At 41.2% G+C, this 60,948-nt stretch overlaps 1 protein-coding gene and 1 pseudogene across 3 annotated transcripts; both read left to right on the plus strand.

Moving 5' to 3' along the window:
- The first annotated feature begins 26,802 nt into the window (after positions 1-26,802).
- On the plus strand, positions 26,803-28,147 carry LOC129489258 (BRCA1-A complex subunit Abraxas 1-like; annotated as a pseudogene).
- Positions 28,148-31,872: 3,725 nt separating this feature from the next.
- Positions 31,873-60,718, plus strand: ASAH1 (N-acylsphingosine amidohydrolase 1). 3 transcript variants are annotated; one of them, XM_055286939.2, is made up of 14 exons: positions 31,873-32,158; positions 41,219-41,265; positions 45,407-45,497; positions 47,158-47,244; positions 49,656-49,734; positions 52,373-52,447; positions 53,990-54,035; positions 54,788-54,932; positions 55,469-55,523; positions 55,752-55,833; positions 57,487-57,618; positions 57,726-57,849; positions 58,297-58,353; positions 59,564-60,718. In XM_055286939.2, exons 3-14 carry the CDS (start codon positions 45,477-45,479, stop codon positions 59,651-59,653), a joined length of 993 nt encoding a protein of 330 aa, XP_055142914.1. In that variant the 5' UTR covers positions 31,873-32,158; positions 41,219-41,265; positions 45,407-45,476; the 3' UTR covers positions 59,654-60,718. The 3 variants fall into 3 exon arrangements, with proteins under 3 accessions (XP_055142914.1, XP_055142906.2, XP_063469164.1); XM_055286931.2 differs by lacking the exon at positions 31,873-32,158 and adding an exon at positions 32,405-32,854; XM_063613094.1 differs by lacking the exon at positions 31,873-32,158 and adding an exon at positions 40,331-40,634.
- Positions 60,719-60,948: the final 230 nt, after the last annotated feature.

The raw sequence follows: 60,948 nt of genomic DNA on the forward strand, positions 1-60,948 counted from the left end.
TGGGCACCTATAGTCCCAGCTACTCAGGAGACTGAGGCAGGAGAATTGCTTGAACGTGGGAGGCAGAGTTTGCAGTGAGCCAAGATCTCACCACTGCACTCCAGCCTGGGCAACAGAGGCAGAATCCATCTCAAAAAAAAAAAAGTGTGTAATGGGCAGATGATTGCTGAATGCATGATTCTATGAAATAAAATTCTTCTGATTCAGTCACGTAACTATATTTCATATGGTTTGGATATTTGTCCCCTCCAAATCTCATGTTGAAATGTGATCCCCAATGTTGGAGGTAGGGCCTGATAGGGAGTGTCTGGGTCGTGGGGGCAGATCCCTCATGAGTGGCTTGGTGCTATCCTCATGACAAATGAGTGAGTTCTTGTGTTGCATTCATATGAGATCTGGTTGTTTAAAAGAGCTTGGCCCCTTCTCCCTCTCTCTCCTTCTCCCACCCTCACCCTAGGATGTGCCTTTCCCCCTTCACCTCTGGCCATGACTGTAAGCTTGCTGAGGCCCCTCACCAGAAACTGAACAGATGTTAGTGCCATGCTTGCACAGCCTGCAGAACCGTGAGCCTGTTAAACCTCTTTGCTCGGCCAACACGGTGAAACCCCGTCTCTACTAAAAATACAAAAACTAGCTGGGCATGGTGATGCACGCCTGTAATCCTAACTACTTGGGAGACTGAGGCAGAAGAATCACTGGAACTTAGGAGGCAGAGTTTGCAGTGAGCAGAGATTGAGCCACTGAACTCCAACCTGGGCGACAGAACAAGACTCTGTCTCAAAAAAAAAAACAAGAAAAGAAAAAAACACCCTCTTTGCTTTATAAATTACCCAGCGTCAGGTATTTCTTTGTAGTAGTGCCAAAATGGCCTAGCACAGTACTCTTCAAAATATTTTTACGCGTGTATCTGTTGTGAATGTATAGCCTGCAGCATGGAATACTAAATGCCGTGCTTCACAGTAATACCACCATACTAATCCATTCCTACCACGGGCGCTCTAAGTGTCTTTCATACATGTGCCCTAGCATATATAACATGAAGCACAAATTATCAAATACAGTATTTCAGATATAAAATGGCCCTGATTTACTTAAAATGAGTACTTTAGAAAATACTGAACCCATGGCTCTTTAAAGAATGCATAGCAGGCAGCACAGAGTGGCGAACACAGTGGTTCCAACAAATTATAGTATCTGATTCATTCAGGTAAGCAGAAATCTTAGAAACATCTTTTAAACATGTTTGTTTAGAGAATGTATAATATGTAGCAAAGAGTCTTCAAGACATTTCACGGTACTGATTCATTCAAACAACTAGCGCTCTTCGAAATACCATCATACAGCCGGGCGCGGTGGATCACGCCTGTAATCCCAGCACTTTGGGAGGTTGAGGTGGGCGGTTAACAAGGTCAAGAGATCGAGACCATCCTGGCTAACATACCGAAACCCCATCTCTACTAAAACTACAAAAAAAAAAAAAATTAGCTGGGCATGGTGGCGTGCACCTGTAGTCCCAGCTACTCAGGAGGCTGAGGCAGGAGAATCATATGAACCCAGGAGGTGGACGTAGCAGTGAGCCGAGATCATGCCACCGCACTCCAGCCTGGTGACAGAGCAAGACTCCATCTCAGAGAAAAAAAAAAAAAGAAGTACCATCATACACGTGTCTTTTTATTTTATTTTGAGACGGAGTCTTGCTCTGTCGCCCAGTGCAGTGGCGCAATCTCGGCTCACTGCAAGCTCCGCCTCCCGGGTTCACGCCATTCTCCTGCCTCAGCCTCTCCGAGTAGCTGGGACTATAGGCGCCCGCCACCACACCCGGCTAATTTTTTGTATTTTTAGTAGAGACAGGGTTTCACCGTGGTCTCGATCTCCTGACCTCATGATCCGCCCGCCTCGGCCTCCCAAAGTGCTGGGATTACAAGCGTGAGCCGCCGCACCCGGCCCATACACGTGTCTTTTGTTTTTTTAAAAACAGGTCTCGCTCTGTCACCCAGGCTGGAGTGCAGTGGTATGATCCTGGCTCACTACAGCCTCCATCTCCCAGGCTCAGGTGATCCTTCTACCTCAGCCTCCCGAGTCGCAGGGACTGTAGGTGCGCACCACCACACCTGGCTAAATTTTGCATTTTTTGTAGAGATGGGGTTTCACCATGTTGCCCAGGCTGCTCTCAAACTCCTGGACTCAGGCAATCCACCCACCTCAGCCTCCCAAAGTGCTGGGTTTACAGGTATGAACATGTGTCTTTACACACTATTCAGCCCATACTGAACAGAGTGTGTCACATCAACACACTTGATTCATGTTTGGTCCACACAGCAAGCATTCTCATAAACGTGATTTATGCATGCCTCTTTAGAGTACATAACAGGCACAACAGATGGAAATACAGTGTGTCATGGGATTAATTGTGCACCCTCACAAAATTCATATGAAGTCCCAAGCCCCAGGGGATCAGGATATAACCATACTTAGATATAACCATACTGGCCGGTCATGGTGGCTCATGCCTGTAATCCTAGCACTTTGGGAGGCCAACGCAGGCAGATTACCTGAGGTCAGGAATTCGAGACCAGCCTGGCCAACATGGCGGAACCCCGTCTCTACTAAAATACAAAAATTAGCTGGGCGTGGTGGTGGGCGCCTGTAATCCAAGCTACTTGAGAGGCTGAGGCAGAACTGCTTGAACCTGGGAGGTGGAGGTTGCAGTGAGCAGAGATGGTGCCACTGCACTCCAGCCTGGGCTGCAGAGTAAGACTCTATCTCAAAAAAAAAAACAAAAAATCAACAACAACAACAACAAAAATGGTATAACCATATTTAGAAATAAGTTTGTAAAGAGATGATTAAATTTAAACAAGGCAGCCAGTCCTGGTGGCAAATGCTTATGGTCCCAGCTACTTGGGCCATTGAGGTAGGAAGATTGCTGGAGCCCATGAGGTGGAGGCTGTGGTGAGCCGTGATCTCACCACTGCACTCTATCCTGGGCGACCGAGCAGGACCCTGTCTCACACAAAAAAAAAAAAGCAATGAGGATAGAGCCCTAATCCAATAGGACAGGTGTCCTTATAAGAACAGAAAGAGACACCAGGAGTGCGCATGTACAGAAAAGGAGCCATCTGGGGACAGAATGATAAAGTGACCATCTGCAAGCAAGGAAAAGAGGACTCAGGAGAAACCAAATATGTCAGCACCTTGATCTTAGACTTCCAGGCTCCAGAACTGTGAAAAATGAACTTCTGCTGTTTAAGTCTCCCAGGCTATGTGGTTTTGTTAAAGTGACCCTAGCAAACTCATGCTGACTTTGGTACTGGGAGGCAGAGTGTGGCTGTAACAAAGTTCTAAAAATGTGGAAGCAGCTTTGGAACTGGGTGATGGGTGGGGGTTAGAAGAGTTTTGAGATACCGTTAGAAAGCGCAGATTACCCTGAAGAGATTGTGGGTAGAAATGTGGATGGTAAAAAGCATTCTGATGAGACCTCAAGTGGAAAAGATGAGAATCTTGCTGGAGAATAAAGGCCAACCTTGTTACATAAAGTGGTGAAGGCTTGGTTGAATTGTGCCCTAGTATTTTGTGGAAAGTAGAATTTGTGATAAACTTGGATATTTAGCTGACTTAGGAGATTTCTGAGCAAAGTATTAAATGTGTGGCTTGATTTCTCCTTACTGCTTATAATAAAATCTGGGAGAAAATAGATAAATTGAAGGTATTATTAAGCAAAAAGGAACTAGAACTTGAAGACTTGGAATATTATGAGACTATTCGTATTTCAGAAAAAAATAAAGTGATTTCTGAAAAGAACACCAAGAATTTTGCTGGCAAATCGCTCAGTAATGAGATTATGGGTGTGACTCATAGATGTACTTAGCCATCTCAGCAGAAGCCAGGAGAGGGATGGGGCTATACCATCAGATACACTGACAGCTTAGACCAAAGAGGACAGAGATGGTACACAATGAAAGACGAATATCAGATTTCTGGGATTGTACAGGAGGGAACGCTAGAGTTGTGAACACGTGTTATCCTTCAAGCAAAGAAAGGAATGACTCTGAAAGTAATTCCGAGATTGGCAGGACTTCAACTACCACCACAAGGAAAGAGAGCACAGAACCAGGGGTTGAGGTTGTCACCTCCTTGGGTTCAGCAGTCCAGGTCACCACCATCTGTGTCCTCAGGGCAGGGCTGTCATTCAGGCTTTGGGGTTGGGGGTGTTGCCCTGGGTTTTCCTGGGAGGGTTGCCAACCAGGGTGACGGGAGCAGAGTTGCTGCCCATTGTCACAGAGGCAAAGCTTCCTCCCCACTGGGCCAGAAAGGTGGGACTGCAACCACAGTGTGCTCAGAAGACACAAGATCAAACCAAAGATAATTATTCTTGAGTCTTAAAAGTTAATGACATTTTCTGACAGGTTTTGGAGTTGCTTGAGACTCATGGCCTCTCTCTTCCTTCCAATTTCTGTCTTTTGGAATGGGAGTGTCTATCTTATGGCTGTCCCAGCACTGTATTTTGAAAGCAGATAACTTGCCTGATTTCACAGGTTTATACCTGGAAAGGAATTTCTCCTCAGGAGACATCACCCACACTAGATTTAGATATTCTGAGTGAGTCTCACCCACGCTAGATTTAGATATTCTGATAAGATTTTGGACATAGATTTGATGCTGAAATGGGCTGATACTTTGGGGTTTTGAAATGAGGTAAATTTATTTTGCATATGATAAGACCATAAATTTGGGTGCCCAGTAGGTAGAATGTTATGGAATGAATTGTGTCTCCATACAATGTCTATGTTGAGATCCCAAACCCCAGTACCTCAGGGTGTAACTGAATTTTGAAGATAAGGTCTTTAAAGGGGTGAATAAGTTAAAATGATGCCATAGAAGCCTAATCTATTTGGTGTCCTTATATAAGCAGAGATACCACGGGTGCACCTGCACAGAGGAAAGGCCATGTGAGGACACAGTGATAACACAGCCATCTGCAAGCCCATAAGAGAAGACTCAGGAGAAATAAGACCTGCCAACACTTGAACCTCCATCCTCCTGACCTGTGAGAATATTAATTTCTCTTGTGTAAGTCTCCCAGTAAATGATATTTTGTTATGTCAACCCTAGAAAACTAATACACGGTGTTTTGCAGAAATAATATTATCCTCATTAATTAAGCAAATAGCATTGTTAGAAACATGCTTATATATGTGTCTTTAAAGCATGTGTGACATGTGGCAGGTGCTGAAAACAGTGTTTCACATATATAACTATCTTAATTCTTTCATGCAATCAGCAGCTTTAGAAACATTTTTTTAAAAAGAATGTATAAATGCAGCACAGACTAGGAAACCCAGTGTTAGGCAGACAAAACAGTATATTCTGACTCGCTCAGGGAAAAAGAGCTCTTAGAATCATCATTCACACTTATCTATGGAGAGACTATAATTTGCAGAACAGCGTGCTGAACAAAGTGCTTCACGGATTATCCTGATTTATTAATGCCAATAGAACACTTTGAAAAATCTTTTAAATGCCTCAATAGATATTGGATAACCTAAGGTATAGAGTGCTGAACAAAGCATTTCACTAAGAACATGATAGTGATTCATTCACACAAGTATTCTTATATTTTGTATGTACATGTCTCTTTGGCGAGCATGCAACATGCTGCATAGACTGGTGAACCCAAGGATAGACAGAAGAAACATTATCCTAATTTATTCAGGTAAGAAGAGCTTTTAAAATCATATTCACGCTATGTATATAGAGAGTCTATAACATGTAGGGCAGTGTGGTGGACAATGTGTTTCACAGAAATACCACAGTAACACTGTCTTGATTCATTCATGCCACTAGCGCTCTTAGACATAGCTTTTATACATGGCTTTTAGAGTGCATATAGCACAGAGTGCTTGATGTGCTTTGGATCTATGTCTGTATTAGTCCATTCTCACACTGCTATAAAGATACTACCTGGGACTGAGTAATGTATAAAGAAAGGAGGTTTACACCATGGCCTGTGTATACCTTTGTAACAAACCTGCACGTTCTGAACATGTATCCCAGAACATAAAGTATAATAATTTAAAAAAAAAAAAAAAGCAAGAAAAAAGCAAGGAACAAAGACTGAAGAGACAGCACTGGATTTCTGGGACTCTGAGATCTCACACTGAGAGATGGTGCCTGAAAGTGAAGCAATTAATACTGCCTATAGAGTCCATTCAGAATAACACACTCATCCATTCTTAGACTCTCGGTGAAAATTCTGCCACTGTCTGGATTTGCACATTCAGTTTCCTGTATTCAAAGAATAGATATGTGTGTAGCCTTGGAGAAAATTATTTTTCCCCAGACTTCAACATTGTTTAAATGATACTGATAATGGAAAGATTTTCTCAAGATACTTATTTCAGTAATACCAGAAACATTCTCTTTTGAGAAATAATAATGAAAAAAGAGAGAATGGTCTTCCTAAGGTGTTAGTAATCTAAACTCTAGTAAAAGTGATTTCTGAGTAACTGATTAACAGTAATAAAATGGTTTCATTGGTTTAAAAAAAAAGAAAAGAAAGGAGGTTTAATGGACACACAGTTCTGTATGGCTCGAGAGGTCTCAGGAAACTTACAATCACGGCAGAAGGTGAAGGGGAAGCAAGGCATGTCTTACATGGTGGCAGGAGAGAGAGTGAGAAGGGAGAGGTTCCACTTATCAAACAACCTGATCTCGTGAGAACTCTGTCACAAGAACAGCATGGTAGAAACAACCCTCATGATTGAATCACCTCCCACCAGGATCCTCCCTTGACATATGGGGATTATAATTCCAGATGAGATTTGGGCGGGGACACAGAGCCAAACCATATCAGGGTCTCCACCAAATCTCATGTCGAATTATAATCCCCAGTGTTGGAGGCGGGGTCTGCAGCACTGATTTGTCAAACACAGTGTTTCACAGAGATAACCCTGTCCTCATTTATCCACAGAGCAAGCATTCTTATAAACATCTTTTTAGAGAATGAATAACATGCAACTCAGGGTGCTGGACATAGCAATTCTAGGAAATGAGACTAATCCGATTCATTCAGGCCAGTAGTCTTCTTACAATCATCTTTTACATTTGAAGTACAAATTGGTGAATGTAGGGTTTCACAAAAATACCACTATCCTGATTCGTTCACATAACTAGCAATCTTAGAAACAACTTTTATATATATCTCTCTCTAAGCACAGAATGTTCTCAGTATTACACAGAACAGTATCCTGATTCATTAAGGAAAAAGAATTCTTAGAAACATGTTATACATGTTTCTTTACAGAAAAACATGTATTTTTAATATGTGAATGTGTAACATGCATCCCAGGTGGTAAACATTGTGTTTCACACAAATACCACTATCTTGATTTATCTGATTCATTTATACAAGTAACAGAAATAAAACTGTCCTGATTTTTAGAGTAGTGTTACTAAACACTGTTGGAAATATATTTTAAACATGTCTGTTTACAGAACATATAACATGCACCTCAGAGTGCTAAAGAGAGTGATTCACACAAGTGACACTATCTTTACTTATTCTGGAGCAAACATTCTTATAAACATCTTTTGCTCATGTCTCTTTAGGGAGTGTGTATCATACAGCAGAGTGGTGAACCCAGTGTTATACAGAAAGAACGGTGTCTTGTTCATGTAAAAGGAAGCCTTATGGCTGGGCACGCTGGCTCACGCCTGTAATCCCAGCGCTTTGGGAGGCCGAGGCAGATGGATCACCTGAGGTCAGGAGTTCAAGACAAGCCTGGCCAACATGGCGAAACCCTGTCTCTACTAAAAATACAAAAAATTAGCTCAGTGTGGTGGTGGGGATTTTGGTGGGTGTCTGTAATCCCAGCTTCTTGGGAGGCTGAGGCAGGTAGAATTGCTTGAACCCAGGAGGCGGAGGTTGCAGCGAGCCGAGATTGTGCCACTGCACTCCAGCCTGGGTGACAAAGCGAGACTCCATCTCAAAAAAGAAAACCTTAGAATCGTCTCTCACACATCTGTGGGAGTGTATACATGCAGTAGAGATTGGTGAATACAAATCTTTCAGACAAAAAATAATATGCCGATTAATTAGCATATTAGACACATCTTTATAATGGTGAATGTAGGGTTTCACAAAAATAGATGTGTCTAATACGCTACACACAACTAGCATATTAGGCATATCTTTAACAGATGTCTCTTTTAGAAAATACATAACACTCAGCACAGTGTGATAAACATAGTATTTCACAAAATAATGATAATGGGCCAGGCGCGGTGGCTCACGCCTGTGATCCCAGCACTTTGGGAGGCCAAGGTGCGTGGATCACTTGAGGTCAGGAGTTCAAAACCAGCCTGGCCAACATAGTGAAACCCCGTTTCAACTAAAAATACAAAAAAATTAGCGAGGCATGGTGGTGCACACCTGTAATCCCAGTTACTCACGAGGCTGAGGCAGGAGAATCACTTGAACCTGGGAGGTGGAGGTAGCAGTGAGCCAAGATCATGCCACTGCACTCCAGCTTGGGGGACAGAGTAAGACTCCGTCTCAAAAATAAAACAAAACAAAACAAAAAAAACACTATCTTCATTCAGTCACATAGTTACATTTAGAAACCTCACTTAGGGCCAAGCACAGTGGCTCACGCCTGTAATCCCAGCACTTTGGGAGGCCGAGGCGGGCAGATCACGAGGTCAGGAGGTCGAGACCATCCTGGCTAACACGGTGAAACCCCGTCTGTACTAAAAATACAAAAAATTACCCGGGCATGGTGGCTGGCACCTGTAGCTCCAGCTATTCGGGAGGCTGAGGCAGGAGAATGGCTTGAACCCAGGAGGAGGAGCTTGCAGTGAGCCGAGATCGCACCACTGCATTTCAGCCTGGATGACAGAGCAAGACTCTGTCTCAAAAAAAAAAAAGAAACCTCACTTAGCGCACTCTTGGAGATGTGTTTATACATGTCATTATGTCATTAGAGTGTCTGTAACCTGAGGCACAGTGTTTCAGAGCAATTGCACATCCTGATTGATATTCACATCAAGAATTCGTATTCACAACTTTCACACATAGCTTATTAGCATGTAGAGCATGCAGCACAGAGTGCCTAAAACAGTTTTCCCAGAAATAACCTGACCTTGATTCATTCTTGCAAATCACATTCTAAGACTCTTCTTTTATACATCTATATTGACAGAGCAGATACCATGAAGCACAGATCTGTGAAAACAGTGTTACAAAGCAACAACTGAAACCTGATCTTTTCACACAAGTGGCACTGTTAGAAATACCCTGATACAAATATCTTTAGGGAAGGGGTGGATAGTTTAATGAGCTGGGGATCTGGGGATCTGGCTAAGCTGACGCAGCACTTTAGGTGCAGGTGCACATGGGTCTGGCAGAAGTGACCTGCACATGCATGAGTCTCCTGAAGACTGGCAGTGATGCTCAGAAAACCTAGGGCCTAGGACCCAGGTCCATGGCCAGCATTGGTCCTGGTGATCAGTGCAGGCCTTTGCATTGCCAGGCTCAGGTGAAGATCTACAGTGCCTGCAGAAAGCACAGTTTCACCACTTACAAAGAGTATAAACAAAAATGCAGGCTGGGCGCAGTGGCTCACACCTGTATATCCCAGCACTTGGGGAGGCCAAGGCAGGCAGATCACATGAGGTCAGGAGTTCGAGACCAGCCTGGCCAACACGACGAAACCCCATCTCTACTAAAAAATACAAAAATTAGTTGGGTGTAGTGGCATGCGCCTGTAATCCCAGCTACTTGGGAGGCTGAGGCAGGAGAATCGCTAGAACCTGGGAGATGGAGGTTGCAGTGAGCCGAGATAGCACCACTGCACTCCAGCCTGGGCAACAGAGTAAGACTTCATCTCAAAAAAAAAAAAAAAGTGCATATGCACATAACACACACATGCCAGGGGCCACGTGCCCATGGTCTCCACTCCTGCCACCCTGCGTCCTCTCCCCCAGCCTGCACCGATGGCCTCATGGGGAGTTCCCTGTGATCAGCTGACAGACGAAGAGAAGACTAGGGACTGGTTCACAGATGGTTCTGCACGATATGCAGGCACCACCCGAGAGTGGACAGTTGCAACACTACAGCCACTTTCTAGGATATCCCTGAAGGACAGCAGTGAAGGGAAATCTCCCCAGTGGGCAGAACTTTGAGCAGTGCACCTAGTTGTGTACTTTGCATGGAAGGAGCAATGGCCAAGTGTACAATTATATACTGATTCATGGGCTGTAGCCAATGGCTTGGCTGGGTGGTCAGGGACTTGGAAGAAACACGATTGGAAAATTGGTGACAAAGAAATGTGGGGAAAAGGTATGTGTATGGACCTCTGTGAGTGGTCAAAAACTGTGAAGATATTTGTATCCCATGTGAGTGCTCACTAATGGGTGACCTCAGCAGAGGAAGATTTTAATAATCAAGTGGATAGGATGACCTGTTCTGTGGACACTGCTCAACCTCTTTTCCCAGCCACCCCGTCATCATCCAATAGGCCCATGAACAAAGTGGCCACAGTGGCAGGGATGGAGGTTACGCACAGACTCAGCAACATGGACTTCCACTCACCAAGGCTGACCTGGCTACAGCCACTGCTGAGTGCCCAGTTTGCCAGCAGCAGAGACCAACACTTAACCCTTAATGTGGCACCATTCCTCAAGGTAATCAGCCAGCTACCTGGTGGCACATTGATTATACTGAACCTCTTCCACCATGGAAAGGGCAGAGGTTTGTCCTCACTGGAATAGACACTTACTTTGGATATGGGTTTCCTTATCCTGCACTCAGTGCTTCTGCCAAGATTGACATCTGTGGACTCATGGAATGCCTTGTCCACTGTCATGGTATTACACACAGCATTGCCTCTGACCAAGGCACTCACTTTATGGCTAAAGAAGTGTGGCAGGGGCTCATGCTCATAAAATTCACTGGTCTTACTGTGTTCCCCGTCATCCTGAAGCAGCTGGGTTGATAGAACGGTGGAATGACCTTTTGAAGTCACAATTACAATGCCAACTAGGTGACAATATTTTGCAGGGCTGGGGCAAAGTTCTCCAGAAGGTCATGTGTGCTCTGAATCAGCATCCAATATATGATACTGTTTCTCCCATAGCCAGGATTCACAGGTACAGGAGTCAAGGGGTGGAAATGGAAGTGGCCCCACTCATCATCAGCCCTAGTGATCCACTAGCAAAATTTCTGCTTCCTTTTCCCACATTACGTTCTGCTGGCCTAGAGGTCTTAGTTCCAGAGGAAGGAATGCTGCCACCAGGAGACACAACAAAGATTCCATTAAGCTGGAAGTTAAGATTGAGACCTACAAAACAATGGTAAGAAACATTCCTCAAAAGCATGTTTTAAACACTTGCTTAGAGAGTTCTCCTTTGGAGATAGTTCTATTCATTGAAAGAAAATTGTACATAATGCATCTCCAAAGAAGCATTTTTAGATTTAGCTTTTAAATGTATATTTGGAAGCCCATCAAAATTACGTCTTAAAAACAAAGGTAAGAAACAGCCTTCGAAAGTATGTTCCAAACACCTGATTACAGTTTTTAATCTCCGAAAAACAATTCCATTCACTGAGAGAAAAAAAGCACATGTTTCTTTAAAGAAGCTGGGATATCAAAATTAAAAAAGCTTCTGCACAGCAAAGGAAACAACGAAACAAAAAGACAATGTACACAATGGGAGAACTTTTTCACAAACCATATCTTGGATAAAGGGTTAATATCTAAAATATGTAAGAAACTTCTGCAACCCAATTGCAAAAAATAATAGTAATAATAATCAGATTAAAAATAGCCAAAGGTACTGACTAGACCTTTATTTAAAGAAGTCATACATATAGCCAACAGGTATGTGAAAAGGTGGTGAACACCACTAATCAAGAAATGCAAATTAATATCACAATGAGCCAGGCACAGTGGCTCATGCCCGTAATCTTAGCATTTTGGGAGGTCGAGGCAGGTGGATTACCTGGGTTCAGGAGTTGGAGACCAGCCTGGCAAAAATGGTGAAACCCCATCTCTGCTAAAAATACAAAAAAAAAAGCCAGGTATGGTGGTGGGTGCCTGTAATCCCAGCTACTCAGGAGGCTGAGGCACGAGAATTGCTTGAACCCGGGAGGCAAAGGTTGCAGTGAGCCGAGATTGCGCCACTGCACTCCAGCCTGGGTGACACAGCAAGACTCCATCTCAAAAAAAAATAAAAAATAATATAATAAAATAAAATCACAATGAGCTATCACCTTGAACCTATTAGGAAGGCTTTTATCAGTAAAAAAATAAAAAGATGGCTAGGTACAGTGGCTCATGCCTATAATCCCAGCACTTTGGGAAGCTGAGGCAGGTGGACCACTTGAGCCAGGAGTTTGAGACCAGCCTGGGCAACATGGCAAAACCTCATTTCTACAAAAACATACAAAAATCAGGTGGGTTGCTGAGGTAGGAGGATCAGTTGAGCCCAGGAAGTCGAGGCTACAGTGAGCCATGATCACACCACTGTACTCCAGACTGGATTACAGAGCAAGATCCTGTCTCAAAAAATACATAAAAATTTTTTAAAAAGATAATAAGTGATGAGGTTGTGGAGAAAAGGGAATCCTAGTACACTGTTGGTGGAAATATATTATTGATTCAGCCTCTATGAAAAATAGTGAGGAAGTTCTTTAAAAAAACAAAAAATGAAACTACATATGATCCAGCAATCCCATTTCTGGTCATATAACTAAAGGAATTGAAATCAAAATCTCAAAGAGATATCTTCACTCCCATGTTCACTGCAGCATTTTTCACAATAGCCAAGAGAAGGCAATGACCTAAATGTTCAAATGAATGACAAATAAATGAATTTAACACAATGGAATATTATTCAGCCTTAAAAAATTATGAAATCCTGCATATTTTCTACACTATGGATGAAACTTGAAGACATGCCAAGTGAAATAAGCCAGATGCAGGGGGACAAATGCTACATAATGCCATTTGGATTAGGCTGTTTTTGCATGGGTATAAAGAAATACCTGAGACTGGGTAATTCATAAGAAAAGAAGTTTAATTGACTCACAGTTCTGCAGGCTATACAGAAAGCATGGTGCTGGCATCTGCTTGGCTTCTAGGGAGGCCTCAGGAAGCTTACAATCATGGCAGAAGCAAAGGGAGAGCAGGCATCTCGTATGGTAAAAGCAGGAGCAAAAAGGAGAGAAAGTTGGGGGAAGTACCACACACTGTTAAATGACCATATCTCACAAGAACACACTGTCATGAAGACAGCACCAAGCCATGAAGGATCCAACCCTGTGATCTAAGCACCTCCCACCAGGTCCCACCTCCAGCGTTGGAGATTTCAATTCAACATGAGATGTGGGCAGGGCATCCAAACTATATTGTTTCTTCCCTGGCCCCTCCCAAGGGTCCTTCTCACATTCATTGCAAAACAGAATCATGCCATCCCAGTAGTTCCCCAAAGTCTTAACTCATTTCAGCATTAACTCAAAAGTCCAAAGTCTCATTTGAGACAAAGCAAGTCCATTCCACCTATGAGACTGTAAAATCAAAGACAAGTTATTTACTTCCAAGATACAATGGGAATATCGCACTGGGTCAACATTTCCATTCCAAAAAGGAGCAACTAGTCAAAAGAACGGGAGTACAGGCCCCATGTAAGTTCTATACCCAGCAGGACAGTCATTAAAGCTCCACAATAATCTATTTTGACTCCATATCCCACATCTAGGGCACACTGATGAAAGGGGTGGACTCCTAAGGCCTTGGGAAGCTCTGCCTCTGTGGTTTGCAGGGTTCAGCCTTCGCAGCTGCTCTCATGGTTTGTTGAGTACCTGCAGCTTTTCCAGGTGCAGGGTATAAGCTTCCAGTGGCTCTACCGCTCTGGGGTCTAGAGGACAGTAACCCCTTTCTAAGAGCTCCACTAGGTAGTGCGCCACTGGAGACTCTGTGGAGGCTTCAGCCTCATGTTTCCCCTTGGCACTGCCCTAGTAGAAAGCCCTCTGTGAGGGCTGTGCCCCTGCAGCAGACTTCTGCCTGGGCACCCAGGCTTTTCCATACATCCTCTGAAATCTAAGCAGAGGCTGCCATATCTCTTTTATTGTTGCACTCTGTGCACCTACAAGTTTAATACTATGTGGAAGCTACCAAGGCTTAGAGCTTGCACCCCCTGGAGCTATGACCTGAGCTATATTTGGACTCCTTTGAACCAAGGCTGGAGCCAGAACAATGGGAGTGTGGGGAACAGTGTCTTCAGACTGAGCAGGGAAGTGGGACCCTGGGCCTGGCCTATGAAACCATTCTTTGCTCCTTGGCTTCTAGGCCTGTGATGGGAGGGACTGCCATGAAAGTCTGTGAAATGACTTCAAGGCCTTTTCTCCATTATCTTGGCTATTAGCACTTGGCTCCCTTTCTCTTGGCAGATTTCTGTAGCAAGCGGTTACTCCACAGCCTGCTTGAATTTCCCTCCTGAGAAAAAGCTTTTTTTTCTGTGCCACATGTCCAGGCTGCAAATTTTCCAAACTTTTACACTGTGCTTCCCTTTTAAAATTTAAATTCCAACTTTAAATCATTTCTATGCTCCTGCATCTGAGCATAGGCTGTAAGAAGCAGCCAGACCACATTTTGAATACTTTGTTGCTTAGAAATTTCTTCCCCCACATTTTGAATACTTTGTTGCTTAGAAATTTCTTCCCCCAGATGACCTAAATCATCACGCTTTAGTTCAAACTTCCACAGATCCCTAGGGCATGAACAGAATACAGCCAAGTTCTTTGCTAAGGCACAACATACATGACCTTTGCTCCAGTTCCCAATAAATTCCTTATTTCCATCTAAGACCTCATCAGCATGGACTTCACAGTCCTTATCACTATCCAGCATTTTGGTCACAACCATTTAACCAGTCTATAAGAAGTTCTAAACTTTCCCTCGTCTTCCTGCCTTTTTCTGAACCCTCCAAACTCTTCCAACCTCTGCTTGTTATCCAATTCCAAAGTTGCTTCCATAATTTCAGGTATGATATCTTTATATCAATGCCTCACTCCTTGGTAACAATTTTATGTATTAGGCAATTTTTGCATTGCTATAAGGAAATGCTTGAGACTAGGTAATTTATAAGAAAAGAGGTTTAGTTGGCTCATGGTTCTGCAGGCTGTACAGGAAGCATAGCACCTGCAGCAGCTTCTGGGGAGGACTTGGGAGGCTTAAAATCATGGCAGAAGGCAAAGGAGGAGTAGGGATCTCATATAGCGAAAGCAATAGCAAGAGGGAAAGAAAGGGGGGAGGGTGTGCAACACAGTTTTACATGACCAGATATCATGAGAACTCACTATCACAAAAAGCACCATGCCGTGAGGGATCTGCCCCCATGATCCTAACACTTCCCACAGGTCCCACCTCCTGCACTGGGGATTACAATTCAACATGAGATTTGGGCAGGACATCCAAACCCTATCACATTTATATGATGAATCTAAAACAATCAAATTTGTAGAAGGTGAGTAGAACGGTGGTTGCCAAAGGCTGGGAGAAGGGGAAATGGAAAGGTGTTAGTCAAAGGGTACTGATATGGTTTGGCTGTGTCCCCACACAAATATCACCTTGAATTATAGCTCCCATAATTCCCACATGTCATGGGAGGGTCCCAGTGGGAGGTAACTGCATCGTAAGGACAGGTCTTTTCCATGCTATTCTCGTGATAGTGAATAAGTCTCGTGAGATCTGATGGTTTTATAAAGAGGAGTTCCCCTGCACACACTCTCTTGCTTGCCACCATGTAGAATGTGACTTGCTCCTCTTTGCCTTCTGCCATGATTGTGAGGCCTCCCCAGCCATGTGGAACTGTGAGTCAAATAAACCTCTTTCCTTTATTTGGAAATAATAAAGGTATTTCTTTATTGGAAGCATGAAAATGGACTAATACAGGTACAAAATGTTGTCCATACAAGATAAATAAGTCCTAGAGATCTACTGTACAGCATAGTGCCTATAGAAACAATACTATATTGTATGCTTAAAATTTTGCTAAAATGGTAGATCTTATATGAAGTCTTTTCACAAAAATAATAGTACTAAATAAGAAGTCAGGAGGAAACTTTTGGAGGTGACATATAGGCTTATAGCATAGATTATAGTGATTATGCCATGGATATATGCTAATCTCTGAACTCACCAAGTTATATACATTAATAATGTAAAGATTTTCACATTTCCAAAATAACTTTTTAAGGATTATTTTTTAAATGACATGAGGAGGCATTGAAAATATAAGCCGCATTCTGGGAGAAGATATTGGCAATATATTTAACTAGTAAAGGATTAGTATTTATGATACATAAAGAGCAACTGTGCATGAGTTACAAAGAAAAAAATAGCTTCATTTAAAAAACTAGGCCAAAACAAACAGGTGTTTTAACAAGAGAAAACATGAAAGCCCATAAAGATATGAGTAAATATTCAGCCTTATCAACAGCTGTGGACTGGTAATATTTAACAACCGGTCCTCCAATGTGAGGAAAGCCCTGATTTGTAGTATTTTCTTATTTCTGTGTAGTAAATATCATAGACTATTCAAGTTACTAGTGTTAAGAGCCAACTTCAACACCCAATACTTTAATAACTAGGGGACTGCAAAATAAAGCTTCAATGAGATAGCATTTGCAGTCACCAAACTGGTAAAAATTTAAAAGTCAGTTAAAACCAGAGTTGGCAAGAATAGGAAACAATGGGAACTGTCATCCATTGTTTGTGATAGTAAGTGGGAGTCATCACTTTGGTTGATTATCTGAATATTCCACAACTCATAGATTCCACTTTTTTGGACTTTTGCATTTAAGTTATGGACTCAATGTTGGTATCCAAGAGTAGATTTTATCTTTCCTACATGATTCTGGTAAAAGAAAGTAAAGGGTTGTGGTTGGCTTAGCTATGCTTCCTGTATCTTTACTAGAGCAAAAACAAAAGTCCAGAAACTTTAGAGCCTGGAGAATAGAGAGAAAACCTATCTCAGACATAGTCTGCAATAAAAACCTAATCCCCAGGGTATCTCACCCTTAGGTCTTTGACCTAACCCTTCTTCCAGAACCCACACTTTTTCCAATGCCCATCACATTAGAGACTTTTAAAATATTGGCAGGAGAGTGAGAGTACTATTTCTATGTATACAAAGAGAGCAAGAGAGAGAAAGAAAAAAATGAAAGAAGTGTGGTTGAGGAAAGAAAAGAAAAGTCATGTTAGAACGTGAATGCATTTTTCCACAAAGCACTGTTATTTAGAGAGGTCAGTTTCTCAGCTCTAAAAATAGTAAATAAATCAACCATCAACATGTTTATTATGCACCTAAGCTATGTCAGGCATTGTGCTAGATATTGTGAATGCGGTGATAAATGACATAGACATGATCTCTGTCTCGATAGAGTTTACAGATTATTAAGGAAGTCAGACATCAAACAATTCATAAATGATCAATCAAATAATTGTAAGTGTGCAAAGTACTGAAAAGGAAAATTACAGGATATTTGAGAATTGATTAATAGGGTGAACAAACTTGGTTTGGAGAAATGTGGGCCAGGGAAGGCTTCCCTAAGGAGGACAGGAGTTAAGCTTAACTCTGAGGGATGAGTAGGAGTTATAAGTGTGAAGACTCACATAGGAGAAAATATTCCATGCATTGGAATCCTGTGAGCAGGAACATTGAGATAGGAGACAGCAGGGTGTCTTGGAGGAACTGCTTTTTGGCTGGAAGGGAATGAATGATGAAGAGTGATTAAAAAAAAAAAAAAAAAGCCAGAGAGGAAGTCAGACCCAATCTGGCTTCTGAGCAGAGCCTTTGGAGCCAGGGTGAGAAGCCCATAAGATATGGGGATATCATTAAAAGGCATTAAGCAGGGAAGTGATATTATCAGATTTGCATTTCTAGAAGATCATTCTGGTTGCAGTTTAGAGGACGTTTTGAAGACTGAGAGAGTCCACGTAGGAATTTACTGCAGTGGTAAAGGAAAGAAATGATGGTAGGCTAGACTAGGGTGTCAGCAGGGAGGGTGGAAAGAAGATGACAGATTTGAGAGTTGTTTAAAACTATTAACTGTCTTAATGATTAGAATTAAACGTAGGTGATAAAGGAAAGAAGGAAGTCAAGGCAACTTCTAAATTTCAGGTTTGAGCGTGAAAGTAGATGGTAATGCTATCTACTGAGATGGAGGATAAGCAGATTTGAAAGGAGGGAAAACTGATGAACTCAGTTTCTGACTTGTCTCAAGTCACCTAGCAAATGCCACATAAAGAAATCAGACACAGAATCTGGACACAGAAGCCTTGGGAGGGAATGAAATCACCCTGGGAGACAATGTAGACTAATACAAGTTAGATAGGACAGAGACCAAGGATTTCCAACACTAGTGTGATTTAGTAGAGGAGGAGGTGGTGAAAGACTGTGGAAATGAAGTCAAGAAAGGGTGCAGAAAACCAGTAGCTGGAGCATAATGGAAGCCATAAAAGGGAGGCTTTTTAAGGAAGAGGAAGTTGTCAGTTTTATCCAATATACTGAAGGATCTAATAAAATGAAAATTATCTTTTGTCTTACAGAGCTCACTGGGTACCTCAGCAAGAGCATTTTTGGCAGAGTTGTTGGTGCAATGTCCAGATGGAGAAGTATTGGTGGGTGAGTTAGAGGTGAGGAAATAAATATAATAAAGTCAATTCAACACTTTTAAACTTAAAGCAACAGTAATAAATGCAAAATATTTTTGTATTATATAGACAGGGTTTTTATTTTACCAAGCAGAATTTTTTTAATTCTACCTACTAGTGCCATTATTTTATTAAAAAGCATTCAATTTCAGAAAAATAGGAAGGATATAAAAGAATAATGAACAGTCTTCAGGAGAAAACAGTAACCTTAATCTGACTCATATCTGTAACTTGCTGTATGGGTAAACATGGGCAACATTAGCTTATTTCTTTCTTATTTTGCCACAGACACCTAAAAATATCTCCCGATGGTCTTATAGTCCATGCATCAGTATTTGGGAATTTCCAGTGTAGTTTTCTTTTGAGAACTTTGGCTATGAATGAGGGAGAGTGAGGTTAGTAACAGGATCCAAGGAAGACTTTTTCTTAACATAGGAGAGACTTGAGTATATGTAAATGTTAATATCAAGAAGCCAATAGAAAAGAGGAGGCTGAAGATGCAAGAGAGAGAAGTCATAATTTATGGCATGGTATTCCATAAAAGGAAGAAGAGATTGGGCTAAAACAGAAAGGGCAACCTGTCCATTGTAGCAGAAGTAGAAAAGTATAGAGATAGATGTAGACCATACGTAGATTTGATGGCAGAAAATTGAGGCAATTCCCTTCTGAAATTTACATTTTCTCCATGAAGAAGAAGACATGGTAGTCTAAGAGCAACAGAAGAAATAATAGACAAAGTTTTGAGAAGATTTCAAAGAGCTAAGAGAGATAACATGCCTGAGAATCACAGATTTGCTGCATAGTATTGAGGGCCCAGTAGATTGTCTGCCATAAGTTTACAATGACACCAAATCTGCTGAGTAGAAGTCAATAGTCCAGGTGTACGTATATAGAGGATATAGACAGTTGTATTCACCAAGGGTTGGGGTTTTACAGAATGGGCAATGAAAGGACAAAAAGGGAGAAAGTTTAATATATTGGCAAGTAAGTGGTTAAAATGGTGGCCCATGGAACCTAAGCTGCAGAGGAGAGGAGAGGAGAGGAAGAAAGCAGATAGGTTGATGAAAACAGAAAATCCTCCTGGAGGAGAATATTTCCCTGACCCCTTTGCAAGACTCGCGACAGGGGTGCCTCATTTACTCTGCCTGCCATTCTCAACTCCTCACGGGAGGCAGCGCACCAGCAAACAAGGCAGGAACTGGAGTGCACAAGCACTGGAACCGGCCAGCCACTTTGGCACCAGTGGGATCAAACTCCACTCACTTGGACCCACTGTGTTCCACCCCACAGGAGGAAACACACAGGTGAGTAGGTACAGGAGCTAGAGCAAGCACTTTTGGGCACCAGCAGGAGCAAACTCCGTACAGACCCCACAGCAACGTCCCGGCAGGGTGCTTGCAACTCCCAAAGTCCCAGAGGGTGTGTTACAGTGCTCTTTCAGCTCTGCCACCCATGGACAGCTTGAGTGTTAAAAGCTCAGTGGGCCCTCTGCTCTTTTGCATGAGGTGGCTGCCCTCCTCCGGCGAGGGCAAAGGGCCAGTGTGACAGACTTTTGTATCTGCACTGATGGTTCCTGAGCTCTTGTCCGGCGTCCAAGAGAAATAAGGTCATACAAACAAATCGAAGGATGGCAAATGCAGTGAATTTTATTGCCAATGAAAGTGGCTCTCAGCAGGAAGGGGAACTGAAAAGAGGAGGGGGCGGTAGGTAATCTTTCCCTGGAGTCCACCCATCTCTGGCTGCATTCTTCTCCAAAGTCATGTCATCAAGCTGTCCCTCTGAAGTCCAGCTGCTTCTCTCTGATGTCCAGCTGTTTCTCCCCTCTGCTGGGCTGAGTCTGGGGTCTTTATAGGCACAGGATGGGGTGGGGCAGGCTACAGGTAGTTTAGGAAAAGATAGCATTCAAGCAGGAAAACGGGAATGTAAGTTCTCACTTTAGGCAGTGGTTTCAAGCTTTTCAGCTTTAGGGTGGCGCTTCGCCAGGGATCTTCCCATCTGCCTAGAATTTATCTGCCTCCTGCCTCTATCACTGTATCACTATCAAAGAACAGATATAATTGGGTGAAACATCTAGAAAGCTAAGAAGTCTATACTCTAGATACAGCTGTTTGTGTGTAAGATACGTATCTTCCATTCTAGTCCTTCCTTTTTATAGACTACTTTGTATCTGAATTTTATGGCTTACGTAAGGTTTTATGATCTGACCTGGAAATTTAGTATAAGTGGTGAGGTACATGCCTCAAAATCAGAAAACAGGCAGAGTTGCATAAGCTAAGTCTCAGATTTCTTATCCATAAGATGGGGATAAAAGCACTTACTTTATATTTGTAGGAAAAATGCATATTGACTTTCCAACACCCAACTTAAAGACATCTGGAAAATAATTCATTTGCATTCTGGTAATTTATTACATTATTTCAGACACGACTTGGGTTATGATATCAATGCAGTTTTTTTTAGGTAGTTCATTTATTCAATTAATATTCATTGAGTGCTACTACATGCCAGACATTGCTCTAGCTGATGACAATATGGCAGTAAACAAAACAAAAATCTCTGTCCTCATGGAGCTTGCATTCTAGTTAGAGGGAGACAGATGTTAAACAAATAAAAAGTAAAATATGTACTACATCAGGTGGTGATAGTGTTTGGAGTCAAGTGAAGTAGAGTAAGTAGGATAGGGAGTATGTTCTGAGTCCTACCTTATATCTATCTTGTATATGTTATAGGAAGGCCTCACTAATAAGTTGCCATGCAAGCATTTGGGTGTGCCACATGGGTATCTGGGAAAGAACATTCCAAACAAAGGCAGCAGTAAGTGCTATGTCCCTCAAGGAGAGTATACTTGGCACGTTTGAAGTCCAGAAAGAAGGCCAATGTGATTGAAGCACTGTGAGAAAACAGGAAAGTGGTAGTATGTAAGATGGAAAGTGGTAGTATATAAGATGCGCTGGTTGGATCAAAGTAGCCTTGTGGTCTGTGGTGAGATCATTGACTTTGGGCTGGGCATGGTGGCTCACGCCTGTAATCCCAGTACTTTGCGAGGCCAAGGTGGGTGGATCACCTGAGGTCAGGAGTTTGAGACCAGCCTGGCCAACATGGTGAAACCCCAACTCTATTAACAATATAAAAATTAGCCAGGCATGGTACGCACCTGTAATCCCAGCTACTCAGGAGGCTAAGGCAGGAGAATCGCTTGAATCTGGGAGGTGGAGGTTGCAGTGAGCTGAGATTGCACTACCGCACTCCAGCCTGGGCGACAGAGCAAGAATCCATCTCAAAAAAAAAAAAAAAAAAGATCATTGACTTTAATTCTGAGTGGAGTGGGGAGGGCGGAGTCATTGGGGGGATTTGGGGGCCAGAAGTGACATGCTCTGATTTTTTGGAGATTAGATGGGGGATAGGAGAAAGCAGAGATACCAGTGACAAGGTGACTACAATAATCCAGATGAGAGTAACCTGGAAGAAAGCAGAAGTGGAAAGTAGTGAGAAGCGGTCAGATTCTGGGTATCGTATATTTTGAAGGTAAAGCTAATAGGATTTGCTGGTGCATTGAGTATGTGGTAAGAAAGAGAAAAATCAAATTGACTGTAAGATTCTTTGGCCTAAGAAAACTAGAAAGATGGGAATGCCATTTACTGAGATGGGGAAGATTTGGGAAAGGGACAGTGTATATTGGGACAGAGAGAACATAAGTTCCTTTTTAGACATGACATATTAAGATGCCTATTAGGTATCCAAAGTAGATGAGGCTGAGAAGCAACTACATATAAGAATCTAAGTTCAAGGGACAGGTCTGAGCTAGTGACATAAATTTGGGAATCACTGTCTTAGTCCATTTGTGCTGCTATAACAGAGTACCTGAGATTGGGTAATTTATAAAGAACAGATATTTATTTCAGAAGTCAGGAAACCAGAATAATGGAAAGATTGTCTTTGTAGATGTTGAAGTCACCAAGAATGTTGCCAAGAGTCACGTTTAAAAGAGTGATAGTGAGTCAGGTGTCAAAACCTTCAAGGAATGAGGAGAAGCAGGGGACCCCAGAGGTCTACAGATAACTACAGTATGATGGCAAGTCAAGTAATTGTGAATGTTCTGGAATATTGAAATTTCTAAGTCAAGTAATTGTGAATGCTCTGGAATGTTGAAGTTTCCAAGCCAAGTAATTCTGAATGTTCTGGAATGTTGGAGTTTCCAAGTCAAGTAATTATGAATGTTTCGGGTGTTGGTAACAATTAGGTTGGCTATACGAAAGTGTTAATATTCAAATACATTTTATCTACAAAAATGGTAATTTCGTATCTTCAACCAAATAGAACATGTGTAAAATAGGCTTCAGTTAAAGCTGCCTTTATAAGTCTATATATATAAGGGGACTTCAAAAAGTCCATGGAAAATGCATGCTATAAAAATAACTATGTATGATTTCAAAATTTGTTTGCACCAAAATAAACTCAAACTATCTTACTGTAATATGTCTCAAAGGATCTAGCTGGAGGTAACAGGAAGGATAGATTGTCAGTTAGAAAAAAAGTCCCTATCTGAGCAACACAAATTCTGTAAAACTGAAGCAAGAATATCAAGTTTATGGTAAAGCTTGGGTAGAAGAACAGTGAAAGCACTAATGCTTTACAAAAAGCTTATGGGGACAATGCCCCAAAGAAATCAGCAGTTTACAAACAACTCAATTTAAAAAGGGATGAGACAACATTGAAGATGAAACCCACAGTGCCAGATCATTACATCAATTTGTGAGAAAAAAATTCATCATCTTCATGCCCTAATTGAAGAGGACTAACAACAGCACAAATAACAGCCAACAGCATAGACATCTCAACTTGTTCAGCTTACACAATTACAAGTGAAAAATTATAGTTGAGCAAACCTTCCACTCAATGGATGCCAAAACCATTACACCCAGATCAGCTGCAGTCAAGAGTAGACCTTTTAAATGAACATTTTAAACAAGTGAGATCAGGATGCTGAAGCATTTATTTGAATAACTGTAACAGGATGGCTTTACCAGTAGGATCCTGAATACAAGGCACGATCAAAGCAATGGCTTTCAAGAATTGCAAATGGTCCATTCAAAGCAAAAGCAGACCAGGCCAGGTGCGGTGGCTTACACCTGTAATCCCAGCACTTTGGGAGGCCAAGGCAGGTGGATCACTTGAGGCCAGGAGTTTGAGACCAGTCTGGCCAACATGGTGAAGCCTCATCTCTACTAAAAATACAAAAATGAAGCCAGGCGCAGTGGCTCATACCTGTAATCTCAGCACTTTGGGAGGCCGAGGCAGGTGGATCATTTGAGGTCAGGAGTTTGAGACCCTCCTGGTCAACATGGTGAGAGCCTGTCTCTACTAAAAATACAAAAATTAGCCGGGCGTGGCGGCACACACCTGTAATCCCAGGGGCTCCAGAGGCTGAGGCATGAGAATCACTTGAGCCTGGGAGGCAGAGGTTGCAGTGAGCTGAGATGGCACCACTGCGCTCCAGCCTGGGTGACAGAGCGAGACTCCATCTCCAAAAAATAACAATAAAATAAAAATATAAAAGTACAAAATTAGGAGTGGTGGTGCATATCTGTAATCCCAGCTACTTGGGAGGCTGCGGCAGGAGAACTGTTTGAACCTGGGAGGTGAAGGGTGCAGGTGCAGTGAGCTGAGGTTGTGCCACTGCACTCCAGGCTGGGTGACAGAAAAAGACTCTGTCTCCAAAAATAAACAAAGCAGTCAAGAGCAAAGATTGTGGCAACGGTTCTTTGTGATGCTCAAGGCATTGCACTTGTTGATTTTTCTGGAGGGCCAAAAAATGACAATATCTCCTTTTTATTAGAGTATTTTGACAAAGCCAAAGCCTTAGCAGAAAAACACCCAGGAGAGTCACCAGAGAGTCCTTCTTCACCATGACAATGCTCCTGCCCATTCCTCTCATCAAACAAGGGCAATTTTGCAAGAGCTTCCACAGGAAATCTGACTTCTTTTTGTTTCCTAATCTTAAAAAATCTGTAAAGGACACCCATTTTTCTTCACTTAATAAAGACTGCATTGACATGGTTAAATTCCCAGGACCCTCATTTTTTTAAGGATGGACTAAATGTCTGGTATCATCGCTGACAAAAGTGTCTTGACCTTGATGGTGCTTATGACTTGGGAGGCTGAGGCAGGAGAATGGCGTGAACCCGGGAGGTGGAGCTTGCAGTGAGCCGAGATTGCGCCACTGCACTCCAGCCTGGGCAACAGAGCCGAGACTCTGTCTCACACACACAAAAAATAAATAAAAAGAAATAAAGTTTATACTTTTTATCCTTTAACTTCATCTTCCATGAACTTTTTGAAGTCCCCATATATATATATATATATATATATATATATATATATATATATATGTGTTATATTCTTTTTCAGTTGCAAACTCCATGAGATATGGAATTTGTATTTCACTGCATGTGTATCTTCCATAGCACCTAGAAACCTGCTCTTCATTTAATGGTCATTTAGTACTTTCTATATACACAGTATTACTATAATTGTTATTGTTGGCTTCTGCTGTCATTTCAGGGTGACTGTCATACTCCTCACCTTTCTGAGCTTGGAAACAATTGAGAAATATACACAGGCATTAGAAATACACACAGATTAGATTCTGCTTTCTTGCTCATTAAGCTGAAACAGAGAAAACAATTTTGACCTGAGGCCAACATGTAATTCCAACACCTTCTACTTTGGAGTAAGCTTGTGTACTCAGTCATTAGACACATGCAAATGACTTTTCAGGGGCACAGCCAATTTCTAATAGGAGGGAAGTGAGCTGAGGGCAGGGTGAGGATGGAGGCGTAGGGACCGGATGTGTACCCTGGTGGCAGGAGGTGCTTATAGGCGCCATTCCTTGACTACCTTCTCTCTCCATCTCCCAGAGCTCTCATTTTAGAGTGCTTTCTTCCAAATCTTCACAGCCATTACGTTATAACGTCATGATTTTAAAGTTTGTCGGTGATGTGCTACTTTGGGAAGACGTGGTCAAAGGTAGCAACTACTTTCACGTCCACTCTTGTCATCCAAGGCTTGCTGCAGTGGGATTACCACTGTGGGCAGGCAGATCTACCACTGTGGGCAGGCAGATCTACTACTGTGGGCAGGCAGATCTGAATGAGAGCGCCAGAAGAGAGGCCAGGCCATGCACGTTCTGTGACCTTTTCAACTATTTACCAATTAGATACATCTCTCCTTCTCTAGGGAGACATGAATGGAGGAGAATGCAGAGAAAGGTGGACGTTTTCTTCCGAAAACATCTGATGCTAGATCCAGGTTTTGTGACAGCTGAATCTTATGCAATTTGAGTGGTCCTCCTTAAGGAAAAGAATACAAAATTACAAGTATAAAACTTGGTAAAAGGCTGGGAAGGGGCATGAGCAAGCGAAGGTACTAAAACTTAAGGTTCATAGATTTGTTGTACATCCTTCTCTTAGCAAAGGAGAAATGTCTATTTTTATGTGTGTATCAGTTAGGATGCTCTCAGATACAATAATTTAACTTGTAAGCAAACCAACTTGTCCAAGATTCAATAACAGACTAGTGGCTGATGTAAATGAAGAGTCCAGTTGTTGGACAGGATCTGTGGTTGGTTGATCTAGCATCTTGACAATGTCATCAATGACCCAGTTTCTTTCCATCTTTCCACTGTGCAGTCCACAGTATCAGTTTCATCTTAGGCGGCTCCCTTCAGGTTTATAGCATGCATGCCAGCAGCAATGGAGATTCCTAGCTTCCTCTTTCATATTAGAAGAGAGAAGACAAGGCCGAGCATGGTGGCTCACGCCTGTAACCCCAGCACTTTGGGAGGCTGAGGCAGGTGGGTCACCTGAGGTCAGGAGTTCGAGACCAGCCTGGCCAACATGGTGAAACCTCGTCTCTACTAAAAATACAAAAAATTAGCTGGGCGTGGTGGTGGGCGCCTGTAATCCCAGCTACTTGGGAGGCTGAAGCAGGAGAATTGCTTGAATCTGGGAGGCAGAGGTTGCAGTGAGCCAAGATCGGGCCACTGCACTCCAGCCTGGGTGACAGAGCTAGACTGCATCTCAAAAGAAAAAAAAATAGCATTACTGATTCCCAAATGGATGATGTTGAAGTTGTTTATACAATTGACATTCAGAAATATATTCCATGCTATCAGTTTTTTAGCTTTTATAATTCTTCAGGTGAAGTAAATGAGCAAGCACTGAAGAAAGTATTATCAAATTCACAAAGAATGTGGTAGGTTGGTACAAATTCCGTCATCATTCAGATCAGATCATGACGTTTAGAGAAAGGCTGCTTCACAAAAATTTGCAGGAGCATCTTTCAAACCAAGACCTTGTTTTTCTGCTATGAACACCAAGTATAATAACAGAAAGCCGCTCTACTCATCGACTGGAACATGCCTTATATAAACCTCAAAAAGGACTTTTTCACAGGGTACCTTTAGTGGTTGCCAATCTAGGCATGTCTGAACAACCAGATTATAAAACTGTATCAGGTCCTCTATGTCCGCTAGTTTTAGCCGAGCAGTACAAACACACAGCTCTAATTTTTTTTGAAGAAGATGTACCCTTAAAGGAGGCACATAAATGAAATGTATGCTTCATTTCAAGAGGAATTAAAGAGTATATGCAAAAAAGTGGAAGACAGTGAATAAGCAGTAGATAAACTAGTAAAGGATGTAAACAGATCAAAACAAGAAATTGAAAAAAGGAGACGAGCCCAGATTCAGGCAGCACGAGAGAAGAGCATCCAAAAACCCTCAGGAGAACATTTTTGTTTGTCAAGCATTAAGGACCTTTTTTCCAGATTGCGAATTTCGTCATTCATGTGTTATGTCTTTAAAAAAATAGACATGTTTCTAAAGGTAGCTCTAACAACAACCACCATCTCGATGTAGTAGACAATCTGACCTTAATGGTGGAAAACACTGACATTCCTGAAGCTAGTCCAGCTAGTACACCACAAATGGTTAAGCATAAAGCCTTAGACTTAGATGGCAGATGTGGGCAGATTGGGAGGTCAGGAGATCGAGACCATCATAGCTAACATGGTGAAACCCTGTCTCTACTAAAATACAAAAAATTATCCGGGCGTGGTGGTGGGTGCCTGTAGTCCCAGCTGCTCAGGAGGCTGAGGCAGAATGGTGTGAACCCAGAAGGCGGAGCTTGCAGTGAGCCGAGGTCGTGCCACTGCACTCCAGCCTGGGCGAGAGAGGAATACTTTGACTCAAAAAAAAAAAAAAAAAAAAAAGTGATCACGGCTGTTAGACACACAAGACAAACCATCTAAAACAGATACTGATAGTAGTAACCAATAAAAAAAAAAGCATCCAAAATGAGCAGCCCAGAAATAGATGAAGAGATTGAAAAGATGAAGGTTTTAGTGCATATTCACGGTCTCCTACATTTTGATCCTTTTAACCTTAAAAGGAGATGTTTTTAATTTGGCTGATGGGTAAAAAACATTTCCATTGGTTTTTCTTTTTTTTTTTTTTGAGACGGAGTCTCGCTCTGTCGCCCAGGCTGGAGTGCAGTGGCGCAATCTCGGCTCACTGCAAGCTCCGCCTCCCGGGTTCACGCCATTCTCCTGACTCAGCCTTTCCAAGTAGCTGGGACTACAGGCGCCCGCCACCACGCCCGGCTAATTTTTTGTATTTTTCAGTAGAGACGGGGTTTCACCGTGGTCTCGATCTCCTGACCTCGTGATCTGCCCGCCTCGGCCTCCCAAAATGCTGGGATTACAAGTGTGAGCCACCGCGCCCAGCCTTCCATTGTTCTTACTAGGTTGAGCTACTTGCAGTAATACAGGTAAGTTCATTTGTTTCTACTATGTCCACCTGTTTGCAGTAATCCATAGCTAAATCTTAGTGCATTTATTTTACAAAGGACTTTTTCAAATATCAGATGCCTTTATTTCCAAACCTTTTTTCAGCTTTCATTAAGTTGTTGAGGGAAAGTGTTACACAGACACATTCTTTAGAATTGGAAAAGTGAGGCTAGGCACAGTGGCTCACAGCTGTAATCCCAGCACTTAGGGAAGACAAGGCAGGATTGATTGAGGCCAGGAGTTAGAGACCAGCCTGGGCAACACAGTGAGACCCATCTCTATTAAAAAATAAAAGTATTAGAAAAGTTAGAATAGCGTTATTTTTACAATGTGGAAAGAAATTTATATGAAATTTATCTGAGTCATTAAAATTATCCTTAAGTGATAATTTTTTATAAGTACATTATGGCTAGAGTTGCCAGATAAAATGCTGGCTATCACGCAGTACATTTGCAAAACATGATCTAAAATTTAAATTTGTCCTACATTTGTACTTGCTAAATCTGGCAGCCTTATTACGCAATTATAACGCAACACAAACGGTAATATCTCCCCTAGTTTAGAGTCCTTTCCACGAAATTTAGCAAATCCTTAATTTTGAGTACAGTACAAGCCTGGTAATCCAGTGTGTTTGCGATAGGCCAGTGGAACTCAGAACTGATAGACACATACATACATGTCTATCACATTCAATGTCTATTAGGTGTAAATCATCTTTTTATGTAAAAGACACTACTGGTTTGAGGATAGACTTGTCTAGGAATATTTTGTCCTCCTGTGACAACATCACTATGCATCCCAATGTAACATTCCTACAAAGGGAAGATCTCTGACTAGGCATACTTACATTTGCTAGTTAGAAAATCATTCTGAGCAGTTTTAACTCCACTCAGTTGAATGGTGTATTACATTGTATGAGCTATTTGTGGACCAGATATAAATGACAATCACACAGAACCACTTTCATTCAACGTATGTAAAATGTGATGAGTGTTAACATTTTAAATAAGTGATCTGCTTAATGAACATTGATTGGTATGAAGGGGAAGTGTCATTCTTTACCTCACTCCTGAAACACTTTTCTATCCAAAGGTTGGTTTGAGTCAGTATTGGCATCATACAACCACTTAATATAAAGGAAGTTTACTGGTGGTAATGTGATAGAATTTATTCCCAATATCTGATGTTATAAACTTTAGGGTCCCTGAAATATGCAGGATCCTTGTATGTAACTGGCATAAACCCTCTAAAGAGATAATTAAATTTCTTGACAAAGCATAATGAGCAAAATTTCAGTTAGCTCAATTCAGTTGTTGAGGTGCTCTTTCTTACCCATTATCTGAGCTCTCTTAATTGCTTTTGTGATTTCTGTTTCTTCCCACAAAGACCTGTAAAATAAAAAGCTTCCTTATTCATAAAAATGTCAATATTTAAAGTTTAAAAAAGTTTATTTCTCAAACTGAAACATTATTTCTCTATCTCTTGACCTTTTAGTACACATTTTTGTATATTCAGTTTTACTAAATCAAGTCAAACCTGTTCCAGGTAATGTGATGTTATACACGATAGGTTTCATTTAGGGTGGGGTGGCTAGGTTGCAACTGTTTTAAATCAAGGCTCCACCTCAGGAACCTAGGAATGTTAGGTAGGAGATTAGGAAGTCCACAGCTTGCCAAGAACTTCAGCTATTCCATAAACAATCTGATTACGTATCTCTACTCTTGCACACTAAACAGGTTATCCAAGTCTTAAACTTGATGCTTTTGTGCAGTATGAACCACCCTTTCCATGGACATAATCATGCATTTGTACATTTAAATACTATTTTCTATGAACAGATCAGTATGCCAAAAAACACTGCAAAGTCCCCTACACACACCTTGCCTTGACATCTGTATATTTCTAGTGTTAAAGAATGGTGTAGGCAAAATTAAAAAAAAAAAAGATATGTGTAAGAAAAAAAAGATATACATGAAATGGTTTAATTTTAGGGAAGTAGATTACATTTTATCTGAAAAGAGTATCAATAATATATAATAGACCTTTGAAAGTTAGATGCATAGTTCTATGAAAGTGGTGCCTAAGAATAGTATGTCAATTGACAAATTTTTTCCATAAAGAATCTTATTTTGCTAGACTACCTAATCACCAATTAACATCCTCTAGTAGGGAAAAAAATATTCTTGGTGACATGTTTAAATCGCTCTCAAGAGTACTGAAGATGGATGATCTTCCAATCAAGTAGATATTTGATTTAGTAGTAACAACTAAAAAATGGGAATCCTATTCTTAGCACACTTATTTCAAGCTCCAAGGTAATTCCATAGATTCAACATTTAACACGTGCATTCAACATTACACATTTTTTTCCGGAGTGAAATGGCTCTGAATGCCTTACAGAATTTGCCCGGCTCTCCTTAACTAAATACTTTATTTATTAATACTTCTTTCTTCTTTTCCCCTTGTTCTTTCTGTGCCAGACCCACACACGTCTGCTGTAACTGAACATGCCAGGCACATTCTCCCTTTTAAGCCTTTTAACAACTGCTGTCTCTGCCTAGAATACTCTTTCTTGGCCACACACAAAACTGCCTTCCTGGCCTCCCTCAAATGTCTGCTCAAACTTCACCTCCTTAATCATGTCTATCTGTCCCTCTTATTTATAACTGTGACTCTGCCACTTCTGATCTCCACACTTGATGCCCCTGGCCTCCCTTTTTCTCCACAGCATTTATCCCTAACATCCCATGTACTTTCTTTAGGTATTATGTTTATTGCCCATTTCTTACCTAGAACATAAGCCTCAGGGTGGAAGAAGTTTGTCTTTTTGTTGTTGCTCACTGCTTATCCCCAGTGTCAGGAGACATGCTTGGCGCATTGTAGGTCCGCAGTATTTTTTGAATTAATAACGAATATTTCTACCATCTGCTAGCTTACTGTTCATGCAGGAGCTCAAATGTGCTTCAAGCATGTGGTATGTTTCAAAAGACAAACTTCCTCCTTAAGGAGCACACTCATCTAGTCCTCCTTTAAAAAAAAAAAAGGAAAAAAAGCAAAACAAAACATCACCTTCTCATTTCCCCACCTCCAAGAAAAAGAGTGTTGAGTTTTCTAAAGAAATAATACAAATGGATAAAAGTGCAATTTGTTGTCCTTTCTCTCATATGCAAAAAAAAAGAAAAGAAAAAAAATACAGGGAGATTTCGGCAGCGTGCTGAGCTTCATCAAAGCATTAAAACAATGCTGCTTGAGACGTCGGAGGCTCAACCAGGAAGTGCAACCCAGAGGGCAGGATTTCCTGCTGGACTTTGAAATCCAACCCGGTCACCTACCCGCGCGACTGTGTCCACGGATGGCACGAAAGCCAAGCAAGTTCCCCTGCCGAGCTACTAGCGTCCGCCTCCTCCAAAGCTGAGCTCTGCTCCGCCCACCTGAGTCCTTCGCCAGTTAGGAGGAAACACAGCCGCTTAACGAACGGCTGCATCGGGCTGGGAGAGAAAGTTCGCGGGTCCCACCGGGCCTCCTACCCAAGTCTAAGCGCGCTTTTCACCGAGGCCTCAATTCTGGGATTTGGCAGCTTTGCTGTGAAAGCCCAAGTGGGTAACCAACAGCCTGGAGGACCCGAGTGGATTCGATTCTCTCTCACTCCTCGGCCACTCAGCCGCTCCTTGTCCCTGACCCCGCGGTGGGGATGAATAACTCAACTCATTTCGGGCCCCTTTCCTCAGAGGGCAAAGATGGGTCGGGGTGGGATGTTACATTGGTGTTGAGACTCTTTGGATACGTTTCGTGGGTACCGAGGACGCCTGGGTAGGCGGGACAGGCTGCAACCGCCTGCCAGAGGCTCCCCAGCGAGGCGGTGCGGGTGAGGCTCCCGGCCCCACCCACGGGGCGGGGCTCCGGCTCGGTCCGACCATTACCCGCGGTGGGGGAGGGGGATGGATCACGCTACGCGCCAAAGGCAACCGCGACTCTCCTTCTGCGGGCAGCCTGGAAGGCTCTTTCTGTTTCTCTACGCCACCCTTTTCGTGGCACTGAAAAGCCCCGTCCTCTCCTCCCAGTCTCGCATCCTTCGAGCGCTCCCCCCACTGCCTGGAATGGTGCGGTCCCAGGTCGCGGGTCACGCGGCGGAGGGGGGCGTGGCCTGCCCCCGGCCCAGCCGGCTCTTCTCTGCCTCTGCTGGAGTCCGGGGAGTGGCGTTGGCTGCTGGAGCGATGCTGGGCCGGAGTCGCGTCGCCTTAGTCCTCCTGGCTGCAGCCGTCAGCTGTGCCGTCGCTCAGCACGCGCCGCCGGTGAGTGAGCTTGAGCCGAGGCGCGGAGAGGGGCGTGCAGATGGGAGCGCGGATGGAGGCGCAGGTGTGGCGGCGCGAGCGGGTACAAGGAACACCCGGTGCTGGGCAGCGTCTTTACGGGGGTCTGTGGTTTCGTGCACAGGGGTGTGGGTGCAGAGCGGGCTGGCGAACCCCGTGCTCGGTAGATTCGGTTCTACCTGCAACTAGAACACCTTTAAAGGAAATCCTAATCTCTGCAGGATACCTGGGTGTGATTCGCACATTCTCAAATTTGAGTGAGTGTACTTGAATAACCAGTTCCAGGCCTTTGCATTTTGAACTGTTTAAATAAAATGTTCTGGTGGACCTGTGTGCGTTACTCAATCAAGGACAGACTGCCTGATGGTCAGGTGCTTTCTCCCGAAGAAGTTCAGGAGCTGAGCACAGGATACTGCAGGGCCCTGGGAAACGCTGAGTGGTCCCAAGCCTGGGCGGTGCGAGCAGCCAGAGCAGGCCCCAGAAGGCCCACTGTGGCCTTTTGCACCCAAGTCATGGGATCGCCTGTCCCGTGGCTCTTTCCCACGAGCAAGTCACAGGGCCACGGACTTCCTAACTGCAAGAGACAGTGAGGGACGAGCGTGACTCTTTCGTTTTACAGAAGAGGAAGTAGACCTAGAGTGAGAAAATATTTAGCCAGAGGTTACACTATTGTTTACTCAACATGCCTAACGCCTGAGCCTCTTGACGCCCAGTACTCTTTCATAATTCATTTCTTTATAAAGCAATCAGACTGCGTTTGTCTTTGCCAACAGATCGGATAAGTAGGAACCTGGCCCATCTGGCCTGAGGCTAGATGGTGATGGTCTTGAATAGCTTAGGTAGGTTATTGAAAGTGGAAGCAAGATGTACATTCTCTTCTTTTATACCTGTAAGGAGAAATTCTTTAAAATTATGGTGGGATATGACTTAGCCATTAAAATTGATATAATGTTCAGCAGATAAAAGTAGAATCCAGAATAGTATATACAGTTTTTCCTGTAATAGGAAAATACACAGAACATATATGTGGACACGATTGAAAGGCCTTAAAATAAAATTGCTCTACTGTGGGTAGGGAATTAATTTGCTTGAGGGTAGTTGGTATTATGGGAGTTCTGAAAGAATTTGATACTTTGATACTGTCAGGGCCCTTCGTTCAAAGACCGCCAGGAACACACCATGAGCTGAGCATACTGGGTTTAGTGTTCTTTGAGGCAAAGGAGAACACACACCATGAGCGACGGTAGGTTATAGGAAAAAAACCCATTACGGAATTTGAACTTTGGTTACATGATTTGGGGTAAGACTGAGGAACCGGGCTTTGCTGTAGGTAGAATGTTGTTAGAAGGTGGGGCAATTCTGTGACTGAGTAAAGAAGGAACAGCCATTCTGTTTAGCAAGAGAAGGGGATGTTTGGTGTTTTGTGCGTTGCAGGTGCCCTTGTTTTTGTCTGTTCTTAGACAAAATCCTCAAGTGGCATTGCTTTGTCTTATTGTGTCATGTCTCAGAATAATCTTATCCGAGGTAGGTATCTGTGAGATTGTTTATGTCCAGGAGGAAAACAGAGCTTACCTGGCTGTGAGTGTCAGATTGGCTTGTAATAATATTGAGGGATAGCTGTGGGAGTCAGAGCAGTTTCAGGTGTTGGAGGCTGTTTTTTCTTCTTTCTCAATAGCTTTATTTATTCCAGCAAAAGTATTTTGATAGCTATTTTCAGAAGAAGAATCAGCAACCTCTCAATGGGTATAATCTTATCTAGAACAGCGATTATCAAAGTCTAGTCTGGCCACTGGTGTCAGTTTGGGAAGCTGTTTTCACAGGTTTTCAGTGAAATTAGAAAAATAAGAATGCAAAACTAAAATTATTAATTTAGAATGTTAATCTTTAGTCTGATTGTATGGACTTCCAGTTTTCATTGTTGCTAACACGTTCTTAAAAATTAACGGCAGAGATTGCGCCACTGCACTCCAGCCTGGGCGACAGAGCAAGACTCTGTCTCAAAAAAAAAAAAAAAAAAAAAAATTAACGGCAGAGGTAGATGTTATGTGCATGGAATTTGTTTTGTTTTAACATCTCCATTTGGCAGAATAAAAATTTGGACCCTCCTGTGCCAAGGCCTCATTAATTTTTTTTACTGGCCTGGAAAATCCTGGGATCCATGGACTGAAGGACCTTTAGAACTTTACAGAAGTTCAGTGACTTCATTCTCTGAGAAGAATAAGCAGTTTTTCAACTGGAGTCATTATGTAATAAACTATAGCCTCAGGGTAACAAAAGATATTTCAAAAGTACTTTCGATAAATATGAATAATGAGAACCAGCTTTAAATTGGAAACAAGTCATTTGATTTAGAACATCTGTAAGGATTTTTTGTGTGTTTGTTTTTGAGGCTTTTCACAATATTCATATGTTAAGGTTCTTCTGTGTTGTTCTTCATTATTGAATTTTTTAGGAGTCTATTAAGAGATGATGGTGAAGACAGCGGCCCAAGAAACGTCTGGAGAGATAGTGCCAGATGACATCATCCAGGGTTCTGTAGACTCTTATTAAGGATTCAGAAATTTATCCTAAAAAAATGGGAGGATCTGGAACCAGCCAATGGGAGGCCATTAGATGGTTTTAGACAAGATAACATTTTCACTTTAAAAAGATGAGTCTTGATTGGAGGGCAGCAAGGGTAGATATGAGGAGACTAGTCCAGAAAAGAAAACAGGGTGCATCGAAGGATGGTGGCACCAGGGATGAGGTTCCTTCCAATGAGTGGAAGGAAGCATTGGGTAAGGATGAGGAAGTGAGGTGTCAGCGTGACCTGCACATTGCTGAAGTGCTTCGCTGGGCGAATGGTGGCATCAGTTCCAGGGAACATGGGGAGGGGAAAGCTTGGGGGCTAAAGAATGAGGATCGTTTTCATTTAGGGTATATGTTAAATTTCAGGTGGCAGAGAGACATGCAGCAGGCCACTTGGAGTGGCACTCAGAAGAGAGACACTGAGAATCACTGGCATAATGATATTATATTTGAAGTGCTTGGAGCAGATGAACTCACCTAGAAATAGGATAGAGAAAGAGAAGAAAAGAGAACTAAGCAAATGCTAAGTAACTTGCACATGTATGTGTCAAGAAGAGGAGAAATTGCCAAAGTTAAAACAGGACAAGCCGGGCACGGTGGCTCATGCCTGTAATCCCAGCACTTTGGGAGGCCAAGGTGGGCAGATCACGTGAGGTCAGGAGTTTGAGACTAGCCTGGCCAACATGGAGAAACTGTGTCTCTACTAAAAATACAAAAATTAGCTGGGCATAGTGGCTCACGCCTGTAGTCCCAGCTACTCAGGAGGCTGAGGCGGGAGAACTCCTTGAACCTGGGAGGCAGAGGTTGCAGTGAGCCAAGATCGTGCCATTGCACTCCAGCCTGGGCACTGAGCGAAACTTCGTCACAAAAAAACAAAAAAAACAGGAGAGTAAGTGGAACAGGAAGCTCAGGGAAGAGACTGGGACAGGTTAACTATGTTGAATATTATTGAGATGTCAATAGTATTATGATGTTGGGCAACTGGAGGTCATTGGTCACCTCGGCTAGAGCAGTGTTGGGGGCAGAAAATAGCTTGCAATAGGCTAAGGGTGATTGGCAGGAAAGGGACTGGAGGGGAGAGATGGCTGCTCTGACTAATAAATCTGACCCACTTCATAAGATGTGTGAAGGTGAAACATAATGGCTTAGTAATTAATTGCCTAAGTAAACTTGTAAACTTATTTTTATGCATCAGCTTCTCATATGAGTTAACAGCATATGTCAACATTGTTGACATTAGCTATTGAATCAGCTTTAGTAATGATTTTCACGCAGTTGCCAGAAATCTCATAGACCCCATGTGGCCTAGGAATTTATTGCACTTCATCTGCTTTTCCCTACTTCTCCCAAAGAAGGAACACACAGGTGTAATCCATTCACTTATTCAACAAATACTGCTGGCCTACTATGTGCCAGACTCCTAAATGCTGGGAATGCATCAGCCAGTGAGATACATGAGGTCCTTCCTCTCATGGAGGATTTATTCACATTCCTTTGACCTAAATACCAGTAGGGTAATAGGATGCCATCCCATCAAAGCCCAGAAGACAAGTGAAAACATTTTCAAGCTCATGTGAATTGTTATACACGTAGGAAACATGCCTCTTTGTATTCAGTGTTTCTGCTGAGTTGTACATAAGAGGACATTATAGGAAAAACTTGTCTGCAAAATAGTTGTTGATGAATTCAAGAATTGAATGAATGAAAAATTGTCTTGCTAGAGTTGTTTGGCTTTTGATGGGTATGAAAACTGACATGAGGTATGTAATTTTAGATTATCTTTCATTGTCTCTGAGTATTTCAATAAGACAAGCACACAAGGGCTTTCTGGACTTTTAAAATTCATTATTAGAAGCATACATTATTTGATTGAGGGTCTCCTAATTCTTTAGGGCTCAAATATTTTAAGGAGCTGTACAAGTTATGCCATTTTTTAAGGGTGTGGAGCATTCATTGAGACCTTAATAATGTTCTCCTTATATTTTTGGGTTTTTTTAGAATGTTTTGTTCAGTAGCTCTGTAATTAGTTTCTCTTAATGAATGGGGAGGACAAAGTGGCTTAAGTTTCTATCAAATAACCAGGAAAATTAGAGAATTTGCTGACCCGAGCAGTCTTTTAAAAGCACTTCCCAGAGAGTTTCTTTTTTTTTTTTTTTTTTGAGATGGAGTCTTGCTCTGTCTCCCAGGCTGGAGTGCAGTGGCACTATCTCGTCTCACTGCAACTTCCACAACCCGGGTTCAGGCGATTCTCCTACCTCAGCCTTCTGAGTACCTAGGATTACAGGCACATGCCACCCAGCTAATTTTTGCATTTTTAGTAGTGACGGGGATTTCGCCATGTTGGCCAGGCTGGTCTTGAACTCCTGACCTCAGGTGATCCACCCACCTCAGCCTCCCAAGGTGCTGGAATTTACAGGCATGAGCCACCACGCCCGGCCCAGAGAGTTTCAAATGCATTGAAACATCGATTTTTACCACTTATCTTCACTCTTAGGAGACCACTGGGGGGCAGGGAGAAAGGTAGGGAAGAGGAGCGACAGAGAGAGAAAGAGAGGTACTGTGGGGAGAGGGTTAGAGAGAATTGATTCTAAGTTGGATTTTGTTTCCTGTGATAGGGTGTGACATAGTTTACCATCCAGACCACATAATCTCTCTTCGTATCATCTGTTTCTAATCTTTACCTATGATCTATTTAACTTTTTACCTACCTTAATAGAGTTGTCTGTTATTAAACTGTGTATAAACGTGGGGATAGTAAGAAACTTTAAATAACATTAAATAAGTTCATTAGAATTCTGTTTTAGGGCTACCCCTGGGTTTTGAAGCTGTGTCTCCCTGTAGAATTCTTTTTTGAGGGGGAGGAAGTAGCTCTTTTTTCCACCCTACCCCTAAAACTAACCTTTTTGCATAAATGACTTAGGCATTCATGCCATGTGAGCCCCTGAAATACTGTAGTCTCATAGCTGCTGACTTTCTTATTTTCTCTCAGATTTATCCTATTTTCTTGCAACCAGGTTCTATGCCAATTTCATGTTTGTTTATTGCAACCAAGAGTCGTTATCAACCTCAGACTCCCACATGTATTGTTGCTAGCTTGCTGTTTAGTTCTTACCTCTGGGGCAGGTCACATTCTCTCCTAATACTAGACAGAGCATTTTCAACTTTGCTCACAGTTGTCTAGTAGGAAATGTGCCTGTAATTTGATGTTTATTTTGGCTTTGGAAGCCAGGGCTTGCAAATGTAATTATTAGGGAGGGATAGGAGTCATTACATTTAACTTAATTTGCCAAGTTGACTCTAGTGATCATCAGAAGCCCTGAACTAAGCGCAGATTATTCTGTTAGGAATTGAGGCATTGGTTTTATTATCTCTGTGGGAAGCTATTTGATAGAGCAGGGAAGGCCATTGACTGATTCTGTCACCAGCTGTGTAACTTTCTGCAAGTCACTAATGGAGCAGGGTCTTACCTCTACAACATGATCGTAAAATTAAGCACTTGGGTTAAGTACCCATCACAGTATTCCCAACTTATAGGAAAACAGTGGTCAGATAAACAAGAAAATATAAAGCGGAGTATCTCATCACCGCAGAATTTATTTACAAATTTTACAAAGTAAAATTAAGCTGCAACCCAAATAAGTCTCTAAGTAGCTCATTTATTAGCAAAATAAGGAAAGCCATTTACCAATGGCGGGTTAACTAAATTGTATTTGATTGTAGCAGCAGAAGTATCCTGTCCAGCGAAAATGCAATTATTTTACATGTCATTAAATGAGAACCCTTGTCCTGGACTTTCGGAGCAACAAGAATATCAATTAAAGAACAAAGCATGTGATTTTGAGTGATTTATCTTGACTCTCAACATACCAATAACTGATCAGTTGTTGATATTTATTAGATGATCAGTGCCAAGTTTGAAGTGACTGAAGAGTTAGCCTCTGAATCATGTGTAAAAAACAACTATAGGCTAGGATGTTTTCAAAGAAGTTGAGAAAATACTGATTCAGTATAACCTGGAATGGAATCTGCCAAGATATATAAAAATTGACAGTGGTAAAAATGTTTGTGAGTAGAAAAAGGCTGAGTTCAGCAATTTCACAAAACTTGTGAACATGCAAGGTGTTTAAAGCTCACGGTTATTTATTATAGTATTCCTTTTTAGATACTTTGTGGAAAATATTGGAATCTCACATGTGTTACTGAACCAGCAGTATAAACCATGAGCTTCATTTGCTCTTGTGGATATAACCGTCATCATTTCAGTGAATTTTTATCAGAAGTAGAGGCCGGATATCCTGATGCCTCTTGTGACAGAGCCATTAGATAGCTTGCTAGCTATAAAGTTTTGCAGTCTTTGAGTTCACAGGTCAGACTGAAGTGTTTCTAAACAAGAGCTGCCCCCAACCACTATTATTGAACGCGAATGGCTTTGGAAATTAGCTTTTGCTACAGACTTGATATTGTTTCTTAATGAATTCAACCCAAAATTACAAGACCGAGCCACACATATATGAGAAACTTACAGTGTGGTAAGGCAGATTTGACAGCTTATGTTTGAATCACAGGTAATTTCAACCTAATTTATATATTGCCATTGTTATCAAAAGTTAAAACAAGATGCTAGACCTCCATTCTTACACAGCTTTGCATCAGATACATTTTCTGAGCTCAAGCTACAGTTCCAAGAGTTTTCTGAGCTCAAGCTACAGTTCCAAGAGTTTTCTTACCTACTCTACTTTATCTTATTTTGGATTTGTACTTTTTTAAAACAATTATTTTACTTTCACAGAACTGGTTCTCCAGAGGAAAGGAGATAAAGACACTTGATATGTTGAATGAGTAACAAAAGAATCATAAATCTGTGTGGACTTTTTTTGATAAGTTTAAGAGAAGATTCCATTTTGCCACTAAGCTTGGACAACTCTCCCTAAAAGAGTCTGTTCATTGATGGTCTCAGGCAGTGACCTCAGTGTTGGGGGCTGTCCTCACCTCAAGGAGCACAAAGTCTGGTATTGACGAGGAACACAAACAAATGATTATAAAGCAGTGTCATAAACCTGTTGATGAGCATGTGCACAAATGCTGTGGGAGGAAAGGAGGGTATGACTATTTTCATATGGAAGATAAACGAAGACTTCACAAGAAAGAAAATGCTTGAACTGTATCTTGGAAGTTAGAACCAGCAGTTCACCAGGTAAGGGAAAAGGCATTCTAGCAAGAGGGAATAGCACAGGCACAGGCGTGGAAGGGTGAGAGATGTTAGGAAGTGCCTGCATAAATACTAAGGGGAGTGTCAGGAGATGAGGCCGGGATGGTAAGTTACGGAAAGATGATTAAGGGCCCTGTGCTGTGTGCCCTGAAAATCTGGTTTGGGAGGCAAATCCCAGGACAGGTTGCAATACACATGGCTGATAAGTTCAGATAATACATCCTATCAGGTCATTTACTTTGAGTGCTAAGTCAGCCTCTCTAACATAAACATTTTCCATCTACTTTGTTACATTTGTTCGTTACTCAATATATTTGCAATATTAGAGCCAAATTATAACACCTAGCACTTTTGCAAATTGAATTGAAACTGAAAATCCACTTAATAGTTTAGGATTTTAGAAGTTTTCTTGGAAGGAAAAGACTTAATTTTAAGAGGCATCGAAATGGTGTAAAAGAGCAAAATCAGACTTGATGTTGTCTTCACAGATTGTTAACTACTTTTGAAATTGCTTATTCCATTAGCAAGCATTTGTTATTTTCTGAAACTTAATTTTCTTTGCTTTTTAGTGGACAGAGGACTGCAGAAAATCAACCTATCCTCCTTCAGGACCAACGTGAGTAAACATCAGATGATCAAAACTCCCTTTGACCTTTGTGAAGTTTTTTCTGTATGTAATAATTGCTCATAAACTAATGATAGTGAATAAAATCTTAAGTCATGTTTTCCATTCCGAGACAGAGGTTTGTTTCTCAGATTTGTGCATTATGCGTTTGGCTGAGATCTTGGACAAATACGAAAATATCTTCCTATTCAAATGCCTGTCGCTAGACTATCAAAATCATGGGAAAGAAAAGGATTTTCAACCAGGCGCGGTGGCTCACACCTGTAATCCCAGCACTTTGGGAGGCCAAGGCGGGTGAATCACAAGGTCAGGGGATAGAGACCATCCTGGCTAACAGTGAAACCCCGTCTCTACTAAAAATACAAAAACTTAGCCGGGCGAGGTGGCGGGTGCCTGTAGTCCCAGCTACTCGGGAGGCTGAGGCAGGAGAATGGCGTGAACCCGGGAGGCAGAGCTTGCAGTGAGCCGAGATCGCACCACTGCACTCCAGCCTGGGTGACAACGCAAGACTCCATCTCAAAAAAAAAAAAAAGACAAGGATTTTCATTCTCCACTAAATTCTCCTGTCTACCACAAAGTGTTTTTCTCATCTTTGGCAAATGTAAGGGCTGTATTTGAAATGACCTGTGATTCTCTATGGTGCCTGGATATAAACCACCAAATTATATTGTAACAAAAAAGCACAGGACCTCGTATGTGAAACGTTCTCAAAATAAACCTTGGCACGACAAAGCTGTCGAGGACAAAACAGGATTGGAACACCTAAGAGGAGGACGAATGTCATGATTCAGTGTGTTTAACATTAATATTTTTAGTCTGGATTTTGGTCTTTCCAAATCCTCAGTGTTTAAATGGGCCTGTGAGAAAGCCATAATAACAGCTCACAGACCCAGAGGGTACAGAACAGAGAAAAGAAGGAACAGGTGTAGGGGGTCGTGATCTTTTTCTTCTATGCTGCCCTTTCGCTGAAAGTAGCCTGCTGTTTGTAGGGGAAAACAGTACAACTCTATCTAGTGATATCAAGATGACATTTTCAGTTTCTGCAACATTCTAAATTACATATGTTGTACTGCTGTTGTCTAAACGGTGTATTTTAAATAGCCTCTGTCCCAGATAGCGTGAAACTAATAAACTAAATTCTTTTGACTTACTCGCTTGTATGTAGAAAGAGACCAATATTTGGCAGGAAGCAATTTAGAGGTAGCCAGTTTGGATGTTGTTCGGGGCCAGTGTTCATTCCAGCTCTTTCTTCAATGGCCTGGTGTCTGAAAGTCTTCCTTTCTGTCATCACTGGCATCATTCTGGCCTTGAGTGACATGTCTGCCTTACTGATTGATTATGTCTCTTGGCTGGTCTGACTACCCTGATTCATTGAACATTTAATAAGGTGCCTTCCATGTTTGAGGCCGTTTCTACTCCCTTTTAGGTGCACTTTACATGTGTCTATAAATTGAATGCCCTGCAAACCATAAACTTCCCTGAATGGGCATTTTACTTATTCCTTATTGCCATGTGCATATGAGTGTGTGTCTACATATGTGCATACCTACCTACATGTATACATACATATATACTCCTAAACACATACACATGTATACATGGACATAACTTGTATGTTTCTTGCCTTCATTTTTTCACTAAGTTTCTTTTTACCTCACTAGCCTGCTTTCCTATGCAAAAAGCCTCAGCTTTGCTCTTATCCTTCTCCTTTCTGAACTCTATCAATGAATCCTGACATCTAGGAGATAAGTGTGGTATTTATGTACCTTTGAATGACAGTCGTCCTGTTCCTGTGAGATCATCCTTTTCAATTAATTGCATAGATTTGGGCAGCATCCATGGGCAAATACGAGGAAAGAAAAAGCTAACCTGTTTGGCCAGCATGACTAGTCAAATCAATGCTGGAGATAAAGGAACTGATAGCCAGATCACCCCTGAATCCATCTGAGTCCCATTCAGCATTTCTTTCCCACTGCTCACGGGGTGCCTAGCACCTGCTCTCTTATTTGTATATGTGTGTGTTGTGTCACTTGGACTAGTTTCCATGCCACCTGGGTAGCCATGTGGGTTCAGGCGATGTTGCTGATATTATGAATGGCATGGACATTGCAAACACTAAGTCTCAAAAATGATGAAATGATATTTCTTGTTTGCAGTGAAGTAGGAAGATAAACTGTGATAACTACCGTTGATTGAATACCAATGCTGCTGTTTTTTTTTTTATTTTTGCATTTTTCATGTAGTGTCTTCCCTGCTGTCATAAGGTGGATACTCTTGTATTCTTATGGGGAAATTGAGGCACACAAGTTAAATGCTCGAATGTTTTAGAAAACTAACGAGAGATAAAATGTGCAATTATGGCTTAGCTTTAGTCATTAAAATTTATTTAATTAGTTTATTAGATTAACCAGTTCTCTCGAATTCTAATTAGCGCAGGTTTGATGGTAGAGAGGTTTGTGGGGTCTCATCATCCCCACTTCATTGTAATCCCTTCATTGTCTGTTGTGTTGTGTTCATCCCCTCTCATCGCCTCTCTGAGATCCATGAGCTACCCAAGACTCTAGGCTGGAAAAGAATCAGGAATTTATGGCGCATATAGAGGCATGATTTGGGATTGGTTGGATGTTATGAGGTGAGGGGCAGCTGATTGGAGTTCATAGGGACGACACGCATAGCTCCAACAGGCCACTGAGTTATCTTTGCTACTAGACATAGAAATCTAAATGCACACTTGAGGGGAGAGGGGAGAGTAGTAACACCTGCCCATAATATGGGGAACAATAATTACTTACTGAATTGTGGGACAAAATTTTACATGTGAAATTATGGTCCTTCCGAAATGGAATTAATTTGTTGTGATGAAAAGCTTTTTTCTAGAATATAAGTATTGCAGTATTTCATGTAGATATCAGCTCCTAAGAAAATGGGGAACTTGAAAATGCTTTGAGAAGAACAAAATTCGTTCACTATGATTTTGTTTAAATGTACGTTTCCAAAATTGAGTATGCTTTTCTTTTCTGTCTAAATCACAACCTAAATGTCTGCTGGTTAACAGTTTCATAAAACCTCATATACCAGGGCCCCAAGTTACACAGCATTATTTAGAGAACCAAGTAATTATTTATGACAGTGGAAATATAAATAGAACCACAGTTCATGACTTAGGTAATAACCCATCCCCAGCTATGGACGTAAGTCTAGGCAACATTTCTATTTAGGAGACTGGTATCATTGTGGCACATACCAGAGTCACCCTGCCAGTCTGAGGAGCAGATCAGTGGAACAGATGATGGTTATTTTTAGGCATAGGTTTGTACTGATAAACCACTAAATGGCACACCGTTAAAAGCTATTTCAGTTTAGTAACCAGGGCCAGAAAATAATGCTTCTATAGCAACAAAAATAGTTGTAGAATTCATCCACCAGAAATATGGCCCAGCTCCACTGGTAAGTGACTGGATGTTGCTATATCCTCAGAAATTGCTGCACGTAAGTTAAAGAGTAGGAAGTTGGAGAAAGAATATGACGGAATACAGCTTGGGCTTGGACTTTGTACAGAAAAATGAGAAGAGAAGAGGTATATAGTAGGGAAGATTAGGATGGCTGACAGAATCATGAAAGTTCTTGAAGCTGATCATGGGAAGATAATACATGTTGCCATCTGGGGCTTAAAAGGTGATCTTCCTGAAGCCAACGCTGGAGACAGTGGTTTGTCAATAGTGTTACACTCTCTGAGAGAGAATTCTGAACCTGGAAACCAACTGGAGAATTGTCTAGAGCCTAGAGTAAATCTTTGCAGATATTTAGGAGAAAAAAAATGGCAGATATTTCCCGTCAGTGATAATCAGGTTAGAGCTCTTAAGCCATGGTTGATTTTTTCATAGAAAACCAATTCACATGAACCTTCCCTACTAGATCATTCTATTCCAAGATTTCTGTGACCGCTTATGATTGTGTTCTCAACCTAGAAGCACTAGGTAGAGAACGAACTTTCTTTCCAAATTTTGGTTTGGGTAACCAAATTCTACACTATTGTTAAGACTATGCCTCTCATATATCCTTATAGATGAATCTAACTGACCCTCACAAAAAACCCTTTCATCATTTCAAGATGATACACCTCTCATTACAGGTACAGAGGTCCAGTTCCATGGTACACCATAAATCTTGATTTACCACCCTACAAAAGATGGCATGAATTGATGGTTGACAAGGCTCCAATGGTATGCTATGATGCTTAAATCTTTTATTTCTTTATTTTTATTTTATTTCTTTATTTTTATGTATTTATTGATTTTTTTTTTGTTTTGAGACCGAGTCTCACTCTGTCACCCAGGCTGGAATGCAGTGGCACGATCTCAGCTCACCACAACCTCCATCTCCTGGGTTCAAGCAATTCCCCTGCCTCAGCTTCCCGAGTAGCTGGAATTACAGGCACCTGCCACCATGCCGGCTAATTTTTGTATTTTTAGTAGAGACAAGATTTTGCCATGTTGTGCAAGCTGATCTCAAACTCCTGACCTCGAGTGATCCCCCCACCTCAGCCTCCCAAAGTGCTGGGATTATAGGCATGAGCCACCGTGCCCGGCCATATTTTTTATTTTATTTATTTATTTTCCCCCCAAGGACCGTGAAGATTCTGTATTAAATCTTTTATTTCTAACTTTATTAAATATTATTGTATTTTTAAAAGAACACTTTATGAAAGTACCCAGAGAATAGTTTAAAATTGTGCTTTTGATACCTTTCTGCCATATACATTAAGTGACAGTAGAGGAAAAGAGGTCATTCCTCTGTAGCCTTTGTTCTTTTTTGTAAACTTTACCTTTGTTTCTTTCCCTTTATGTCATCTCCCTTCATGTAAATAATTAAGAATCAAATTCACTTTAAAGATAAAATTAGACTTACTGTATTAATATATTTATCAAGGCCAGGCACGGTGACTCATGCCTGTAATCAATCCGAGTACTTTCAGAGGCTGAGGCAGGCGGATCACCTGAGGTCAGAAGTTCAAGACCAGCCTGGCCAACATGGTGAAACCCCGTGTCTATTAAAAATACAAAAATTAGGCCGGGTGCGGTGGCTCATGCCTGTAATCCCAGCACTTTGGGAGGCCAAGGTGGGTGGATCACGAGGTCAGGAGTTCGAGACCAGCCTGGCCAAGATGGTGAAACACCATCTTTACAAAAATACAAAAATTAGCCAGGCATGGTGGTGCATTCCTGTAGTCCCAGCCACTTGGGAGGCTGAGGGAAGAGAATCGCTTGAACCCGGGAGGCAGAGGTTGCAGTGAGCCGTGATCGTGCCATTGCACTCCAGCCTGGGCGACAAGAGCAAAACTCCGTCTTAAAAAAAAAAAAACATACGAAAATTAGCTGGGCATGGTGATGCACGCTTGTAATCCCAGCTACTTGGGAGGCTGAGGCAGGAGAATCGCTTGAACCCGGGAGGCAGAGATTGCAGTGAGCCAAGATGGTGCTACTGCCCTCCAGCCTGGGTGACAGAGCGAGACTCTGTTTAAAAAATATATATATATTATATACAATATATATAAAATATATTGTATATAATATATATAATATATTATATATAAGATATATAAAATATATTGTATATAATATAAATAAAATGTATTATATATAATATACATAAAATATATATGATATATAAAATATATTATATATAATATATATAAAATGTATTATATATTATATATAATATATAAAATATATTATATATATAAAATATATATAATATATATAAAATATATATATGTATAAATTGTCAAATATCACTTTCTTTTAGCTACATATGGGTAATCCAAAAGGTAATCTTGACAGCATTTCATTATGTCTTTTAGTAAGCATTTTATTTATTTTTCAGCTAAAGGTTATAGTGAATTCTCTGAAGAATATGATAAATACATTCGTGCCAAGTGGAAAAATTGTGCAGGTGGTGGATGAAAAATTGGTAAGAAATATTATTTCTCACAATAAATGTTAAGCACGTACGCATTACACACAGAAATCAGAAAATGCTCTGGTATTTATTTAAAGGCATAATTCAGCAACCTCTTCGCAGGGACTTGGGCAAATCTGCATGCATCTACCTCACTGTCAGAACTTCAGAGGGACTTAAATTTGGGGAATTGGTGATATTAGGGTAACAGCATAGCAAATTATGGTTTCGTAAAAGGGGATGGGACTACATTACGACATTGGTCAAATAAACATATTTCATCTGGGAGTGTGGTATTTCCTTCCCTTTATGTAGTGAGTTCAGTATTGAAGACTTGGTTTTTTTTTCTTAAGTATCTCAGGGACATCCAGAGATTTTTTTTTTCTAGATGTGACCAAATGACATACTCAGCCTGGCCCCATATTCTGCTGAGTTCCTCAGTAGCTCTGACCCTGAAACTCGTTGGGGCTGAGTGTTTCTGTGCAATCACCAAACCATTTCATTTCCATCCTGATCATGCAGGAAGACTCCATTTCTCAGCCCCGTTTTTGTTTACGCAGAACCAATGAAACACCTAGGGCCTGGCCCCTAGAACTGTTAAAGGGATCCTCATCGCTCTTGATGGCAGATTTTGGGCATTAATGACATTTGGGGTTGGGCAGCTTTTTTTTTTTTTTTTTTTTTTTTCTGAGACCTCATCTCACCCTGTAGCCCAGGCTAGAGTGCAGTGGTGTGATCATAGCTCACAGCTGCGTTGATCTCCCAGGCTCAAGGGATCCTTCTGCCTCAGCTTCCTGAGTAGCTGGGACTATAGTCACATGCTGCCACACCCAGCTAATTTTCTTAATTTTTAGTAGAGACGGAGGCTTGCTATGTCACCCAGGCTGGTCTCCCAACTCCTGGGCTCAAGCGATCCTCCCGCCTCAACCTCCCAAAGTGTTCTCCCAAAGTGTTGGGATCATAGGTGTGAACTGCCATGCCCGGCCTGGGTTGGATATTTCTTTGTCGTGGGGTTGTCCGGTACATTTCAGGAGGCCTGGCCTGGGGTGGGTATCTCTTTGTTGTGGGGCTGTCCTGTGCATTGCAGGATGTTTAGCAGCGTCGCTGGCCCTTACCCACTGGATGCTGGTAACACCCCCTCAGTTGTGACAGCCAAAAATGTCCTTAGATATTACCGAATCTGCTGTGGTCGAGAATCATTGCCCTAGCGGCTGAGTGCTCTGGGCACATCCTCACTATAACACTTGTACCTGCCAAGCACCAAACCCATTATCCCTCATGTTCGTGGTCTCGGAGCTTTTGTTTCAGGCTATCCTTTATGTTCATACTTAACACACTTCCTCAAAACAAAAAATGCTGGCAGGAGCAAAAGAGGATGAGGTCCCGACGTTCGCCATATGCCTTAATCTCCACTCTACTCTGAATGTTATCAGGGAGGGCAAAATTGCAGAGTGTTTTTGTGCCACGCCTTGGAATCGGACAGTACTGGGTTTTAAGGCTGGATCAGTCACATAATAGCTGTGCATCCTAGGGAAAGTTTCTTAACCTATGAAACCTCAGTTTTCTCATCAGGGAGAATAATACTTACTAATACGTATTTCATATGGTGGTGGTAAGGGTTAAATGACATACTGTGTATAAAGCATAGTGCTTGGATGTAGTAAGTGTTTAATAAATACCCATTAAGTCACATTTGTTTGTTAAATGGCTGGAACATTCCACTTGGGCAATGCTTTTAGTTCCTAGGGAAAAAAAAATAATATGTTTAGGTGACATTACATATAATTACCAAGTTGGTTAAAAAAATGAGATTCGTGAATTTTAAGCACATTATCTCAGCAAAAGGCTGTGAACTTAAGTTGTGATCTAGATGTTAGTAGTTGCCATTGAGAATAAATATATGATGTCCACCACCGAACTTGCTCAATGTCTGTGGTTTGCTAAGAGAATGCAGTTACTTCATCTTAGCTGAAGATCAGCCATTAACCATGACACAAGGCTGTGGATAGAATAGTTCAGGTTTGTCTCTGTGAGTGTGGGAAGGAAATGGTAAGAAGGGTACATGCCAACAGCTGGAGAGTGAATTCGTGCAGAGAAATAAGGAGTGCTTATTATGATGTTTTTGTGGTGTAGGTCAGGTTAGGTCATCCAAGTGGAATTACTCTCGTTCCTGCCTTCTCTTGAGAATGATGGAAAAATAATGCAGGAAAAACAATCTGAGAATCTGATCTCTGTATAGGGGCCCAATATTGAGTATTACATGGAATCTTTTTATAACTATAAGATGTAAAAATGGTTTTTTAAAAAATAACTACTATCACTTTCTGTGATAGCAATGTCTAGAACAAATTATATGTCAAAGAACTAGATTTCAAAGGATGCTTTTTAGGTTAAATGCTTTTATTAATATATTTGTTTTCCAGCCTGGCCTACTTGGCAACTTTCCTGGCCCTTTTGAAGAGGAAATGAAGGGTATTGCCGCTGTTACTGATATACCTTTAGGTAAAGTTCACTTGGAAGCTTTAAAAAAATGTAATTAAACTCTTACAAATTTCCATTGAGGTGTGATATACATACAGCAGAGTGCACAGGTCTTAGATATACAGCTCAGTGAAGCTTCAGAAATGCATTCATGCATGCAGCCATGACTCAGATCAAGATATGGAAGAGCCCAGCACTCCACAATGCTCCATCATGCCCTTTTGCAGAAAATACTGCCTCCTCCAGTAACCACCATTCTGATGTCACCATAGATTAGTTTTGCCTCTTCGTGAACTTTGTATAAATATAACTGAACAATACGAACTGTCCTGTGTGATTTCTTGTATTTCATTATGGGTGGTGTGCTATTGTATCAACAGGGTCTTTGGGTTGTTTTCAGATTTGCGATATTAACACTAAAGGAGTTATGAATTTTGTACTACATTGTTGGGGGGGCCTATGTACTCGTTTTCTGGATATATACCTAGGAAGTGAACTGTTGTGTGGTAGAGTAGTTGTGTGTTTAGCCTTGGAGATTCTGCCAGACAGTTTTCCAAAGTGATTCCGGCAGTTGATAATCAGCAGAGTATGAGAGTTTCAGTTTTCTCCACTTGATAATTCTCCTCTCGATAGTGTCAGTCTTTTTCATTTTTTTTGATAGTGTCAATCTTTATTTGAGCCTTTTTGTTGAGTGTCGCAGTATCTCATTTTAGTTTTAATTTGCATTTCCTTGATGACTAATGAGATTGAACAGTTTATTGACTTTTTTTTTTGGTTTCTTTGTTTCTTTGGGAGAAGGGCTTGTGAAGGTCTTTTGCCCTTTTAAAAATTAGATTGAAGGAATTCTTTACATACTTTGAATATAAGCCCTTTGTGAGATATATGGATTCTGAATATCTGCTCCCAGTCTATGACTTTCATTTTTATTCTCTTACTGGTGTCTTTTGAACAGAAATTTTTAATTTTACTGAAGTGTAATATCTCAGTCTTCTCTTTTATGAGTAGTGCCTTTTGTATCCATTTAAGGAATCTTGGCCTACCCCAAAGTCATATATATGCTTATATATTTTCTTCTAGATGTTTAATGTTTACTTTTTACATTTAGGCCTATGATCTATTTTGAATTATTTTTGTATATGCTGTGACTTATGGGTCAAGCTTCAGGTTTTTCTCATATGGTATATCCAGTTAGTTAAACACCATTCATTCAAAAAGCTATCCTTTCCTCAGCAAATTGCAGTGGTGTCTTTGATATAAATATACAATACATATATGTATATACACACACACACACAGTGTGTATCTGTATATACAATCAGGTGATTGTATATATATTGTTTGGGGAATTACTATTACGTTTCATTTACATATTTGTCTTTTTGTCTTCCCTTGTATCAATACTATTTTACCTCAGTTACTAAAGCTTTATAGTAAGTCTTCAAATTAGCTAGTATAATTCTTCCAACTTTGTTTTTCTCAACATTTATTTAAGTTACTGATTTCTCTGAGCAGTATATTTATTTTCAGGGAGAAGGCCTTGCATGTCATTCATTAAAATTATTCTTAGATATTGATGGTTTGGGAAGCTATGTTTAAAATTTCAGTTTAAGCTTTATGGCATGTAACGATAAAGATTTTCCCCACGACCCCAAAAGTTTTATCTTTAAGCTAGCAAAGCATTAGTGTCATTATTTTAAATAGCCAATAGTACCTTCATTTTATGAGAGAGATGATTAAGAATTTGTGAAAATCAGTAGTATTTATCAACAAAAGTGGCTAGTTTTGTGTGCTGCTTCTTTAAAAAAATGATTTAAAAGATAGTCAACATTACTGGAAATATATACGTGCTGCCTTTATGAAAAGCAAGTCTAATTCCTTTATTATGTAAAGAACTCCAGCAAATCAATGCCAAATAGAAATACCTTATGGATTAAGAAGAATAACTCATGTATAAGTGGTGTAAATTTATATAATTATTATAAATTATTATGAATTTATAATAAAATAACTAGAATTTCACCAAATTAGAAATTTAATGGAAATAAAATAAACATTGGATTTGGGTGAAAAAAACATGTTGAGCTTAACATGTTAATGTTAAATGGGACAGAAATATAATGTGCTGCCTACCTTTGAATGGAATGCTGAATAGCAGTATTATACATGTTGGGAAAATATTCAAAAAATAAAATACCCTAGAATGGAGTTGCTTGGCAGCTCTGTACTAATTTTAATAATTCTTGAATCTCTTTTTTCACCTTAGAAATTTTAGTCACACTTTAAAAATCTGGGCAAAATATATTTCCAGCAAACAGCCAAGAGCCAGTTGTATTAAATGATCATATTTACGCTCCCAAAAGAAAATTCAAAATGAAGCATGTTGATAAACATTTTGGACGTGATGTTGGAGAACAGTTGCAACTTGCCCGGATGTTCAGCTGTCCCAAAGGCTGCCTCCTTGGTGACTTGTTTCATCTTGAGTCTAGAGAGTCCAGGCTGGGGAAGAAAACCACATCCAGCCGGCCGTTCCAGCACAGCCCCACTGGCCAAAGCACACACTCACACAATGAAAACACTTAAACTTTTTCTTAAAACAAATTTTTCTCCCATTGTCATGGTTCTGTACATTAACACAAAATTTTCTTTTCTTTTCTCATAGGAGAGATTATTTCATTCAATATTTTTTATGAATTATTTACCATTTGTACTTCAATAGTAGCAGAAGACAAAAAAGGTAATTGTGCACTGAGGGAGGGTGGGCAGCATGAAGCACTACATAAAGAAAAATCTTCTAAATAAATGAAATTAGAACTTCTAAAATTTGGGCTTGCTATGTAAATTCTGTATATTTGCATATAGCTTTTTATTTCTTGGTAAATTTTTGTGATTGTACTGAAAATTCTCCTTATTTTCAGACTACTATACTGCCTATTAAAGTTGATTTCAAACATGCAAAAAACCTGGAAGGAATGTTTCGGGGCTAGAAACATTCTTCTCTTCCTCGTAGTCTACTTATACCCATCCACATGATTTGACAGAAGTGCTTGCAGGAGGTACTTCCTTATCTTCATGTACGTCATGACATCTGTCCTTTTCTTGAGGCCCAGAACACACATTCTCCCATCCTTTCCCAGCCAGGCAGCCCAGTGGATACCAGCCTCACTTTCCCGTATTTTTCCTGACTGGTTCCCAGAGTACAAAGCACAGGATAACTTCGCTAACTCACCCTGATCTTCTACCTATACTCTGGGTATAAATCTGCCTGTATCTTACCCTTGAGATGTCCTGCTCTAGGGGATGATGCCTGAAGGGAAACATTTGATGAATCACAGTAATTGAGGTTCAGATTTCTGTGTCCTGGTAGAACCATGTGATAGTGAACTAAAACATGACCATTGATTCCTTTTCCCATATTCTTTTTTTTTTTTTTTTTTTTTTTTTGGAGACAGAGTCTTGCTCTGTCGCCCAGGCTGGAGTGCAGTGGCGCAATCTCGGCTCACTGCAAGCTCCGCCTCCCGGGTTCACGCCATTCTCCTGCCTCAGCCTCTCCGAGTAGCTGGGACTACAGGCGCCCACCACCACGCCCGGCTAATTTTTTTTGTATTTTTAGTAGAGACTGGGTTTCACCGTGGTCTCGATCTCCTGACCTCGTGATCTGCCTGCCTCGGCCTCCCAAAGTGCTGGGATTACAAGCGTGAGCCACTGCGCCCGGCCCCTTTTCCCATATTCTGATCTTACCTGGAAACCCGTGCTCTCTGATTTTGTGGGGTTATCTGGCAGATTGACAGTGACAACAGTCCCATCTGGTGAAGGCTTAGGATATTAGGATGTTTCTTCTTATTGTTTGAAGAAACAGGGTTTTGTGAATATAAATTAATCAAAATTAGAGGCCAGGCACAGTGGCTTACACTTGTAATCCCAGCACTTTGGGAGGCCGAGGTGGGCGGATCATCTGAGGTTGGGAGTTTAAGACCAGCCTGGCCAACATGGTGAAACCCTGTCTCTGCTAAAAAAAAAAAAAAATACAAAAAAAAAACTAGCCAGGTGTAGTCGCACGTGTCTGTAATCCTAACTATGTGGAAGGCTGAGGCAGAAGAATTGCTCGAACCTGGGAGGCAAAGGTTGCAGTGAGCTGAGATTGCACCACTGCATTCCAGTCTGGCCAACAGAAGGAGACTGTGTCTCAAAAATAAATTAATTAATCAAAATTAATTGTCCAGCTTTGATTTAGAATCTTAACTGCTATTACACATCTCTTCTGTCTACCTTCAAATAGGTCATCTAATACATGGGAGAAACATGGATTTTGGAGTATTTCTTGGGTAAGTAAAGAACACAGGGCCAGCCATGGTGGCTCATGCCTGTAATCCCAGCACTTTGGGAGGCTGACGTGGGTGGATCACGAGGTCAGGAGTTCAAGACCAGCCTGGCCAAGATGGTGAAACCCCATCTCTACTAAAAATAGAAAAATTAGCCAGGCATGGTGGTGGGCACCTGTAATCCCGGCTACTCGGGAGGCTGAGGCAGAGAATTGCTTGAACCTGCGAGGTGGATGTTTAGTGAGCCAATGTCGTGCCACTGCACTCCAGCTTGGGATACAGAGCCAGACTCCATCTCAAAAAAAAAAAAAAAACACAGAACTGTTTTGTTCTGTAGGAAGAGTAGGTTGTATTACATTGATGATAAGTAAGTCCCAAGTCACACCCAAAGTGTGATCATAAGTGAAGATAAACGGATTACCGAGTGTTGAGATAAGAGGGGCACGCTCTTCTATTTTAAGTGTCCATCTTGACCTTTCTGAAAAAATAAGAGTGTTGTAATTAGCATTCTATGTTTGAATCTGAGGCTCACTGTTTATAAGCTGTGTGATATTGGGAGAGTTACTGAACTTCTCTGAACCTCAGTTTTATCATTTGGAAAACAGAATAAAGGTACCATATTGTAAAGGTCTTGTTAGGATTGATAGTGGTGACTCGGTAGATAAAGCTCCTAGTGTAATGCCTGGCCCTCATCATCATGTTCATCATCATGATCACTGTGTTTCTTAAATGTCACTGAAACGTGTCTTTTATAGGTGGAACATAAATAATGATACCTGGGTCATAACTGAGGAGCTAAAACCTTTAACGGTGAATTTGGACTTCCAAAGAAACAACAAAACTGTCTTCAAGGCTTCAAGCTTTGCTGGCTATGTGGGCATGTTAACAGGATTCAAACCAGTAAGGAGTCTGTTGTTATATAATTTTACAGGTAGCTTTTTGTCCTGTTACTGTTATGTAAAAGGTGAAATCTAAGAATATGAGGACCTAAAGAGAATACGAAGCCCCATTTCACCCCCTTGTACTTCGTCACTTCATAGGTATGAGATCCCGTGGTAGAGAAGAGTAGAAAGGAAGTGGAGGTTTCTGAGCCTGTTCTGGGATAAACAGCATGTGGCTGGGTGTCAAGGGCTGGGAGTCACAATCTGAGATCTGCTCCTGGGTCTTCCACTCACTTAGGCAAGTCAGGCGTTCATTCTCTGCCCTTCAGTTTCCTGTCCAAAAAGCGTAGCCAGTGATACCCCACCTACTTATCTCACATACTAGAATCAAAAATGCTTTGAACTTTTTAAAAAGCCTTGCATGGTTTTGATTTATTTTTGCCTTCCCCATTACCCAAGCTAGGCCTTTATATCCCACTCAGAAGTACAGTGAGCGACAGGGCCTTAAAGCGCATGGTTGATGTTTCTGACGTCGTTGCTTTGTCTTTTCCTCAGGGACTGTTCAGTCTTACACTGAATGAACGTTTCAGTATAAATGGTGGTTATCTGGGTAAGTAGAGCGCTCTCAAGTGAAATGGGAATCTCAGAGCTTTTTTATGAGGAAGGCTGGACTGTGCCTTCTGGTTCCATAGTGCAACCTCTTCTGGTTCCTGACTGGTTACAAAGTCTCACCTCTTCTGGTTCCTGACTGGTTACATAATCCAGCCTCTTCCGCATCCTGACTGGTTACATAGTATAACCTCTTCCGGTTCCTGACAGTGTGTTGGATCTCTTCCAGGTGTTCTCGAATGGATTTTGGGAAAGAAAGATGCCATGTGGATAGGGTTTCTCACTAGAACAGTTCTGGAAAATAGCACAAGGTAAAGTGTTTCGTTACTTTACTATTAAATATTTATTTTAAATTACGCATATTAAAAAATAAAAATATTTGTCAAGCTCCAGCTTAATCCTTTGACGAACTATTGCAGAATTTCTTAGGTGAACCTCTGACACTCATGTGGAATTATTGATGTTTTCTTTGTGCAGATTGTGTGTTTTATAGCAAATGAATGAATTACTTAAAAAGCACTAGGGATACTGACATTATGAAAGGCGCCTATGAATATTTTTGGTGTACAGAAAAAAAATCACCCACACACAAAAGAACAATTGTACAGTAAAATCTTCATTTAAATGGTAGTACAGACCAGGCACAGTGGCTTATGCTTGTAATCCTAACACTTTGGGTGGCTGAGACGGGCAGATGACTTGCACCCAGGTGTTTGAGACCAGTCTGAGCAACATGGCGAAACCCTGTCTCTATAAAAAATAGAAAAATTAGCCAGTATGGTGACACGTACCTGTAGTCCCAGCTACTCAGGAGGCTGAGGTGGGAGGATCATCTGAGCCCAAGGAGGTCGAGACTGCAGTGAGCTGGGATCAATCCACTGCACATCACCCTGGGTGACAGAGTGAGACTCTGTCTTAAAAAAACAAAATAAATAAATACAAAATGTACTACATATTAACCTGTAAGTTATATCTTGCCTTGGTATAGAAATCTTACAATAGCAAAACTGCCTTTCCTTCATTCAGCCTGCACTGCGTCCAAATGACATCAATCCTATTTTTAATACTTCCCAGGGAGTAAGATTTAATGTTAGTAGTGTTCTTTGATAACCCACTTCAATTTTTAATAGTCCTAATTTTCAAAAGGTTTACTTTCTATTCTCTAAGTCCTATATACTGTAATATTATTTCCCTTTGTTCTGTTGTTGAGTGAAAGCCATGGACAGTAAGGGTGGAAGATGATCTCTTGAGGTCACTTTGTTTCTCCTTCAGATTAGAGGGGCTTCCTGAGATTCCCACTTGCCGTCTCAGTGTTCACCATACAGGGTCAGGGATTGCTTTTCCCAGAGGCATTGCTCACCATCCTTTTTTAAAAAACACATTGTGGCTGGCCGTGGTGGCTCATGCCTGTAATCCCAGCACTTTGGGAGGCGAAGGCAAGAGTATCGCTTGTGCCCAGGAGTTGGAGACCAGCCTGGGCAACAGAGTGAGACCCCATCTCTAAAAATAAAAATAAAGAACACATTCCTTAGATACCTGTTTTCCTTTAGTTTCTACAGAGCTAAACATTTCCATTCTAAGTCATCTAAAAATGTTTCCACCATCATCCTCAGCAAACTAACACAGGAACAGAAAACCAAACACTGCATGTTCTCACTCATAAGTGAGAGCTGAACAAAGAGAACACATGAACACAGGGAGGGGAACATCACACACCAGGGCCTGTCGGGGGGTGGGGTGAAAGGGGAGGGAGAACATTAGGACAAACACTTAATGCATGTAGGGCTTGAAACCTAGATGATGGGTTGATGGGTGCAGTGAACCACCATGGCACCTGTATACCTATGTAACAAACCTGCCACGTTCAGCACATGTATCCCAGAACTTAAAGTAAAATTTAAAAATAAAGTCATTTACTAAAATAAAAAAAGGTTTCATTTTTCTTTTTAAATGTTTCTATATAGTTATGAAGAAGCCAAGAATATATTGACCAAGACCAAGATATTGGCCCCAGCCTACTTTATCCTGGGAGGCAACCAGTCTGGGGAAGGTTGTGTGATTACACGAGACAGAAAGGAATCATTGGATGTGTATGAGTAAGTAGGTTTGTTAAAGCAAAAGAAGTAGAAACAAAAGCGTACACTGATATACTTTGAGTTTTAAGGCATGTAGCCTAAGAGGGAATCTCTCTTTTTGTATCTAGACTCGATGCTAAGCAGGGTAGATGGTATGTGGTGCAAACAAATTATGACCGTTGGAAACATCCCTTCTTTCTTGATGATCGCAGAACGCCTGCAAAGATGTGTCTGAACCGCACCACCCAAGAGGTACCTTTGCAGGGTCATCTTTAGAAAGAAACTGTTGCCATGAAAGATTCTCTTGGTTCTGGCATTTTTCTTTGGCCTTCAAGTAATTTATAAACCTCCTGTTTTTCATAGTATCTCTAGCCACTCTCCACTGATTTTTTTTTTTTTTTTTTTAACTTAAAGAGCAAAATTGTGCTGTACTTTCCCTTTCTGGTTCTAATGCTGTATACCACTCTGAAGTTGAATAACAAACAGGCAAGAATTTAAAAAGGGGAAGGAGACAGAGGAAAGTAATCCATTAAAACTGTTACCTGTGTTTCTAACAGTGACTCCCACGGAAACTCCACTGCGGGGATGGAGGGGAGGTTGATTAAAGAATGTCTTGGTTTCTAGTGACCCATGTGTGTAGATAAGGCTGTTGGCTTCTGTATTTAACTTACTGAACAAAACTGTTTTCTTGTGTTTTAGAATATCTCATTTGAAACCATGTATGATGTCCTGTCAACAAAACCTGTCCTCAACAAGGTATTTTAAATGTTATGCGTATATTTGCCTTTTAAGGAAAGAATTTGGCCCTATGTTTTATCTTTCTCTGTTATCTTTGATCAGTTTGAGCACAGAAGTTATGTTCAGCTTAGGACTGATTTTTTGTTAAAAAATGTTTTTGTGTGGCTGAAACTGTATTTTGGAATACAAGAAAGAAATTGATCACTGAGGCTTGGTAGGTCAGAGTATTGTTTATAGCTGTATTTACATGGCATTTGAATTAAGTCTAGCATTTTACTCTTACTGGTATCTATTAAAAATCTCACACTATATAACTAACACCTAAATGTCAACAAAACAAAGCCTGAAGTCCATTTTCAGACAGAGCTCTGTGTCTTGGTGGGTTAGGGTTTCCCTTAAACTTCACTACATCTGTTTATCTTTTCCCTACTCTATAGATTTAAAACAATGCAAAAGTTTCCTAATCATCCCACCACTCGCTAACAATCATTCCCTGAACGTTCTGAATATGCTCCCCTAATTATCCCATTTGTTCCTTCTTTTCTTGGTCCTTCTCCACAGCTCTCCGTAAAGTAAACACGACACCTTTACTCTGCCGGGACAAATCCCTCCGGCCTGGCATCCAGGTCATCCTGGCTCTCACAGGAAGCCCGCCTTCAGTTCACAGGCCCTGCCATACTTGCGTTTTGCCTGTACCATCTTTGAGCAAGTCACAATCTCGTGACTTGTGTTTGGGTGTGTGCCTTGTGATCTGGGTGCCTGCAGTTTCCCCCACTGTACTGGAAATGCTTTAAGGATAGGGATAGCCAAAGCTCCACGGTTTTTACTCCGTAGGACACCGGCAGGCCTCCCAGGACTGCCAGCTGTGTGTGGAGGGTTAAGGCAGTCTTAAAGCATTGAGGGGGTAAGCAATGTGCTGTCAGGGATAAGCTCCCGTAAGGAGTTGGAGATTCTTTCCTGAGCCTATGTGTGTTCATGACCTGAAACAGTGATCCTGTTGAAGTTGTTTGCTTTAATTATTTGGTGAGACTATAGCTAATTTATATGATTATACTATACTAATATAAATATATACATTATATAACATGCTTTGTATATATTAATATAATTATATTATTTAATATTAAATAACTTCTAAAGCAAATTCTACAAGTATAGAAATGCTAATATATATCAGAACATCTCTGAATTGAAAACGTCCTTAAAGTAAAAATAACTTTTCTTTCAGCTGACCACATTCACAACCTTGATAGATGTTACCAAAGGTCAATTCGAAACTTACCTGCGGGACTGCCCTGACCCTTGTATAGGTTGGTGAGCACACGCCTAGCCTACAGAATGCAGCCTCTGAGACATGAAGACACCGTCTCCATGTGACCGAATACTGCAGCTGTCTGACCTTCCAAAGACTAAGACTTGGGGCAGCTTCTCTTTGGGTCACAAGCTTGTCTTCCTCCATCTGTTGACAATTGACAGACTTTTTTTTTTCCCCCTTTCCCCTTTTTTCTTATTTACGGATAACTTCTTTAGGGAAGGTAAAACAATCATCTAGAATTCATTGAGTTTTGTTTCAGTTTGACATTTGGGAATCTGGTGGGCAGTTGAACCATGGTGAGCCCCACCTCCGTAGAATCAATGGAGATTCAGTGGGGGTATTGAATCCAGCACATCTGTGTGAGTAACGGAACGGTAAACACTCCACATTCTTCAGTTTTTCACTTTTACCTACATATTTGTCTGTTTTTCTATATAACACCCTTTCCCTCTGGTTCTAACTACTGTTAAAATTAATATACCATTATATTAGCTGTTATTGACAGTGATATAATTTTATTACATATGATTAGAGGGATGAGACAGACATTCACCTGTATGTTTCTTTTAATGGGCCCTTGCCTCTAAATGGCACTTTTTGGGATTCAAGAAGTAATGAGTATGCAAGGCAGTCTTTTATACAATAATTGAAGTGTTCCCTTTTTCATAATTACTCCACCTCCAAGTAACCCTAAGGAAGTTGGTAACTTAAAAAACTGCATCCCAGGTTCTGTGAATTTAGTAAACAAACAAGTCAAAGACTTGTGGAGAATAGGAAGTGAACGCATATTTTAAATTCTTATAAGTAGCATTCATGTAATAAACAAGTTTTTAGTTTGTTCTTCAGATGGACATGTAGTTTTAAAGAAATTTTAGTAGTTACTAAAATTATGTTACTTTCTTTTTCAGAAATCAAACTACTTATGAAAAGTACTAATAGAACTTGTTAACCTTTCCAACCTTCACGATTAACTGAAATGTCTGCCATTTATGCAAGGCCATGTGTCCACTTCATTTTGTATAATCACAGTTGTGTTCCTGACATTTAATAAACAGTCATTGGAAAGAGTGCCAGTCAGCAGTCATGCACGCTGATTGGGTGTGTACATCTGTGTTGGTTTGGAGGTGGGGGGTTATTATCAAGAAATACAAGCTGAACGTCGTATCTGAATTAAATAACAAGGGTTATGTAAGTGGGTTATTAAATATGACTAAACGGTCACAATCTTACTCTTACATGACTAATACCACCTCTTAACCAGATACTACCAACCCAATTTGCAGGTGTTTAAAGGCAGT

Source organism: Symphalangus syndactylus, chromosome 1 (genome assembly GCF_028878055.3).
Source record: "Symphalangus syndactylus isolate Jambi chromosome 1, NHGRI_mSymSyn1-v2.1_pri, whole genome shotgun sequence".
NCBI lineage: Eukaryota > Metazoa > Chordata > Mammalia > Primates > Hylobatidae > Symphalangus > Symphalangus syndactylus.

Excerpts from the sequence above, each read along its gene's own strand:
- ASAH1 (XM_055286931.2), top strand. The coding sequence starts at position 32,501 with ATGGATCACGCTACGCGCCAAAGGCAACCGCGACTCTCCTTCTGCGGG. Across the intron at positions 49,735-52,372 it reads TGTTACTGATATACCTTTAG|GAGAGATTATTTCATTCAAT; the intron begins GTAAAGTTCACT and ends CTTTTCTCATAG. Across the intron at positions 54,036-54,787 it reads GATTTTGGAGTATTTCTTGG|GTGGAACATAAATAATGATA; the intron begins GTAAGTAAAGAA and ends TGTCTTTTATAG.